Source organism: Corylus avellana, chromosome 5 (genome assembly GCF_965113065.1).
Source record: "Corylus avellana chromosome 5, dhCorAvel1.hap1.2, whole genome shotgun sequence".
Classification (NCBI taxonomy): Eukaryota; Viridiplantae; Streptophyta; class Magnoliopsida; order Fagales; family Betulaceae; genus Corylus; species Corylus avellana.
This window is the reverse complement of record NC_142494.1, coordinates 26,400,192-26,455,919: the sequence shown is the minus strand read 5'-3', so window position 1 is coordinate 26,455,919 and position 55,728 is coordinate 26,400,192. Positions and strand designations below refer to the sequence as shown.

Sequence of the window (55,728 nt, the reverse complement as noted above, 5' to 3'; positions counted from 1 at the left end):
TGTCATTGAGATGGTAGTTTGAGGGGATTAAGTAGACTTTACCCTTTTTTTTTTTTTTTTTTTTTTTTTTTCGTTTTTTTTGGATAAGTACTTGAAGACCCAATTTTGCTTCAAGAAATCAAGTCTAATCATTTAAATGTTTATGCCTTTGGTAATTATTGATATTTTAGTGGATTTTGTTTTTTTTTTTGGACATATCCACACAAGAGGATGGGAGATTCGAACTAATGACCTCCGCTTTATTAGGCGTGGTCCACAACTGATTGAGCTATCCCTTGTGAACATGAAAGTTTGTTTTAGAGATACTCTGATCACCTCGTTTTTGCCTAATTGGAAAAGACTTGCATTTATTTTTAACTAAATATTATTAAAATATTTATTTTTATATATCAACTTAAACTTTTAGAATAGATAGTAATTTTACATGCATGTGTTAAAAGCAAATTAAGTTAATTAAACTTTCAATTAAATCAAAATAAACCACCCCATTTTGTGGTTTTTATTATTGTTGTCATAATTAAGTGATCATCAACTGATCAAGCGGGTTACTTTAAGAAGAAAAAATGGTAAAAGGAATTGGAATTTATGATCAAACTTGATTGGACGTACATGATTCTTCTCCATCCAATTTATAATTGGTGTCTCCAAAGGGGGCAGGCAATTGGATTATTTGAGTTTATTTATTTTACATAACTAATAAGTTTTTAGGCTTCCAATTAAAATCACCAGCTCGTCGTAATTGATCAACATGTTATTATAATTTTCACGGCGCAGCCAATTAACATGGCGGCCATACCATGCCCTAGAGAGAGAGAGAGAGAGAGAGAGAGAGAGAGATGAACTTGGTTAACTTCTATCAACTTAATTTAACGTGAAATTCAACAAAAATGTGAACATACAAGTAAAGGACAATGGTGGAATTCATCATTTCGTCTCCCACTATAAGGAAGATGATGTGGAAATGCACTTCTTCTTTGACAATTTATACCTTGCCCATTAAGAAAATGAACCCTTCCTTTTACTTTCTCTAATGTCATTTTGTATTATCTGTTTATTGACTATTTACACATGTGGGCTTTTATGTGGACTTTCCTCTTCTTTTAAATAAAAATAAATAAATAAATAAATCGTTTAAAAAAATTCTTTTTTTTTTTAATTCGATTTTTTTTAAAAAAAAAAAAATCTTTTTTTTAAAAAAAAAAAATCTTTTTTTTTTAAAATTAAAATTTTCATTTATAAAAAAAAGATTTATTGTTTAATTCATTTTTTGAATTTATAGGGATATTTTTGTCTTATTGAGAAATACATATGGGCATTTTTATCTTTTTGCTAGCCTTAAGGGGGACATTGGCAATGTTTTGGTAGTTTTGTGGAATCATTGTCACAATTGAAAGTTTGAAAGGAACATTGTCAATTTAATGGTAGTTTGAGGGGGGTACATGGACTTTACCAAAAATTAAATTTTATGTTGGAAATGTGTTATAAATATGAGAGATTAATATAGTATAATTATAGACCTAAATTTCTGGGTTGAGTGCACTGTTTCTAGAGTTGGGGCAAATGTGCAAAATATGAACGAGTGTCAGTAAAGTAAGTGGCAAATTGGATCCAAACAAAAGTTGATCCATGAAATAGGAGAAAAGGTGCATGGTGCGGATAAATCCACTTAGCATGCACACAAGTGATCTTGGAGACGGCCCATAAAATTAATAAATCTTTCGTTTGAGGAATATTGTGGTGATAAATTCAAGAGGAGGAGATCGCTGAGTATACACACGTGTTTCCCATTCAAAATGTAGATGTTACAAGAATGAATGGTTAATATTGAGTATTTGAGTTGAGTGATATATATATATATATATCCTATAAGATTATATTATTCCCAAAGTCAAGCAATAACACTTAAATTTTCTTCGTCTCCCATTATCAACCCTATTATATTGAGACGTTTTCAAGACGCCACATGTAATGGAAGACTGATCGAATGTTAATTTCCTTACCAACTCTAAAAATCAGATGGTATTCCTTCTGTGAAACTGCGTTCGGCTAATGCCACCAATAGGAATACTGGAGAGTTGGAAATTAATAAGCTATTAGAAGCTAGAAAAGTTAATTAATTAAGCTAGCTTACTCTATGTTTAGGTGTTTCTCCATTATTCCAGGCGCCAAATTTTCCACATCTTCCATCCTTTTCCGGCTTATTCTGAAGGGCGATAATGGAGCTAGCACTTCTTTATTGACTTCACAGTATTTGAATATATTCCTCTGGATCCAACTTATTTCAACAGGTTAAGAAACAAATTTCTTGTAAGTCTGAGAAAGGTACGTTTCCATGTATTTCAACCTTCATTGACTGTCGGACATTTTGGAGAGTGCAAGCATGTTAGATAATTACGACCCTGCGCATCGATGTTCACATCTTCATGACTCAGGAGTCTGAAAAAAACAAAAAAAAACAAAAAAAAAAACTAGATAAGAAGAGACTAACACAAAGAATTATCCTTCCCACAAGAAAAGTCAAAAAAGTTATGAAGATAGCTCAAAAGAAATTTCATGACATTGAGGAAAGATGTGGGTTTAGGTCAACAATTAGTCATTACCAACCTAGAGAATGTAAGCAGGCATATATATAAAAAAAAAAAATTAGTAGATTAGGGTTATGGATCGAACTTGACTAATTTAATTAAATGGACCGAATTATAATTGATCTATATAATTTAAAACTTATATTTTGATATGACCCAAACCCAACACTCGAATACGAATTGTCACAACTAAATGTAAGGTTACAAATGGAATAGAAGACAAACAGCATATTCAAGATTTGCCTTACATCTTACAAGGATGTCATTATGTCATGCATAGCAGCATATGTTAGGGTAGCTCTTTGTTAGTCATGTTAAGGGGTGTTTCCGATATATGGTGAACTTGGTCTGCTCATCTGAGAATTCAAAGGTGTGTTTGCCTTTTATATTCTTGTATTACATAAACAGATAATTAAACTTAATTAGAAGGTTAATTAAGTTTAATAGCTTCATGATCGATCTTTACCCAAATTAATTATACGAAACACCGTCGAGTTGATATGACCCTAGGGTTGGCTTTGTGACGGTATTCAAAGTCCATTGACATGGAATATCCTGGGGAATATGTCCAAACCCATAGAGAATTATTTGTACAACGGCTGTAGAAAATCATCACCACAAATGTCCGCCATTACTCACAGTGCCATCGACCCCCCCTTTTCCCAGCCACTCAACAACACTATTATATACATACACAGAACATCTTTGCTTTCCTTTGCTTGCGTCTCCAAGCCGCCGCATTCACACAATTATAAAAAACACCGCCTTTTGTCAACAACAAATGCATATCTAAGGATGTTTTCTTTGCCACGTGGACGGACCTTATTGCCTGACGATTGAGGACCATATAATTTTACAGTGAAAATTTGACATTATTTTCTTCGCTTTTAAGAGAAAGCGAAGAAAACTGTTGATATTGATATATATATATATATCATAATTTTACACTTATCAATATATATATATTGATAAGTGTTAACGGATTTGTTTTGGGCAATCCATCGCTATTTGGCCTAAAATCGTATGTCGTGAATTTATATATATATGCTCAAATGAAAAAACAGACAAGAAAATTAATAAATGATACAAACTCCCCAGAAAAAAATAATAAGAAGAAGAAGAAGAAGAAGAAGAAGAAGTTAGGACAAAAGCCTAGGTAGGAACAAAATTGCCTATAGTTTTCTAGGTAGGAACAAAACTGTTCTTGTGAGTGAAGCTTGCGTAATCAAACTTGCTCACAAGAGCAAGTTGAAGGAATGGTGGTGGGGGTAGCCAAGAAGGAGGGCTTGTCGTCCCCGGCCATTACGACAACAATCTTTGGCTGGGTGTCGACCGCCGTGTTCATGATGATCATTGCCGGCTTCTCTTGATCATTTTGATCATCAGCTGATGAATTAGAAGCACGCTCCCTGTTGGAGCACACTAAGAGGATCAATGCTCCGGAGATGAGTAACAACACTAGAGCTAGGCTGCCGAAGAGATAGAGCATCGGAGACTTCCATATCGGGACTCCGGTGCCGGATGATGACATGCTTGTTGCCTTCATATCTCTCTCTCTCTCTCTCTCTCTCTGATCTTTCCTTCTTCTTCCTTTCGTTTGTTTTTTTTTTTTTTTTTTGGGTGGGTTCTAATTTTACTTGGTGAGGGTGTTGGTGCAAAATGATGTTAGGGGTTCATGAATTTATAGGGAAGAGTTTGGATTGCTTGGGATTTGAGTGGAAGATTCATTTTTGTGCTTTTCCTGTTGCCTAATACTCAATGATATCAAATTTGACTTGTTCATATATATAAGTTTATTTGGTAGTGATGATCACTGTACGTGTATATTGTTAGTTCATGAATCATGCCAAACAGATAGGAATGCTTTCTATCTCTTTTCTTTTGCATCCTCTTGCACGTATGCCAACCCTTCAAAATTAGGAAATCCATCTTAATCTCTCTCGATCTCTGATATGAACTTAAAATTGATCAATACGGATTTTTATATGTGCTTTTGAGTTATATTATAATTGAAATAGTACTGCATAAATCATGATTTTATAAATAAATTGTTCGAAAATAGATTATTAAAATTTTATTTTAAAATCATATATGACCCTCCTAAATAAACATTTTTTTTTAATCAAATGTGAAAAATTTTCCAACGGTTTCTCCCATTTTTTATCCAAATTAAATGAAAATGTTTCCTAACATTAAGCTGGAGACGACTGTTACGATCTTAGTGTCTCACATGCATGAGTACGGTAAGTCTAATATTGATCATGTGTATAAAAACTCTTAGACACTCTTTTTTTGTAAGCCAATTTTTAAAAATGAATTATACCCAAAATTTATATCAACGACCCATCTAACTAACAAATGTGAATATAAATTGGCTTTGAAAAATATATCATATTTGTGAAGCAATGGGTGCACACGTACAGGTCAGAATGTGAAGCTTCGAACAACAAATGTCATCCACTAATTAAAAAAAAAAAAAAGAAAAAAAAAAAGGGATATTGTGAGCACACCATCCTGTGAACTGTTTTCCATATGTATTTACTAAAACCGACCAAATCTTTTCACCCTCCCAACATTCCTAGGGCAAAAACCCTGTGCGCTGCGTCAGCAGCAAGTGCTTTCCAACAGAAGACAATAAAGGATTAAGGAAAAAGATCGAACATTTACAATTCATAGCTAGCTAAGTTCCATGTCCTTTCCAAGTCATTCAAAAAACACTTTTCTAAATCATTCCACCATATAATTATGATTATCCCCTTTATATTTCCGAGCCGTCACGTCCACCAACCCATTTCAACATGTTTGAACACAATTTCCATCCCTTTTGTATGTCGAATAGAGAGGACTAGCTAGAATGGTGTACATGTAACTAAAAGAGTTATAAGGTCAGGTTAGCTGCATTTCCTTTTAAGATTAAACTGAAAGCCGACACCGTATGCCTTATCCTCATGCCTCCTCTTCTTTTCAAGCAGGGGCAGAACTACATGATTTTTCTAATTTTTTATTTTTATTTTTAAAATACCCTTAAAATCTCTACAAAATTTAAATTTTACCACCTCAATTTTTTAATTTTACTCTCAAACTTCGAATGCTAGCATTTTAACACCATTATTAGTGTCGGTTATTGTTCAACCGACACCATTTTTAATTTGATATGTCGGTTGAACAGTGTCGGTTTCTTAAACCAACACTATAATCCAAACCGTCACTATATATATATATATTTTTTGTAGTGGCCAGTTCTACCCCTATTCTCTGGTTATTCTCAAACTTCATATGTGAATTTCTCACGTTTATCATGTAGTTTTTCTTGTTAGACTTGGATAAATTAACTTTAAGAACATGCATGACAGTTACAATTGAACTTCAATTATACACTCATGGCTCATGTGAAGGGCTAATTAAGCAAGAGGGATCTAAAATAAATTAATTGTATTAATCATAGTGATGGAGTGCTTTCATATGTGGGTCCATTGTCCAAGAATTAGAAGAAATTTTATTGTTTGTCATTTTATATATGTATATAACTACCACTTATCTTAAAAAATTAAATTTATAAAAATAAATAAATTTAATTATTTAATCAATATTTTAACAAATATCAACCTTGTTTGGCCCGTTGGATAGTTGTGTTTTTAGCTATTCCGACTTCAAAGGTGGGTGAAGCCCATGAAGGAAAGGATTTTTTTAAAAAAAAAGAAAAAAAAAAAAAAAAAAAAAAGAAAGAGAAAAAGTTAGCTAGGAATTGGACATAGGAATATCGTATCATATGGCATAGCTGGCATGTCACCCGGATGGCAAATACAATCACTTTCAGAGACAGCGATATGCCAAGAGAAAGGTATGAAAGTATGAAACCGTACACACCATAACCGGATGAGCCTTCGATTTACGGCCCCTTTGCAATTGCACTACTATTCCCTAGTCGATCCAATAGTGGTAGCTGTAAGATTATGATTGGATAAGATTCGATATATATACATATATCCAAATTAATTAGATATGATTTCCAATCTTACATCACATCACCACACACAATATATATATAAATAGATGCTCCCAAGGGGACATATTATGCTTGATTGATTTATTATCACCTTTTTGTTTCCATGCTTTTCCCCCATTGCATTTAAATTAATTAATTAACTTCTAACGGCGCGCCCAACATGGCTAATTAACATTAATTCTTGTCGCCACAAAAAATTAATTAATAATGTCAATTAGAAACTCAACAAAAATGAGGATATATATATAACCATAGTGGAAATTATCACGATTTCTCATGTCTCCCACTAGCTAGAGAGGATGATGTGGAAACACACTACGACCCTTTTAAGACTAATTTGTCATTTCAAAGAAAAAACAACCTCGTTTTCGCTCACACTTACGTGCATTCTACGCTAACCTTCCAAATTTTCTCATCCAAGTGATCCCACCCACATAATTCATTTTCGAGCCGCCACGTACGTCTATTAAACCTAATCAAGTGCCAAATCGTAAACGCAACTCTTAGCTTCTATCTCCCTCCTGTCAATTTTAGTTGGCTAATTAATAATGCTTCACTGGGAGACCCCCCCATTTAGTGGTTAATTAGGATAATGGGATGACGTGGCATGTGGGTTCTGATTAAGAGTGTTAACAAAAGCTGATTAATCAGTCAGCTTAGTTTATTTGTTTAGGTGTTTTTCCATTACCCACTTCTTTTTTTTCCTTGTTTTATATCTATCCCTTTAAATAATGGTGGTTGAGGATGGATGACGATGTGGCCAGGAGGTAAATCCACATCATCATTGACAAAACAAGTTGCTTTAGGCGGAAAACCTGCCATGAATCGACTAATTGAGCCTAAGATTAACTTATCTCTAACTTTCTATACAAGTAATGGCCAATATATATGTTCTTGTCGTAATCGTGAACAGCAAAGTTTTCATGATCATCTATATTTGCCGGGTCGTAGGAATATTTCTCAATAGTATTTGAGAATTTTCGAAAAACTTTGTCATGGTATCATATAGTTTTTGTTAATTTTGGAAAACATCCTCAAAATTTAGGGGAAATAAATTGATTTGAATTGAATTTATTTATTTATTGTTGTAAAAAAAAGACAGCCACTAGATAAATGATAGTAAAATAGTTAAAGATATCTGATACATGTGGCTGATTTTGATCCCAAAAGGTCCCATTGATGAGACCTAAAAGAATTATTCACTCAATATACTTTTCCCTTGCATACTGACCTAAAATGGTCCCCTATCATATATAATATGTGTTGTACAACGAATACAACATAAATCTATTACACGTCAAAAAGTAATTAATATGAAAGTGGCTTCAAACCGCAGATACTACAATGATTAATGCATTCGATTTGGGGTATATATAGCTGGAGAGATAATAATTAATATATATATATTGTTTGAAATTTTCCTCTTTCTAATTAATTTGCTGTTTTTCTAGCTAGATTAATTTCCTTTGGCTAATTAATTAACTAATCAAGAAATTAATTAATATTGCTTGTCCAGCGATGAAATGACGATCGAAATCATAACTCATTTCATTCGTGCAAAATCACTTTATTCCCTTTAATTATCTTTTCTTTGCTTCATTCTTCTCAACTTGCTTTGCTGATTGTTGGTAGCAATTTTTTTGTTGTTGAAGTCATTCTTTAAAGAAGCAAAGTATATATTTTGGAATCAATTAAGTAATGAAAGTAGAAATTCTTGTGGCTCCATCGAAGAAATTCCTCGAAGTTGCTTCCAAAGATGCACAAAGTTTCACTTTCCTTTTAAGCTACAACATCATCATCATCAAAATATATATATATAAATATATATATATAAACATATATTTCTTTTATCTTGGTCCGTGGAAATATATATATTATTTAATTTAATCTGAGCAACATGTTGAATCCATGCAGGAGATGAAAAACTAGGATTAATTATAACAGAAAATAATAAGAAGAAATATATAATTTAATGAAAATTAAGAAGCCCCAAATACTTAACATGATAAGAAATGGCAGCCAGCTTTATTTTTAATTACCTCATTTTTTTTTTTACATATTCTCTCGCAAGCCTAAATAAGAAAACTACAGAAAAATTATAATTCTAAGAAATAATAATAAAAAAAAATTAAAAAAAGGAAAAGGAAAACAAAATACAAGTATCTCAACTTAGACTTTTTCAGTATGGGCAGCGGCAGAGACGGGTTTGGCCAAGTAAGTAGGGTTTTCTTCTCCTGCCATGATGACAACAATCTTCGGCTCGGAATCCGCCTCGGTGACCGGCACCGGCTTTGCTGGTTTTCCTTCAGCATCTCTAGGCGAGTGGGAAGACGATTTACGATAAGAGCAAGCTAGAATTACTAATGCCACCGCAATGAGCCCCAACATGACGGCTAGGCCGGCAAAGAGGTAAGGAATGGGTGTTTTCCAGTTCCGGAAGCCGGCGTCAGCAGTAGCTGCGGTGGAGTTGGTTGCCGGCCTCATTTTCTCACTGCCTTCCTTTTTCAATCTCCAGCTAACTTTGGCAATGGAATGTTAATGATATGGCATGAGGTTGATAATGCTTGTATTTATAGCATGAAAGCTAAAGTTGTACAGTAATGGGATAGGGCAGGGGAAGTTTCTTTGTGATGTCCATAAATGCCCTTTGGTTTTGATACGGTGGTTTATTCTTTCTTGTGCTTTACTCATGCTTGGGCATCAAGGGTTTCTTTTTAATTTGTCGAAATTGTGTATCTCGTCGTAAATAGATCTAAATTGCAATTTGAACAGAAAATTGTGAGACGGTTCATATAAAGTCTATCTGTCTAAATCTCAATCCGTTTTAAACAGCGTTTTCACCGTCTATCATTCCACCAACCTACCTTCGCAAATACAGGTGAATGATGCATTCATGATGTATTTGACTGTTTGGTTATGAGTTGGGTTTTACTGTAAATTTACAATTTGCATATTCATGTTACATGAATGAAGCAACCAACAAGAAAAAAGAAGAATGAATGAATTTGTCCCACGGAGGCTTTTGCTTATCTAATAAGAGGACCCCACTAAACGTGTCCCGACAGCTCAAGTATTCCTTAAATTTCATGTTTACTGCGATGTCAGAAAAAAGGAAATTAGAAAGCAAACTATGTTGTTTTTTTTTCCTTTGTTAGAAAATTTTTGGGAGTGTTTGAATTTTTTTGTTTTTTTGATTTTGAGTTTTAAAAAGAGTTTTGAAAACAATTAAGAATTGATTCGGTTAGAATCACATTTGAGAAGAATTAAAAATTGGTTTGTTAATATTTAGGAAGTGTTTTGTAAAAATTAATAATATAATTAATTGATTTTTCAAAAATTATAGCACCCTAGTCAAACTCACAGATTTCACTTCTTTCCCCAAATAACATAACACTAATACCGAATAATACAACTCTAAAGGCCTGTTTGCGATTGCGTTTAAGAAACCTAAAAGTACTTTTAATCCTCAAAAAATTCGTTGAAAAAAAAAAAATTCATTTGATAAAAAAAATTAAAAGCGATTTTAAGGGTTCAAAAAGCCTAAAAATAGCAAAAAAAAAACACTTTTGCAAAAACTTGAAAGTGAAGCTTTTGCTCAAAAGCTTTTTGACTTAAAAACTCTATTTCTCAAAGGCAATCCCAAACAAGCTCTAAGAGCATGTTTGAGATTGCGTTTGAGAAGTAGAGCTTTTAAGTAAAAAATAACTTTTGAGCAAAAGCTTCATTTTTAAGCTTTTACCAAGTGTTTTTTTTTTAATTTTTTTTTTTGTTTTTTTTAGGATTGTTGGACCTTTAAAAGCACTTTTAATTTTTTTACCAAACGAGTATTTTTTTCTTCAAACGAATTTTTTGAGTGTTAAAAACACTTTTAACCTCCTCAAACACAATATCAAACGGGCGCCAAGGCTGGCTACAATTAGGGTTTCCATGCAACTCTGACAGATTGCAGCTGGGCCCCCTAAATCTCTAGTTTCCCCAATTTCAGCCAGCCTTTTGGGCCCAAAAATTGATTTTTAACCGTTTAAATAATTTAAAAAGAAGCTCTAACACAGGTGACAGGCCCATTCTATTCCCCTAGGCTCTAATTTTCAGCGCCATTTCCTCCAAATACGGGGCAAAACCGATAAAACCAATAATAAATTATGGAAAAACAAATGATAGAATATCAAATTTCCCACTCCACCTACCCATATAATATCCAGGATTAAATTCCAATTTAATCACATAATATTATCAAGAAAAGTTAAGATTTTGAGAAGCAAAGGCTCCAGGCTCCAGGCTCCAAGCTCCAGCACTATTATTGAACAACCAAGTCCACTAACAAAAATAACATAAAAAGGTGCATTGCATAAACCAGAAGAAGACTACACCGTTTATTGTTCTCTCGAAATACACATCAGAAGACACGTTAGCATACAACCATCTTTATTTTTGGTCATCAGGCAAGCCAACAGCATGGTAACAACCTGGACATGTACATATATACTTGGTTTATGTTGGAAAGTTTATGCACATAAGTAAGCCAGATAGCTTGGTAAACAACTAGAATGCTACTTGAACACCAAGCAAGACCATTAACTGGGAAATGAACTCGGGATGCCCCGGCCATGCTGCTCCGGTTACTAAATTTCCATCAGTGAAGCAGCGATCGATCGGATTAGGTTCCAACCATGAAGCGCCCGCTAAGACAACGTTAAGCTTCACTGCTGGGTATGCAGTACATTTTCTTCCCTATTGCAACACATGAACAAACAAACATCAAGATCCAATAATGAAATTCAAGAAATGGGCGCACGGCCGTGTTTGTGAAATTGCAATTTAAGAAAGACTAAAAGCACCAAGATAATGTCAATTCATGCAGCAGAGGGGCTCCATTAATATCTTTGATGCCTTATTTCTTTTCCCTCTTTTGATCAAGCACTAATTCAAGAAAAGAGATGGTCAGGCAAGAAGTCAACAGTACAAAGACTAAAACAAGATCTACTTCCTGATCATTGCATTCCGATAATCTTGCAATAATCTAGTATATAGAAACTAATCAGTCAAAGCATTCTGTGAAATTTTTAACAACAGAAAATATCAAGTTGAGCTAATCCACGCACTGATAGGTTTCAGAAGGAAAGATGCCTACATTATGTTTGCATCGTAATATGTGATTTTAATCTAGTTTAGCCGCCACAACTTTGTTCTTTATGCCTCAGTAAGTATGGTTCTCTACTTCAAAAGATTTAGGATTCCTTTTGTTTTCCAAGAAATGCAAGACTATAATTAAGAGTAATCTTAATATGATGTAAATAATTGCAAACAGAATGAGATACAACAATAGTATTTTAGAGGAATTTTTATCACAGTTTTAATGCATTGCAGTTTCATAGGGGAGGTGGTTGCTCTATATATGGAAAACCACATCAGTGGCATCCCTCAGGGTCGAAGTTATAATTTTTTGCCCACTACCAACAACGATTGGAGCATGTACCTTCACCCTCCTACACATTCACGGCCCCCCAACCACGAGACCAATAACTGACTGACAACCATCAGGGTCAGCGTGATTTAAGAGTCTTGATGAGGTTTGGTCAATTCGGGGGATCATTTCTAGTGGCTGATACCCATCGGTTCGACCATTGTAAACCACTGGCAACCAACCAAAGGGGTTAGTGCCCACCGGTACGCAGAAGAAAACTAGATTCCACAGCAAATTGTTTAGTTCGTAAGTTATGAAGTGTAGATTGTTTTCCATTTCAATTGATTATAAGAGAATGAATCGAACATTTCATATCTATTGCTGCCAATTTAGTTGAGACATAGAAAAGACCAAACCTTACGTTTCATAATCCAAAAGGCTTATGATCACTTGGATACCCTACATGAATAAATTGCCATTCCTAATAATGGGCTAGTTGAGATAAAATAAAACTATCATTATAGTGAGTTCCTTCTTAAAGGATAATGTCAAGTTGTCAAAAAGACTACCTTGAGAACGTCAGCAGCAGATAAAATCTGCTGACCGTGGCAGATGGATGCAACTGGCTTCTTGGTCTCCATAAATTCCTTCACTATGGCAATGACTGACTTATCCAATGCCAAATATTCCGGAGCTCGACCTCCAGGTATAACAAGAGCATCATAACTTGAGGTGTCTAAACCTTCAAAGTTAGCAGTTAGAGTGAAATCATGGCCTGGCTTCTCACTATAAGTCTGGTCACCTTCAAAATCATGGACAGCAGTTGGGCAGGTATCACCAGCCTTCTTCTTGGGGCAAACCGCATCCACATGACATCCTAAAGCTTGAAGGGACTGAAATGGAACAGTTACCTCGTAATCTTCCATGAAATCCTGGATAAGAGACAAAAGAACAACTTAACATAGTTTGTAGAGAAAAAATCCAATAGCCGTGAGAGACCAATTTGATTCATGAGTTTGACTTGAATCAAAGAAAAAAAAAAAGGCAATGATGCTCAGTAACTGCAAAAGACCAAGTTTTGACTTGTGTCAGGAACACACTATATATTAACTAAGTAATAGTTTACGACAGGAAATTCTTTAGAAGAGGAACCTCTTCCTTTTTATTTTAGAGGTACACAATGAAATGTTGGATCCCAAGCAGTCAATCTTGATCCATATGATTTATCAAAACAAGTAAGGAAACAAGCAATTGATTCCAGTACAAATCATTTAATTGTAGCCGTCATAAATCAGAAGCAGATTAACTTGCCTTCGCAATCCTTAATTGTTAGGCACCTACTAAGACGTAGAAGGACCAAGTGATCTTTGATCCTTACCCTAGTACTCTACATACTAATTACTCTAAGGCATAAGACTATTACATGCAAATGGCAACCTAACTGCCCCAGCCTTCAAAATATGTTTAGTATAAGAGGCTGCTTATGTAAGCTTTTCATTTAAAAACCAAAATCCATCACATATTTTAAGAATGTAACATTGACATACCACATATGTAAAGGCACATACAGTATAGGTGATCTTGGAAGTAAGACTTCTAAAAGGACTTCACCATAAACCATCAATTTCCAAGAAGACACCAAAATGCAACAACGTGGATGAAGTTATTAAGAAAACATTGTCATTTGCAAGGCCTATGAAAATCATTGCCTAATCTTGTACCCCTTTTTCCTTCTATGTAAAATTACAGATTAAGAGGTCAGTCTTCATAATTCCTTTGAGTTCCCAATACTTACGGATAAATACATCTGGATGTCATTACACATTACACACAAAAATATATGCTCATAATCATGGGTTCGGGTGCACAGTTGACCACTTTTGCCCATTATGTAATTTGCATGACATGTGTTTTACCTCTGCAATTTCAAACTATAGTCAATTAGCATGAGCTTCAAGGCAAAATGTAAGAAAGATGTCTAAAACCCGTGGATCAAGGCTAAATAATGAGTTTTCTAATCTGCTATTTCTAGCTTGAGCATATAAAAAACCTGGAACCTACCCCGCAAAGAAACAGGACCCTTTTGTCCGAGCCAGTTATGGTGCCTCCTAGTGCTTTCACAAAAAGCCGGATGAACTCGGGATGCCCTTCATATGTAGGAGCAGTAATGATATTACCATCAACAACACATGTTGACAAGGTTTCAGGTTCTACCCAATGAGCACCTGCAGCAATAAGTACAGGTCCCACAGGAGGGTATGCAGTGCACTTCCGACCTTTGACTGAGCCAGCAGCAGCCAAGATCAACTGTCCATGGCAGATAGAGGCAATTGGTTTTCCAGAGTTGGAAAATTTGCTGGCGAGGTCTAAAACAGCTTCATTCAAAGCAAGATATTCTGGAGCCCGTCCTCCCGGTAACATCAGGCCATCATATTTGGTAAATTCAATTTCATCAAATGTCGCATTGATTGCAAAGTTGTGACCGCGGGACTCGGAGTAAGTCTACAGCCATTATAAATGCAAAAGAAGAAACATTAGAAAGAAGGAAAATAGGAAAATAAAATTATATTATCAACTCCAAAAAGTTTAGAAGATCATATATAAATTATAAATTGCGACATACAAAAAGTAGCATACTCAATCATAAATAGCACTATTTATAGAAGAAGTAGATCATTTCATTTCTCCTTAACCTCTAACAACTCTTATACATCAAGTTAGTATTGTAATTATGCCACATAACTGCATGAAGACGAGACTTAAGATACCACATTAGTAACCGAACGCCATGTATTTTCTCACTTCCACCATAGCCTCATGTATGTTTAGTGTACATAGTTTTTGTTAGATGCATTCTCTTGCTAGCGTCAGCTGAAATTAGCTCAAAGTACAATTACCAACTGGGAATTTCAAGAAATGGGAAATGTGCTGAAAAGAAAGGAGCAGATTCTCAAAGGGACTGATTGGGAAATCAGGACTCGAGTAATGCGTGAAGAGAAATTTCAAGAAATCCGAAATAAATAGGGATCTGTGTTGCAGATGGGGGCTTCAAGATAGAATTATATGTGAATAAAGAAGTTAATCAGTTTGATTTGAAGGAGTCTCTAAAGTCTTTGTAGTTTGTTGTTTGTCTGTAGAAGGTGGTCTCAGTTTGTTGCAGTAGTAAATTTGTGCGCAGTAGCAGTAGGTAGTTGTGTCTCACAGGTGGTAAGTTTGTTTTAGTAAAATGATGCTCATTCATCCAAAAACAAATTTCTACAAATGGGGTTTATACAAGAACAAAGAGAACATGGCACAGGACAAGAAAAGGCAGAAATTTGAAGATGAAAAATCTCATAGAACAAGAACCCAAAAACTTAAATACAAAAACAGAGAAAAATAAAAATAACAGAGAGTGAGAGAGAGACCTGATGACCAGAAGACTGATGAACGGCAGTGCGGCAGATATCGCCGGCCTTCTTACCGGGGCACACGGCATCAACAGAGATTCCAAATGCCTGCAACGCTTGAAAAGGAACCATCGCCTGCAATCAAAAATCACACTGCAAGACATTAATCCCATACACCAATTCAAAGAACAGAGCTACTTAAAGAGAGCAGTTAAAGTAAAGGGTATCGCCGGGTTCGGAAGATGCCTCGTAGTCTTCCATGTAGTCACCGCACAGTAGCAGAACTCTTTTCTGGGCCATCGGATTCAGTCTTTCCACGGCGAGACAGAGAGATGGGGATGATTTGTGTGGCGGACTTGACGTCCGGATGAGTGAAGTTGACACTATATATAGAAAATGTCATTGGAAAATAATAAATAAAAAAGAGAAATTTTTGCATTTTCTTATGTTTATCTGGCCTATATTTTTGTTGGAGATACTGAGATAGCATATTTCATCTGTTTTCTGTAATTGTTTTTAGTTAAGAGTGAATATAACATGTCACCTCGACAAAAATGCACATTTCTCGGCTAGAGATAAAAAACTGTGGGGGCTCGCTCCTCGGCTCCCTCCTCCTTTTCTCCTCCCCATATTCCCATCTTCTTCCCTCTCCCTCCTCTTTTTGTTTTTTCCTTTCTTTTTTCAATTTATCTTTTTGATTTTTCCGATCAATCCAATTATTCCAGTTATTCATTTGCTTATGTTGCGCTGCCTCCATCCGCCCTCCACCGTGTTGTGCCGTTCTTCGTCTCCAAGAATCGGTTGGGCTTTAGATTTAGTATTTCTAAACTAAATTTAGTCTCCTCAACTGATTTCGTTGCTCATTAGTGCAAAACAGGTTCATATATTCTTGTCCACTACGCACTGGTCAGTGCGCTTCGCCTCGCTCGCCTCCGCTATTGTAGCTGTTTGCTGGTTTTTAATGTGTTTTTTTTAATAAGGATTTGATTTCTCCCTACATCTGCTTTCATGAGTAATCTTTGGATCTTTTGGGTTAAGTTTTTATCCTACCCTTTAGGTCAAGGAAGATTAGTTTTGTTGTGAGGGTTTTGCTCTTATGGCCAAAAAAATAAAAGTTGAGAATATAAATTACCTATGTATTAGATTGGGTCTGTCTAGAGCAGATCTATTTTATAACTGAAGTTTGGATATAAGTTAACAGATGTTGAAGTCATAAATATGACTTGATTGTAAGATTTTTATGTTTGTCTTTATGACGTTATAACCTCATAACCTTGACTATGATTTATTATAACTTTATGCTCTCTAATGTAAATATTTTATGTTCATGATTTTTTTCAATGAATTAATATGAAAGATTTCCATAAAAATAAAAATAAAAACACATTTGTCTTTAAAAAAAAAATGGTCAAAAGGTTTTCATTCATAAAATATGATCTTTAAAGTTTCTATAAAAAATAATACAATAATTTTTTTATTTTTGCTTTTATCTCTATCACATGAATACAGATTTGTATTACGCTATTATTTTTTATTTTTTTATGGGCTGACAGACTGGGCCGCCATTAAGTACTCACCGAAGAGTTTCGGAAACGTCTGGACTGAAGCCAACACGTTGCAGTTGTTCCTTCATTTTTTTTTAAGTATTTTCTGAGCACGTCGTAGTTGCTCTGTGAAGATGTGGTGGCAGATGCCGATCTCGCTTTGGTTTGATTTGATCCGATTTATTCATCCAAAAAATATCTGGCTTTGATTCTGTTTCTATTTTTTTTTTTATAGATTATTTATTTATTTTTAAGTAGATTTTTTCTTTTCCAGGCATTTATTTTATCTTATCTCTTTGGGCTTTTGCGTTTTGCGTGTTAGGCCCGTTTAAAATTGCGTTTGAATAGTTTAAAAGTGTTTTTAACATTCAAAAAGTTCGTTTAAATAAAATAATATTGGGTAAAGTCCACTTAACCCTCTCAAACTAGCACTTCAATAATAATTTATCCTCAAACTATCAATTACGACAATTTACCTCTCAAACTACTACAATAACAACAATGTACCTCAATGCTAGCAAAATGACGGTAAAAATTACCCCTATAGAATTTTTAATGACAACGTACACGCACTTCTCATAAAATTTTTGAAAGCATTTTCAATTGCTCATTAATGATGTATGCATTAAGCCATTAATGGTGAGAAAGACGACCAATATAATTTGCATGCTAATGAAAAATTATCTGTTGTCCTGCTCTCTAATTGTTGTTAAGAGTCCGTGATCTGTTGCTGCCATGAGGAACCTCTCAGTGGTCACCCCTATCTTCTTCTTATTCTGCCTTGTTTCTCATGATATCTCTTCAGTCTCGACTTCCACGTACACCTCGTTACACCGCTGCATGCTGATAATATTGCCATCAACTGTGGCACTCGTGGCAACACAACGGCTGTATATGGATAAGCGCGAGTGGATTGGAGACATACATTCCAAATTCACTTCCATAGAAGAAGCTGATCTCAAATCTGTTGCCTCTACAGCCCTACGCATAGACCACTCAGCAGACACGGTCCCTTAATTACTTGACTGCCCGTTTATCTTATTCCCAATTCATGTACCAGTTTCTTGTCACTCCTGGCCCCAAATTCGTTCGATCGGTTCTACTTTAACCCGGTTCCTTACTTGGGTTTTGTAGGGTCTCAATACTTTTTCACTGTCAGCCGGCTCGTTCACCTTACTTGGGAACTTCCGTGCTTCCATCCATGCTAATTCCTTGAGAGAAGATAAAACTCTTTATAAGGAGTTCTGCATTAACGTGAAAAAGGATCAAAATTTGAATTTAACATTCATCCCAATATCTCCAAGGAGTACTAGTTCTAGTAAGTCGTTGTATGCTTTTATTAATGGAATTGAGATTGTCTCCATGCCAACCAACTATCGGTTTTATTTTGAACTACCTGCACACAGGCCTGGAGCAACCAATTATCCACCGTGACGTGATCAAAGACCAACAATATTCTGTTGAACGACAAATGGGTGGCCAAGGTTTTAGATTTCGGGTTGTCCAAAATGGGTCAGGATAACACGGCGGTCACTACCTTGGTAGAAGGCACGTGGGGGTATTTGGATCCAGATTATGTACGCCGTCGGCAACTAACGGAAAAATCTGATGTGTACTCCTTTCGCGTTGTGTTATTTGAAGTATTATGTGCCCGAAAAGCACTGGATAAAAGAGTCGAGACCGAGCAATATATGGCACTTGGCCAACTGGGTCGAAAACACAGAGAGAGAGAGACCATAGGTGGAATTATTGATCCCAATTTAAAGGGAAAGATAGCTCCCCAGTGTTTCAAAGTATACGTGGAGGTTGCAGAGAGCTGTGTGCGTGATCAGGCGATCCAACGGCCCACAATGAATGATGTGATGGAAAAGCTCAGATTTGTGTTGGAGCTGCAGGAGAACGCAGACGCCATGAAGGAGAAAATCAACCGTGAGGACGCAGTGTGATTGAGGTCGTCTGCCATCACTTTTGCTTTTTTAGGCTACATTGTTGGAGATATATATCCAAGGAACTTTATTCTGTACACATGACTATGTATTTACATATATAGTCTGACATGTTAATATATATATATATATATATATATATATATATATATGGGTTAATAATTGCCCCTTTTTTGTGAATGAGATTAAAAAAAAAAATAGTCTTTAATTCCCACTGTCCAGCCAACGGTGAAGAAGAGGAAAAAGATCTATGGGAATATTGCTTCCTATAAGAAATCAACTAAATTTTGTTATAATATGAGCGCAAGTATTTGCTTCTGTAGGGACATATGACAGTAGTTGGAGAAAGTGAAGAATATTGCTCCTTGTGCTGGATGGCCGGCCAAAATTACAGTGAGAGAATCACCCCCACAAAATTATAAAGGCATTGCTTTTGGCAAATTCATTGCTGCTTAAAATATGTCTCCGGCCTCATACAGAAAGTTGATCAAATGATCGACTTTGCCAAAAGCAATGCCTTTTTCTAAAGCCTATATATGTTCATCAAATTAATTGTTTCTTTTAGTCTTGACGGTCCTATCTTCTGTATTATATATTATGGATATACTTTTTTTTGTTAGGAACTGTAGAAATACTTTTTTGACTATTATAATTGCTATAATTATTTTTATTATTATTATCTTTAGTAGATATCATATTCCACGTTAACCTTTTAATAACAAAAAGGCATTATATATGTTTGCAGTTTGGCACATGAATCCTTCTTGTCTACATTGTACGGATCCAAGTAAACTGAATTATTTGACAATAGCTTCAAGGTTTCTGCGTGCATACTCTTAATACCGTGCCTAACAACAATGAGCAATATAGAATTGAAAAGAGAGATTAAGAAATTGTCGAAATACATATTTATTATTTAACGTGGTTCGGCAATGTATCTAGCTATGTCCACAGAGAGTGCAGCTATATTTTGCTATTAATGATTCAGGATTACATTATAACATATATGTATATAGGAAAAACCTTAAACTCTAATTATATAGACGTATTTTGAAAATTCTTAAAATACCCCGTACCATAAGAGACGTTGCCCCTGCGCCCCACAACCTAATCATTCCCCTGCAAACTTAACTAAAAAAAAAACTCACTTCAACGACCACCTATGTTGTTGCTGATAGAAAAATATTAGCACAGCATATATGTTGTCGTTCATGTTCGACCCAAAATAAAATTAAAAAGAAAAAAAAGCGTGAAACTCACATCAACGACAACACGTATGTAAGTCATTGTTGATATTGAAGCTAAAAAAACATACTTTATATTTGAGACGAAATGACATTGTCACTTATACAAGTATACTAGCGACATGAAGTCGTCACTAATACACATTTGATTTACTATTTTATTTATTAAATCCAAAAATTCATTTTCTTTTAGCATTTATTTTTTTTCTGGGTGCTGCAAAGAGGACATTATAATAATTTAGGTATAAGTTTGAAGGAGGTAAATGAAGTTTCACTCCAAAAAATAATAAAATTCAACCCTTTTTTTCTCTCTAATTTTTTGCCAACTATCTATAGGACGGCCGGACCACTAAAAACAATTGATAGAGGTGGCTGGTCCACCATAAGCTGTTTTGGGGTGATTTGACTTATCCAAAAAGTTGCTTTACGGATAGTTGACCGCCCTCGAACAACCATATGCGGTAGTCTAGCTAGCCATCCCCAGACGTTGTTTAAAGGGTTGCTAACAACCCTTAAAACTATTTTAATATAGTCCGACTACTCGTATAAATATCCAGAATATCCAGAATCAAATTCAAATTTAATCACATAATATTACCAAGAAAAGTTAAGAACTTGATAAGCAAAGGCTCCAGCACTATTATTGAACAACCAAGTCCACTAAAAAAAAAAAAAAGTCCACTAACAAAAATAACATAAAAAGGTGCATTGCATAAACCAGAAGAAGACTACACCGTTTATTGTTCTCTCGAAATACACATCAGAAGACACGTTAGCATACAACCATCTTTATTTTTGGTCATCAAGCAAGCCAACAGCATGGTAACAACCAGGACATGTATATATATATTCTTGATTTATGTTGGAAAGTGTATGCACATAAGTAAGCCAGAGAGCTTGGTAAACAACTAGAATGCTACTTGAACACCAAGCAAGACCATCAACTGGGAAATGAACTCAGGATGCCCCGGCCATGCTGCTCCGGTTACTAAATTTCCATCAGTGAAGCAACGATCGATCGGATTAGGTTCCAACCATGTAGCACCTGCTAAGACAACGTTAAGCTTCACTGCTGGGTATGCAGTACATTTTCTTCCCTATTGCAACAAAATGAACAAACAAACATCAAGATCCAATAATGAAATTCAAGAAATGGGCGCACGGCCATGTTTGTGAAATTGCAATTGACAATAACAAAGACCAAAAGCACCAAGATAATGTCAATTCATGCAGCAGAGGGGCTCCATTAATATCTTTGATGCCTTACTTCATTTCCCTCTTTTGGTCAAGCACTAATTCAAGAAAAGAGATGGTCAGGCAAGAAGTCAACAGTACAAAGACTAAAACAAGATCTACTTCCTGATCATTGCATTCCGATAATCTTGCAATAATCTAGTCGAAACTAATCAGTCAAAGCATTCTGTGAAATTTTTAACAGAAAATATCAAGTTGAGCTAATCCATACACTGATAGGTTTCAGAAGGAAAGATGCCTGCATTGTGTTTGCATCGTAATATGTGATTTTAATCTAGTTTAGCCGCCACAACTTTGTTCTTTATGCCAAAGTAAGTATGGTTCTCTACATCAAAAGATTTAGGATTCCTTTTGTTTTCCAAGAAATGCAAGACTATAATTAAGAGTAATCTTAATATGATGTAAATAATTGCAAACAGAACGAGATACAACAATAGTATTTTAAAGGAATCTTTATCACAGTTTTAATGCATTGCAGTTTCATAGGGGAGGTCGTTGCTCTATATACGGAAAACCACATCGGTGGCATTCCTCAAGGTCAAAGTTGTAATTTTTTGCCCACTACCACCAACGATCGGAGCATGTACCTTCACCTTCCTACACATTCACGGCCCCCCAACCACGAGACCAATAACTGACTGACAACCATCAGGGTCTGTGTGATTCAAGAGTCTTGATGAGGTTTGGTCAATTTGGGGGATCATTTCTAGTGGCCGATACCCATCGGTTCGACCATTGTAAACCACTGGCAACCAACCAAAGGGGTTAGTGCCCACCCGTAAGCAGAAGAAAACTAGAATCCATAGCAAATTGTTTAGTTCATAAGTTATAGTGTCGATTGTTTTCCATTTCAATTGATAATAATAGCATGAATCGAACATTTCATATCTATTGCTACCAATTCAGTTGACATAGAAAAGACCAAACCTTACGTTTCATAATCCAAAAGGCTTATGATCACTTGCATACCTTATATGAATAACTTGCCATTCCTAATAATGGACTGGTTGAGATAAAATAAAACGAGACCATCATTATAGTGAGTTCCTTCTTAAAGGATAATGTCAAGTTGTCAAAAAGACTACCTTGAGAACGTCAGCAGCAGATAAAATCTGCTGACCGTGGCAGATGGATGCAACTGGCTTCTTGGTCTCCATAAATTCCTTCACTATGGCAATGACTGACTTATCCAATGCCAAATATTCCGGAGCTCGACCTCCAGGTATAACAAGAGCATCATAACTTGAGGTGTCTAAACCTTCAAAGTTAGCAGTTAGAGTGAAATCATGGCCTGGCTTCTCACTATAAGTCTGGTCACCTTCAAAATCATGGACAGCAGTTGGGCAGGTATCACCAGCCTTCTTCTTGGGGCAAACCGCATCCACATGACATCCTAAAGCTTGAAGGGACTGAAAAGGAACAGCTACCTCGTAATCTTCCATGAAATCCTGGATAAGAGACAAAAGAACAACTTAACATAGAGAAATAATCCAATAGCCGTGAGAGACCAATTTGATTCATGAGTTTGACTTTAATCAAAGAAAAAAAAAAGGCAATGATGCTCAGTAACTGCAAAAGACCAAGTTTTGACTTGTATCAGGAATACACTATATATTAACTAAGTAATAGTTTACGACAGGAAATTCTTTACAAGAGGAACCTCTTCCTTTTTATATTAGAGGTACAGATGAAATGTTGGATCCCAAAGAGTCAATCTTGATCCATATGATTTATCAAAACAACTAAGGAAACAAGCAATTGATTCCAGTAAAAATCATTTAATTGTAGCCGTCATAAATCCGAAGTAGATTAACTTGCCTTCGCAATCCTTAATTGTTAGGCAACTACTAAGACATAGAAGCACCAAGTGATCTTTGATCCTTACCCTCGTACTCTACATACTAATTACTCTAAGGCATTAGACTATTACATGCAACTGGCAACCTAGTTGCCCCAGCCTTCAAAATATGTTTAGAATAAGAGGCTGCTTATGTAAGCTTTTCATTTAAAAATCAAAATGCATCACGTATTTTAAGAATGTAACATCAACATATGGAAAGGCACATATAGTATAGGTGATTTTGGAAGACTTCTTAAAGGACTTCACCATAAACCATCAATTTCCAAGAAGACACCAAAATGCAACAATGTGTATGAAGATATTAAGAAAACATTTTCTTTTGCAAGGCCAACAAAAATCATTGCCTAATCTTGTACCCCTTTTTCCTTCTATGTAAAATTACAGATTAAGAGGTCAGTCTTCATAATTCCTTTGAATTCCCAATACTTATGGATAAATACATCTGGATGTCATTACACATTACACGCAAAAACATATGCTCATAATCATGGGTTCGGGCGCACAGTTGACCACTTCTGCCCATTATGTAATTTGCATGACATGAGTTTTACCTCTGCAATTTCAAACTATAGTCAATTAGCATGAACTTCAAGGCAAGATGTAAGAAAGATGTCTAAAACCCATGGATCAAGGCTAAATAATGAGTTTTCTAATCTGCTATTTCTAGCTTGAGCATATAAAAAACCTGGAACCTACCCCGCAAAGAAACAGGACCCTTTTGTCCGAGCCAGTTATGGTGCCTCCTAGTGCTTTCACAAAATGCCGGATGTACTCGGGATGCCCTTTATACATAGGAGCAGTAATGATATTACCATCAACAACACATGTTGACAAGGTTTCAGGTTCTACCCAATGAGCACCTGCAGCAATAAGTACAGGTCTCACAAAAGGGTATGCAGTGCACATCCGACCTTTGACCAAGCCAGCAGCTGCCAATATCAACTGTCCATGGCAGATAGAGGCAATTGGTTTTCCAGAGTTGGAAAATTTGCTGACGAGATCTAAAACAGCTTCATTCAAAGCAAGATATTCTGGAGCCCGTCCTCCTGGTAACATCAGGCCATCATATTTGGTAAATTCAATTTCATCAAATGTCGCATTGATTGCAAAGTTGTGACCGCGGGACTCAGAATTAGTCTACAGCCATTACAAATGCAAAAGAACAAACATTAGAAATAAGGAAAATGGGAAAATACAATTATATTATCAACTCCAAAACAATTTAGAAGATCATATATAAATTATAAATTGCCACATAAAAAAAGTAGCATATTTAATCATAAATAGTACTCTTTATAGAAGAAGTAGATCATTTCATTTCTCCTTAACATCTAACAACTCTTATACATCAAGTTAGTATTGTCATTATGCCACATAACTACATGAAAACGAAACTTAAGGTACCACATTAGTGACCAAACGCCATGTATTTTGTCACTTCCACCATAGCCGCATGTATGTTTAGAGTACATAGTTTTTATTAGATGCATTCTCTTGCTAGCGTCAGCTGAAATTAGCTCACAGTAGAATTACCAACTGGGAATTTCAAGAAATGGGCAATGTGCTAAAAACAGAGGAGCAGATTCTCAAAGGGACTGATTGGGAAATCAGGACTCGAGTAATGCGTGCAAGGAAATTCAATAAATCCGAAATAAATAGGGTTCTGTGTTGCAGATGGGGACTTCAAGATAGAATTATATGTAAATAAAGCTGTTAATCAGTTTGATTTGAAGGAGTCTCTAATGTCTTTGTAGTTTGTTGTTTGTCTGTAGGAGGTGGTTTCAGGCTGTGGCAGTAGTAAATTTGTGCACAGTAGCAGTAGGTAGTTGTGTGTCACAAGTGGTAAGGTTTGTTTTAGTAAAATGATGCTCATTCATCCAAAAACAAATTTCTACAAATGGGGTTTATACAAGAACAAAGAGAACATGGCAGAGGACAAGAAAATGCAGAAATTTGAAGATGCAAAATCTCATAGAACAAGAACCCAAAAACTTAAATACAAAAACAGAGAAAAATAAAAGCAACAGAGTGTGTGAGAGAGAGAGAGACCTGATGACCAGAAGACTGCTGAACGGCAGTGCGGCAGATATCGCCGGCCTTCTTACCGGGGCACACGGCGTCTACAGAGACTCCAAATGCCTGCAAGGCTTGAAAAGGAACCATCGCCTGCAATCAAAAATACACTGCAAGACATTAATCCCATACACCTATTCAAAGAACAGAGCTACTTAAAGAGAGCAGATAAAGTAAAGGGTATCGCCGGGTTCAGAAGATGCCTCGTAGTCTTCCATGTAGTCACCGCACAATAGCAGAACTCTTTTCTGGGCCATCGGATTCAGTCTTTCCACGGCGAGACAGAAAGATGGGGATGATTTGTGTAGCGGACTAGTCGTTCTGATGAGTGAAGTTGACCCGATATATAGAAAATGTCATTGGAAAATGAAAAAAAAAAAATGAAATGCTTCTTTGCTTTTTTCTTGTGTTTATAGCGCCTATATTTTTGTAGAGATAGCATATTTCATCTATTTTTAGTAATTTTCTAATTAGAGTGAATATAACATGTCATCCGGACAAAAATGCACATTTCTCTTTTTTTTTTAAAAAAAAATTAAGGTTTAACTTATTTATTTTTTGTTCTTTTAAGTTTTACTTTATGATATTTTTTATCATAGCCTAAGGCCGTAAACGAGTCGAGCTTGAATGAGCTAGGGCTATCAAAGCTCGGCTCATTTAAAAATTTCACGAACTCGAGCTCAAACTGAGCTCATGCCGAGCTCTAAAATTTAAGCTCGGCTCGTCTCACCAAGGAAAATTCCTTGTGTGAGCCGAGCTCGAGCTCACCTAGTAGTCCATTCGATCCGGGCGAGTCGAGTCGAGCCCACAAACGGCTCATTTAATAATCGAGTCGAGCACGAACCGAACTTTATCGAGTCGATCCCAAGCAAGTTCACAGGTAGTTTTGTTCGTTTACAACCCTAATTATAGGTACCTACGAAGATGGTAATTCCATCTAAATTTCGTCTAAAATTTAACTTGTAAGCACCAATAACAAATTGATACATATCTATATAATTAATTAAAAAATAATAATTTTTTAAATAATAATTTTCTATAAAATATGATCTTTAAAGTTTCTATAAAAAAAATAATACAATCATTTTTTTTTTTTTTTGCTTTTATCTCTTATCACAAGAATACAGATTTGTATTATGCTATTATTTTTTATTTTTTTATGGGCTGACAAACTAGGCTGCCATTCAGTACTCACCGAAGAGTTTGGAAAACGTCTGGACTGAAGCCAACACGTTGCATTGTTCCTTTTTTTTTTTTTTTGAGTTTTTTTTGAGCACAACGTCGTTTCTCGTGAAAATGTGGCGGCAGATGGCGATCTCGCTTTGATCCTATTAAAACGCTTTTATAAAGGGAAAAATATAAAAAAAAAAACCTCATAAACTACCAGGTGTTTTCGATTTAGCCTCCTAATATTTCAAAAGTGATAAAGTAGCTTCTCAAATTATCAAATTATTGCATTTTGGCAACTCTGTTAGTCAAAACTATCAGTTTGGATGAAAATTCAAAACGATGTCATTTTGTTGAGGGGTTACTTTATCACTTTATGAACATTAGGGGGCTAAAATAAAAACGACCGGTAGTTTGGATGGCTTTTTTATATTTTTTTCAATTTTTTTTTCATGAAAGGGCATTGTAGTAACCTATCCATAATAAAACGACGTCGTTTTGCAGTTTCCGTTCAAACTGACGGTTTTGACTAACGGAGTAGTCAAAATGCAATAATTTAATAGTTTACGGACTATTTTATTACTTTTGAAACATTAAGAGGCTAAATAAAAAATAACTGATAATTTAAGAGACTTTTTTATATTTTTCCCTTTTATAAATGAGCGTTTGTATTTTGTAATCTCCTTTGAGCAGGATAGCCTGCATATCCTCCCTTCTCTCCTTCCATATCTACCTGTTTTTCTAAAAACTGTCAGAATGCTTGTTACTTGTTGCTTGCTTTCAATTTCATTTTCATAAATTTTTATGCTTTTGTTGACAATTGATGATTTTTGACTCTTTAAATATTATAATTTCAAAGGGCGGTTGGCCACCCTAATAGCCTATTTGAGGGGGCTAAATCATTCCTTTTACCAATAAAAATTGGTTTCTATCAAGTCTTAATAGTCATTCAAGCCGCCTTCTTTTTTTTCTTTATTTACTATCGCGATTGGAATCATTCATTTGCCTTTGCCTATGGGTCTATGGGTGGCCTTGAGGTGGCCAGCAGCCACCCATGAGATGAGTTTTTCTTTAAGGATCAAGAAAAAATATATATACTTTTTTTTTAAAAAAAAAAAGGATTTTACAGGAAAATGTTGTTCCATTTATGGGGATATTGGAGTAGGTACGGACACATTGTAAATTATATATATATATATATATATATATATATAATAATTATATTAAAGTAGCATTAAAAGGGCTAAGGAGTTGGCATATTTGTCATACCAAGCGTGAGAACAATTATGTTTGCACATGGGTTAGCTAAGGCTGCAACCAAACAAGTCATAAATTAGAGTAGTGATTTAGTGAACACCGGCATGCATGAACAATGTGTAAGCCGATGTTCATATATTATAAAATATTATTAAAATAATATTTAAACAGTAAAAAAAATAATATATATATATATATATATATATATATATATGAACACCAGCGTGCACATTGTTCATGTACACCGGTGTTCACTAAATCACTACTCCATAAATTAATAGGGTATGGATGTAAGAAATTCTTAGTTATATCTATCAGGTTATATATTAGGAGCAATATGATCTGCTATATTAGAGCAATCTGCTCTAAAAAAGTCATATTGCTCATATTTTAGAAATTGACGGTTTGACACAATAACAAACCTTATTCATGTGTTGGACAAAGTTTTTTTTAATTGATTTGGTCCGAATAATTCAATATATAGTGCTTTTGTTTTACTTTATGGTCGAAACAAAAAGGAGCTTGATCCCTTTTCTGGTCTGCTGCTCTCAAATTGTTCGAGTGAGTGAGATCTCTTGCTCCCATGACTATGAGGAACCTCTTAGTGCTCACCCCTATCTTCTTCTTATTCTGCCTTCTTTCTCATCTCTCTTCCCTCTCTACTTCTACTACACCTCCTTACGTCGCTGTTGATAATATTGCCCTCAACTGCGGCACTTCTGGCAACTCTAAGGATAGGGATCACCGCGAGTGGACCGGAGACATTGACTCCAAATTCGCTCCCATAGAAGAACCCAATCACAAATCTACAATTTCTGAAGCGAAACGCCACGACTACTTGAACGCTGTCCCCTACAAGACTGCCCGTGTATCTTCTTCCCAATTCACGTACGTGTTTCCGGTCACCGGGCCTGGCCCCAAATTCGTTCGCTTGCACTTCTACCCGGATTCTTACTCGGGTTTTGATAACTCTACCGACTTTTTCACTGTCAAAGCCTGTTCGTTCACCTTACTTACAAACTTCAGTGCTTCACTTGCTAAGTCGTCCTCGGACGAAAGCACTCTTTCTAAAGAGTTCTGCATCAACGTGGAAGAGGATAGAAAGTTGGATGTAAAATTCATCCCATCTCCGAGTAATTCTGGTAAATTCTATGCTTTTATTAATGGAATTGAGATTGTCTCCATGCCAAACCACCTCTACTATGTGGCAGACGGTCCTGCCGTCCCTTATTACGTCGGCCAAGGTTCTCAATTCCCCATTGACTACAAGATGGCACTCGAGAAGGTTGTTCGATTAAACGTGGGCGGGGGCTACATTTCACCGGTGGGAGATACTGGCATGTTTAGAGAATGGTCCCAGGACGATAACTATTCATTGGTTGGACGTGTAATCCCTCATGAAACGTTTTTGAAACCCATATACTCGATCATACCAAGTTACACTGCACCAGATGATGTCTATAAGACCGCAGCGACAATGGGTCTAAACCAAACCCATAACTTGCTTTCTAATTTGACGTGGAGATTACCCGTTGATTCTGGATTCAATTATCTGGTGAGGCTCCATTTCTGCCAAATGTTCTGCGAAATTGTCTGCCAAACTAACATAACGAAAGTCGGCGAAAGGCCATTCATTATCTATATAGACAATAAGATAGCCGACGACAGGGCTGATGTACTTTTGTGGAGCAAAAGGAGCGAGACACCGGTGTACCGGGACTATGTGGTAAGGATTCAAAACAAGGCTCATCTCTTCGTTGATCTACACCCAAAACAAGATTCCTTTGCGATCAACGATGTCATTCTAAATGGTATGGAGATGTTCAAATTGAGCAACTCTGATGGAAACCTTGCCGTTGCCGGACCCTATCCTGAAAGTTTGCCCTCTCCACTGCCGGCTCAACAATTTGCTTCAACAGACAAAACAATAATCATTGCCATTGGGAGTGGTGCATGCTTAGTTGTGCTCACTCTAGTGAATTTCATGGTTCATTGGACAGACAAAGAAGAGTCAACAAGGACAAGAGCCTCGTCACTGCCGGAAGAGCTATGCCGCCGCTTCTCACTAGACGAAATCAAAACAGCAACCCACAACTTCCATGAAGAATTAATCATTGGCGTCGGTGGCTCTGGCAACGTATATAAGGGTCTCATTGACGACGGTACATTGACGGTGGCGATCAAGCGCTTGAACCCGGAGTCAAAACAAGGTCTCCGTGAGTTCTGGACAGAGATCGAGATGCTCTCTCTCCTTCGCCACATCCACCTCGTCTCTCTCATCGGATTCTGCAACGAGGAGAGCGAGATGATCCTCGTCTACGACTACATGACCAACGGGACTCTCCGCCACCACCTCTATGAAACCCCAAACCATCCCCTCTCGTGGAAACAAAGGCTCAAGATTTGCATCGGAGCGGCGTCTGGTTTAAACTACATGCACACAGGCCTGAAGCAACCAATTATCCACCGTGACGTGAAGACCAATAATATTCTGTTGAACGACAAATGGGTGGCGAAGGTTTCAGATTTCGGGTTGTCCAAAACGGGTCAGGATAACACAGCGGTTACTACCTTGGTAAAAGGCACGTGGGGGTATTTGGATCCAGATTATATGCGGCGTCGGCAACTAACGGAAAAATCTGATGTATACTCCTTTGGCGTTGTGTTATTTGAAGTATTATGTGCCCGAAAAGCACTAGATAAAAAAGTCGAGACCGAGCAGTGGCACTTGGCCAACTGGGCCCGAAAATGCATTGAGAAGGAGACCATCGGTGGAATTATTGATCCCAATCTAAAGGGCAAGATAGCTCCCCAGTGTTTCCAGGTATACGTGGAGGTTGCAGAGAGCTGTGTGCGTGATCAGGCGATCCAACGGCCCACAATGAATGATGTGATGGAAAAGCTCAGATTTGCGTTGGAGCTGCAGGAGAATGCGGACGCCGTGAATGAGAAAATCAACCCTGGTGGCGAGCATAGCTACTCGGAGATAGGATCATTCCGTCTTGTGGGTACCACTGGTGTTTCTCAAAACAATAATGTTTACGGTGAACACATGTTAGAAATGGATAGTGGGACCGAGCCAACCACGACTTGATTGACCTACCCAAGTCTTCATTTTGATACTATCACGACTCAAGATGCCTTGCAGGACACCAGAGACTCTAAAGTCTAAAGCTTGGTTACATGTTTTTCCAAGTGTGGGGTAGTTCTTCTATGAAGGTTTGATTGGCTTGGAAAAAGTACCCCCCCAAAAAAAAAAAAAAAAAAAAAGGTTGTATGATAGGATGAGCGTGATTGAGGTCGTTTGCCATCATCATGCACTTTTGCCTTTTTAGGCTATGTTGGAGAAATCCAAGGAACTTTATTCTGTACACATGACTATGTATTTTGCTTAAATATTTTTTTATCCTTCTTATGAACAATGTATGATTGGTTTACAGAATCACAGCTTAATTACTATGAAAAACTTTTATGTAGGATGATCACTATATAAGTCTAGCTAGTTATTAAGAATTACTAAGTATAGGGTTATATACAAGTTAATAATAGCCCCTTTTTTGGGGATGAGATAAAAATAAATAAATGAAAAAAAAAAAAATACAGTCTTTAATTCCCACTGTCCAGCCAACCGTGAAGAAGATCGAGGAAAAAGATCCATGGGAATATTGCTTCCTAATAAACCACATAGCTAGGCAACCAAATTTCGTTATAGTATTTGCTCCTGTAGGGACAAATTACAGTAGTTGGAGAATGTGAAGAATATTGCTCCTTGTGCTGGATGGCCAAAATTACAGTGAGAGAATCACCCCCACAAAATTATAAAGGCATTGCTTTCGTCAAAGTCATTGCTGCTTAAAATATTTCTCCGGCCCGGCAATTGGACGGGACATCGCATTAATCAACATCAACTCATAGAGAAAGTTGATCAAATGACTTTGCCTAAAGCAATGCCTTTTTCTAAAGCCTATATATGTTCATCAAATTAATTGTTTCTTTTAGTCTTGACGGTCCTATATATCTTCTGTCTTATTATGGATATACTTTTTTTTTAGGAACTGTAGAAATACTTTTTGACTATTATAATTGCTAAAATTATTTTTATTATTATTATCTTTAGTAGATATCATATTCCACATTAACCTTTTAATAACAAAAAGGCATTATATATGTTGGCAGTTTGGCACATGAATCCTTCTTGTCTACATTGTACGGATCCAAGTAAACTGAATTATTTAACAATGGCTTCAAGGTTTCTGCATGCATTCGGTTGATATTGTGCACAATAATGATGAACAATATAAAATTGAAAAGATAAATTAAGAAATAGTCAAAATATAGATTTAACATGGTTCGACAATGTGTCTACGTCTATAAAGAGTGCGGCTATATTTTGCTATTAATGATTTAGGGTTACATCATAACATATATATAAAAAAAACTATAAACCCTAATTGTATGGACCTATTTTAAAAATTTTCAAAATATCTCTCACCGTATTGTGGGGGCACCCCACAACCTATTCATTCCCATGCAAACTTAATTAAAAAAAAAAAAAAAAAAAAAAAAAAAAAAAAACCTCACTTCAACGACCACCTATGTTGTTGCTGGTAGAAAAATATTAGCACAACATACATGTTGTCGTTCATGTACGACCCAAAATAAAATTAAAAGGAAAAAAGAAAAAAAAAAGCATGAAACGCACATCAACGACGAAACGCATGCAAGTCAGTGTTGATGTTGAAGCTAAAAAAAACATACTTTATATTGGAGACGAAATGACATTGTCACTTATATAAGTATACTAGCGACATGTCGTCGTCACTAATATACATTTGATTTACTATTTTATTTATTAAATCCAAAATTTCATTTTCTTTTAGCATTTTTTTTCCTGGGTGTTGCAAAGAGGACATTACATAATTTGAGTGTTTGAAGGAGGTAAGTGCAGTTTCACTCCAAAAAATAATAAAATTCAACCCTTTTTTTCTCTCTAATTTTTTGCCAACTATTTATGAGGTGGCCGGACCACCAAAAACAATTGATGAAGGTGGCTGGTCCACCATAAGCTATTTTGGAGTGATTTGACTTATTTAAAAAGTTGCTTTAAGGATAGTTGACCATCCTCAAACTACCATATGCGGTAGTCTAGCTAGCCATCCCCATACGTTGTTTAAGGGGTTGCCGACAACCCTTAAAACTGTTTTAATATAGTCCGACTACTCATAGCCAATTATGGAATTAGCTAACCACTTCAAAACAATTTTAGGAGTGATTCAATCGGATTAAAATCCATTACAATTAACTGTCTAAATTGCTTGTGAGAAAACCTACATGAGATTCACCTACTCAAGTAGGTGGCCAAATAACCTAAAATTTATTTGAACAATAAAATTTCATACTTACACTAAATAAATAATTGTGGTGAATCTTTATCTAATTTCCCACTCCCTTTTGCCTTAGATTTTATTTTTCATTCTATACCGACCGTATTTAGACACGTGGCCCATTCTCCCGGAGCTTTTCGTTAGGAATTGCACCACTTGGCCCTTGGACTTGCATTTGGATCCCCTTCGGTCCATTTGGATTAGAAGGGAGTCAGTTTTCGTTAAAGAAGGAAGGGGACGGTTTTATTATCTAGTTGGGAATGCGTGGGGTGTCAGGATGATATTGAATGCTCAACAACCCACCTAATCGAGATGTCACTAAATTAATGAGCAGTTATAGTCGTCCAGTGGATGAAGTCTGGGCCTCCGGCTTAGCAGAGTCCTCCAAATTACCCAAAGAGAAGGAGAAGAAAAGCATGTTGGGGGAGAAGAGATCGGCTACCTCTACCATGGACATCATGGGGCAAAGAGCTCCCGTGGAGGACGGGAGCGCCAGCGGCATGCGCACTGCAGAGACAATGCTGCGTCTGGTCCCCATGGCTCTCTCCGTCGCGGCACTTGTTGTCATGCTCAAGAACTCTCAGACCAACGACTTCGGTTCCCTTTCCTACTCCGACCTTGGAGCCTTCAGGTACGATCCTATATATGCCCTATTTATTATTATTATTAAACTTTTATTTTTTTGATATTCAAATGTCTGTCTTTTAATTGGGAACATTATTAAAAATCAGAATTCATTAATTTGTAGCGTTTGTTAGATTACCAAAAAGAACAGTAGCTAACAAATGAAACAAAAATAAAAAAGGTAAAAATGAAACTGATTTATATATGAAACAGTAGTATATGCAGGTGTTTGATGATGATCTTATTATATATCATCGTATTTGAGCAGCCGCTATATATCTGCATGTCCTAAAAATATACAGCCGCGTTCTTTTTTCTATTTTGGTCTATGTTAAATACATGAAACTACCAAGTAAAGAAACTAGTCGCTCGATCTCTTGTGAACTTTTTCTTCCCTCTAGTGATCGTCTTCACTCCCCTAGCTAGTGCGTGTGCCCTGAAACCTCCTCCAATATTCTCCGGCTCCCCTCCTAGCCCGCCTCCCCTTCTGCCTCTCTCTCTCTCTCTCTCTCTTTCTCTCTCTCTGTGTGTCCTAGCTCTTCAATATCTCTCTAGACAGTCCACGAAGACTGTTGGATCTAGATATGACGTTTTCCTGAGTCAATTGCAGGGCACATAATGTGTAGTACTCTTCTTTAATGGATTTGGTCTAATCGTTTTCAGTATTCTCTTCCTTGCTATAATTACGGTCTAATCGTTTTCAGTGGCTTCGGTCTAATCATTTTCAGTATTATCTTCCTTGCTATAATTAAATCTCAAGTTAATTTCCTTGACCCTGCTGTAAAAATTAATTTTTTTCGAACAACCCATTCTCTTGACTGCCTAAAAACTGCTCGTTTTAATTTGCTACCCTTCTTAGTTTATTTGTCGATAAGACAATGAACCGACCATTTATTTAATTAGCCCATTATCATGTTTTTTTAATGGCTTTGGTCTAGTTGTCTCAGTATTATCTTCCTAATTCCGAAAATATGGTTTAATAAGTAATTAATGAGGAGAAAAACTATTCATTTCTCTTTTCCCTGCTCCCTCGGTACGGAACAAGATTTTTTTTATGTAGAGGTTCATAAATAAATAAATAAATACAAAGAATAATAAAAAGCTAATTAATCATTTAGCTATTTAGGGAGTGAAAAGCCATGACATAGGAAATCATTTTTTTTTTTAAATTTGGAATTTCCAAAAACTCCAACCTTAAGAGGTAGGTCCGCCCCTGCTTGCTCCATTAAATTATTTTGAAATTAGCTTAGTACTGTTATTAAGAGAAATGGAAAATACTGGACCATCAAATACGAGGATATATAATAGAGATGATTTTCATATTGATTATGCAGGTACTTGGTGAACGCCAATGGAATTTGTGCTGGCTATTCCCTTCTTTCAGCCATCGTTGTAGCCATGCCTCGCCCCTCCACCATGCCCCGTGCATGGACCTTCTTCTTCCTTGACCAGGTTGGTTGATTTCCATTTTCCAATACCTCATACTTAAAATTCACAACAAAGCTGCAATAACCCATTAATTAATTATTGCTGTCTATATGTTAATTAATGCTCCTAGATGCTCACCTACATAATTCTGGCTGCCGGAGCTGTGTCGTCGGAGATGTTGTACCTGGCATACAAGGGAGACACAGCCATTACCTGGAGTGCAGCTTGTGGCTCTTTCGACGGATTCTGCCGCAAGGCCACCGCATCCGTAGCCATCACATTCGTTGCAGTGGTTTGCTATACACTGCTTTCACTCATTTCATCCTATAAACTTTTCAGCAAATATGATGCGCCGGCGGCCAACCCCGTTGCTCCCTTTCGAGGCTGACCACAATTATATTGCATGCTTTCTCTTTGTAATTAATCCTACTGTTTCTGTGCATGCATGCATATTATGTTGCTTAATTTTGGAGCTTTAACATATGGGACTGACCTGAAAATCTCAGGCCTATTTGCAATAAGAGTACTTAATCTTTTCATTTCAGAAATAAGAGTTTTAGTCAAATTGGATTTGTTAAATGGTATGTATACATGTGAGCGGAAAAGATTAAATAAATGTTAGAAGTATGAGCTATTAATATAATATAGTTAATGGATCTAAACTCATAATTAAGCTTTAAACTTTTTAGTTAAGTGGCAACTCATAATTAAGCTTTAAACTTTTTAGTTAAGTGGCATTCAATATGTTATATTATAGTCTAATTAAAAAGTAGCGTTAGAACTTACTATATGTTTGATTCGCTGAATCAATATTATATTAGTGAAAAAGAATAACTTTTATTAAAAATTATATTTTGACATGGACGCCGTGACAGTATCAATCCAAAAGTTGATGATTACTAGCTCAATTAGGGGTGGGCATGGGTGGTGCGAATGTTGAAAATATGACTCGAGACCCGGATATAGGTTTCAGGTTTTGCGGGTTTGGGTAGTGCCAAGTTCCAAAAAACAATATACAAACTTAACTCACAAGAGAAATTTACACAAACACTAAAACACTCAGACAAATAAAGGCACTGATCTCTTTCTTGAATCTTCTTTGTCTTCGTAAAAAAGGGCAGTGTAATACTAATACTCGAAATGGCGCAACAATCGTGGAGGTGGAGCAGCGCAGTGGAGAGAGAGGGAGAAGAGGTGCAAACAAGAGAGGGGGGAGATGCAAATGATCGAGAGAGAGAGAGAGCAAGGCGTAGAATCACAAATGAGAGAGAGAGGGGTGCGAGATAGAGTTAGGAATTATGGTTATGTTTTATTTTTATGTTCATGTGGAGGCAGGTTGGAGCAGTTCGGAATGGATATCCGCATAAACAAAAATTTCATAACCACACTTGCCCGCATAAGGTGGCAAAAACTCAACCCCTTTTTACAATTTTAACCCTAAAATCCGGTCTATGTGGGTCAGGTAGTGCGGGTTTTGCTCACCTCTAATTACTATTATAGTTATCTAGAATATAATATTACGACACTTAAAACTTTTTAAATTACCAATGGTGAAAAAAATAAAAAAAGATCCATAGCAAGTCTCCTTCGATGGCTCCGAGAAGTTTCTTTACTAGTGTCGTCATCCGTTGAACAAAGTCGTACAATGGCAAGTTGGACCACACTCTTAGTATTTGATCTGACCGGAGACGTTGAATTGTAAGCCGATAATGATCGGCTTCATTACATGATTAAGAGCGAGAGAGACTTGGGCAATGGACATGACATTCTTCAATGCTCGACGGCCCACTTAACAACGTGTTGAACTAGGTTTGGGCGGGGTGTGCCAGGCCCGTGCAATAGTGCAAAGCATGGGCGACGCTCGAAGGCCCCAATAGCAAGCTATTGTGGTGGGCCTTCCCCCAAAAAAATTAATTTAATATCATGTGACCCAATGGGCCACGTATCAGATATTAAACTGATAAGAACAGATACTACACTTGATCTTAGCCAAAAGGCCGAGAAAGGTATGCTTTGCTCAGCATCTCCGTCTTTCTTTTATAGCCGGTGTTCACTTGCCGCTGCCCTTAATTCTTTCGGTGTGGGACTACATAAACTTCTGAGCACCCATTTCAAAGACCAACATGTGCGAAGTTGCACATCTTGGGCATCAAACCCATTTGTTTCGTTGGTCCCGTGCACCACCAAATTAAATTCCCCTTCCCTGTTGAGCATTTATAAGAATCCAAATGGCAATCAAGGCTTTTGGCCACTGAAAAAAGAACAAGAAAGTTGCATCTATAGAAAGTTTTCCTTGGAAGTCTCAAAATTACTCAACAATCAACTGAAAGGTAAAAACCTATTAGCCATTATAGAAAGATGATTCAAAGTCACCAACTACATGAAGAAAATGACACCATCACCATCAGATCCCAACTTGTGGTACAAAGGTACCAAAATTTTACAAAAGAAAACTATTAAGAAGTCTAAAACCCATCAAATCCAAACATTCCTTTTACTTATTCAAAATCCCAACTAACAGAGGCAAGAACAGGCACATTGATCAACACCATTGATCAATTAAAGAAGCAGTCTGACCCCGAATGAAAGAGTGGAGACCATGAGCCCCATCAAAGCCAAGAAGCCATATTTCCCTAAAGTGAGACGCTTCTGGGGATCGCCTGTGGCGTAGCCTTTGAAGTAGAAATATCGGCTCACTGTGTAAACCAAACCAAGCGCAGCGCACGTGCAAGGATGTCTCATCCCTCCTAGTATCATCAGCATGAAAAACATGGGCATCATCTCCAGCGAGTTCTGATGCCCTCTCTGCACGCGGACATGAATTTATTCAATTAATCCATCAAATTAATCACAACCCAGAAAAGAATTACTCCTAATAAACATCAAATGGGGGTTCTCAATTCTCAAATCAAACCTGAACACAGTTGAAGAGCTTTGCATCTTTGTTTTCAGATTCTGAAGCGTAGAGCGTTGGATATGGCACCTTGAACCTGTAGACATTTACAACAAAAACAAAATTTTCTCCCTAAGAAAACGAAAGGAATTGCTTTGACGAGGAACAACATGGGTTAATCAAACAAAAAACAACAACAAAAGATTTGAGGGGGCATAGTAGAATTACTGTTTGCGGGCTTTGCCAACTTGGGCACCCATCCACAAGTTGAGAAAGCAGTAGAAAACGAGAACAATGGCCACATAGCCGTATTCCTTAGGCAGCACCAATTCCACTCCGCCCATTTTTCTCTGTTCCGATCTGAGATGAAGATATGCTAGCTATTGACTTTTGTGGCGTTTGAGAATATGGAGATAGATAATCCAGAGGTGGGGTGTGGTTATAAATGGGCTTCTTTGCTTCTGTGTGGGCTTTCACACTACGGGTCGTGGAGTTTCTTGTAGGTTCGGCTACTTTTTCTCCAAGCAATTTTTTTTCTTTTGTTTTGTTTTCTGAGCCTCCAAGGCAGAATCCAAACGCAAGTGCTTACGACCTGAGAATATAACAAATATATATATATATATATATATATATATATATATATATGTCTATGTTTATTTATCTTTCACCACCACAATTGACTTCAATTGTTTTCATGTTTTGGGAACACCAATAAAACCCTTAACATTTTCCCAAAAAAAAAAAATATATATATATATATATATATTTTTGATAAAAAAAAATAAAATATATTAATTAAACATAGGTGACGAATGACATCTAATTAAAGTAATTTAGTGGCTTAGCTAACCATGTGTATATAAGATTAGTAATTCTATGGGAATAGACTATTCTCAAGAATAGAGTGTTACCAAACAAAGGACTAGCTATACCTAGTGTTAGCTAGTTCAATCCAAGGGTCTAATACGCGAATCAAACAGGGCCTTAGAGGTTCATCAAGGGATTGGTATGGATCCGGTCAAAAACAAATTAGACAATATATATATATATATATATATATATATATATATATGGGCCTTAACTTGGCACCCGCTGCTTTGGAGGAGCTTCTTCATCAAGGCTGTGATTTGGGTTTCAACGCCTATATTTGTTTCGGGTTTACCCGGAGAGACAAAAAAACAATTCCGTTGACTCTCTCCCCCGGTTTTTGCGGGATAATCTGGATTAGTAAAACTGCATATTAAATTAATTAATACATATGTCACAAATCTTTTTTTTTTTTTTTTTTTAGAATGGGTGAGATCACTTTATTGAACAAATCAAATAGGGATTACAGCCTTCTCAGAAGCAATGAGCTTCTGAATACAGTTAGGTGGATTAGAAATCCACAACTCATCTTTGTTATGTGTTATTGCTAAACGGGCTAGCTCGTGAGCTACCCGGTTTGCCTCCCTCGGAACATGAGAGAAACTCCAGTGAGAGAAGCTCTGGACATTTGAGCGTATACCAGCAATAATGTGTCCCTTCGTACTCCAATCCGGTTCACCAGACGTCACCGCCTCCACTATCACTTTCGCATCTCCCACAAAGTTGATCCAGTCATACCCAAGGTCAGAACACATTTGAGTCGCTTCCAGAGCAGCTATAGCTTCAGCATCCGTGGGTTCCAAACATCCCTTTCTGAAACAACATTTCGCAGCAACTGGATCCCCTGCATGGTTCCGGATTATCACGCCTAGGCCCCAACACCCACGTGAACGATCCACTGAAGCATCCCAATTGGCCATAAGCCAACCTATTGGGGGAGCAAGCCACTGGACCTGGTGAATTATGTCTCGTGTGGGAAGGACCGATGCATGCACAGCCTTGTAATCTAACCGGGCTGAATTCATATGGCGAATAATCTCTCTCGGATGCCAGAGACTACCCCCATGCACCAGGTCGTTCCTGCGTAGCCAGAGTCTCCGTGCAATACCCACAAACTGCAGAAATTCCTCCGCATCACAGCGCGTCTGCATCTTCTCAACTAGCTGGAGGAAAGACGTTTCCCTGTATGAACATTTCTGGAAAATTCTTGCGCCCTCACTCCATACGTCCATAGCTGAGGGACAGAGCCACAAAATATGCATAGTCGTCTCCTCTTCTTGTTCACGTATTGTGTCACAAATCAAACCTAAAGAGTACGCAGCGCCGCAGCGGTACTTGTAAAGGGAGTAATTATTAATTAATCAATGGGATCGTGGTTTCTGGAAGGTTCAAGAATTGGGTAGTTGGGTTGATGACTTTTATTGAGTCTGGACATTTGGGGTGGCAAACGGGTGGATTTGGGCGGATGATCAAATTACCAAGAGCTCCAAGAATTTGCCCCATCCAATAGTTTTTTAGGCCCACGCGCCAAGAAGAGGTCCTTCGGAAATGCCAGTGTTTAAATGGTACAAAAGTGGGGCTATTGTTATTTGGAGGGATATCTGCTGTGAAGCAAGATCAAACTACTGAAATCAATTGGACTAAAGCCGTCTCCAAGAGGTAGTTTAATCGGTTGGGGACCACGCTTCATGAAGTGGAAATCACTAGTTCAAATCTTCACTTCCCCTTGTGTGGACATGTCAAAAAAAAAAAAAAAAATGAAACCATTTAAGAAGAACTTCACTCTAATTTTCAACAAGAGGTGTCTCGCGTTTAGTGCTAATGGGAGCATCAATTGTTGCAATTACCACTTAAAAGAAAATTAAAGTATAAATCACTAAAAATACGTTACGTTAGTTGGTATGACATAAGTGTGAAGTGTAGCATTGCTCGTTAAAAAATCAATAAATATCTAATTTTCTTTTCTTTTTGTGGTAAAGGAAAAGAAATTTCATGAATAAATGTTCTCTATTGATAAAAGTGCTAATAGGAGGTGCACATGGAGAGCCCTCTTGATTGGGCGAGGCTCCCTTTTTCAAATAGATAAGCCCTTGTTATTACCCTACCCCTTCATTTTGGGCAAAACATTACAAGAACTTGGATCCAATTTTAAGGTTGTCATGGTTTAAAGCAACGAGGTTTGTCCCTAACAAGAACATATATCAATATATTATGTATATGTGAATGTTAGTAATGATACATAGAGTACATAAACATTTAAACATTTAAATTCTTTATAGGTTAATTACATTTATTCCATTAACTACCATTTATTTACACTTTGCCTTCTTGAATTACTACTTGTCATGTTCAACCCCCATAAATTATTCATTATTAGGCTAGATCATCAAATGAGACCAAAAAAAAAAAAAAAAAAAAAAAAAGAACAAAGAGGAGTGGTCATCAAACCACCCTCAAGCCAATCGGATGGAGAATGTATCACCCAAAGACAAATTTATGGGGGGACTGGGAGTGGCCCTAGTCCCCCCCAAATTATAAGAAAAAAAAAATTTAAGGTATTTTTTGCCAATTATCCCTCCCCAAATTGAAAGTTGGATCCATCCTGGTATCATCAAGGGTGGCTAATTACCTTCATATGTGATTTGAGCGTTCGAGGTGGTTCAGAACCATCCATTATTTTTAACAAAGATTTCTTGTGGTTTCGAGTCACTCTCCACTTTGTGGTTTCTTGGATTCGGCTTACATGCTGTTATTAAAATAACAGCATATATGCTGTAGTGTAAATAACGGTCAAGATGGAAACAGATCATCTCTATTTCAAAATCCTTCAATTTTCTCTATTTAATGCATTTTGAAAGATAGTATTGCCCAAAAGTTTTAATAATGGTAGTGTATTAAATGCAATACCCTTTAAAATACACTAAGTGGAGGAAATTGAGGAATTTTAAAATGGAGATGATTATTTTTCGGTCAAGATTTAATCTCTCAAAATCTTTCTTCATTTTCTCTCTCTTATTAAAAGCTTTTCAAAGTAAATCAACTTTGAGATTCAATTTTGATCGTTGCTTACACTACAGCATACATGTTGTTATTATGTAAGCGAGATACATGGTTTCTTATGAGTGGCTAACCATTTTTTATTTTTTATTTAGTTTTTATTTTTAATAAAAGTATTTAAGTAATTTTAATTTCTAAACTAAAGATATTTTCTTCGTTTGAGGTTAAAAACGAGCATGTGCGTTTTTCGTGTGTGTTTTAGGTCTGAATTAACGCGCTCAATTAACTCAAGAACTTTTTTGACACAGGGATTCGAGTGTGATACGTGATCATTTGCGAGAGCAACATATAAAAAGAGGAGCAATTCAGGGTTTCATTAACCCTTCTTTTTCCCTTCTACTTCTCTTGTGGGGGAAAAGAAAATTGTACGTCGTTTGGTTGTATACCACTTGGCTTCGTGTGAAGGGTTCCTTTTCATTCGGGCATCCATGCAGTCTTCAGCCTTGTTGAAAGGGTGCGATTTCTTTTGTTGCATTGTTACTGCTATTGTGGCGAGAGTGACATTTGATTATTTGGGTTGTGGTTTCAGGGAAGAAGAGCAAGTGATGCAAAGTAGTTCTCAAGGTGAAAGCTTGATACGAGTGGTGTTTTCTTGGTCCATTCAGGATGTACTCAACAGAGACCTGTGCAAAGACAAGGTTTGATTGCCTAATTTTTTCCAAGTTGCCCATTTTCTCTTTTTCGTTCCTCTCATCAATGATATGTGGTTCCTTCGATTTTTCTTCTTTCTGTGGTAGGCTTATAAGATAAAATGGTGAAACATTCCACTTATTAACTGCTTGTCATGCATGGTACAGCCACCATTGTGGGTTTCTTATTTAAGGGAGGGCAATGCTCGGAGTTTCCATATTGGTAGTTGGGAAATGGGGGGGGCAATACGACATTTGAGGACAAGGATGTCTAAGGGCCACAATGAGAATGATTTGATAAAATTTCAGGATATATATGGTTCACATCATCTTTCAGAAGGAAGGGTGTGCAGATAACTGCAGCATATTCTGTACAAAATTAAGGCGTATGTTGTTGGTTTGAGGTAAAGTTGAGTTACTTAAAAAAAGGGTTGGGTTAAGTTGAATTCTTCATGACCATGTGATTCTTAGTCACTTATGCTGGTCTGATGATTATGTAACCAATGCAAATCTCAAATGGTTCTAGAATAATGTAAATATTGGTTAGTTTTTGATTTTGCAAATTAGAATGATATATGATTTATATGGGATAAAAGTGAGTGTAATTGAGATGGACGAGTGGCGACAGATGAAAAATAAAATGAAAAATGAAGATATCCCTTCAAAGGTGGATGTGGTATCTTTTGATAGCAAGAAGGGTGAAAGTTGCTGAAGAAAGTTTGACTATGTGTAACAAAGAAACTGGTTCAAAAGAGATATGTTATTCAATTTAAATGAGCAAAAGGGGCTAGATTATCCAAGGGAGGAAGGGTCACTTTGATCAAGAGCACGCTTTCTAATCTTCCTACTTATTTATTGTTCCTTTTCCCTTTACTTGCTTCTGTGGCCAAGCGAATAGAGAAGCTCCAACGTGATTTTCTTTGGGGTGGTTTAAACGAAGAATTCAAGTATTACTTGGTTAGTTGGGACAAGGTATGTTCTCCTATCTCTAAAGGTGGCTTAGGGATCAGGGAGTTGAGAGTTTTCAATCAAGCCTTACTAGGAAAGTGGCTATGGCGTTACGCGCACGAGAGAGAGGCTTGGTGGAGAATTGTGGTGGATGCCAAGTTTGGTTCTGAATGGGGTCGATGGCATTCTGTTGACACTCCCGGGCCTCATGGGGTGGGTCTTTGGAGGCATATTAGTAGAGGGTGGCGAGTGTTTTCTAAATATATTAAATTCGACCCAGGATACGGATCTCAAATCAGATTTTGGGATGATGTTTGGTGCGGGGAAACGATTCTTAAGGAAGCTTATCTAGGCCTATACAACATAGCTAATGCAAAAGATGCATCCATTGCCGATAATTTGGAGCTTAGGGTGGAACTCGTCAATGGAATGTTAGCTTTTTTCGATCGTTCCATGATTGGGAATTGGAAGTGCTAGCCTCGTTCTATACTACGTTATATTCTCACAAATGGAGTAGGGGAGGGGTGGATAAAATTTGGTGGATCCTGTCGAGAAAAGGGAAGTTCGATGTTAGATCATTCTACAATACCCTGGTGAGCAAAGAAGCGAGTCCTTTTCCTTGGAAGAGCATATGGAGCTCTAAGGCACCTTCGAGAGTGGCTTTCTTTACTTGGATGGTGGTGTTAGGGAAGGTTCTCACAATTGATAATCTCAGAAGAAGGAATATTATCGTGATCAATAGATGTTGCTTGTGCAAAATTGATGGGGAGACTATTGATCATCTTTTCATTTACTGTGAGATTGCTTGTTCTTTATGGTATGCCATCTTCAGTCATTTTGAGTTGTCTTGGGTCATGCCTAGCAAGGTGACGGGCTTGTTTGCTTGTTGGTGGTCTGGAGGCCGCTCTAGTAGTGCTGTTGTTTGGAAAATGGCTCCTCTATGCATTATGTGGTGCCTTTGGTTAGAAAGGAACGAAAGATGCTTTGAGGATTCTGAGAGATCATTGGAAGAACTCATAGCCTTCTTTTTCCATACGCTTTACACTTGGACAACTGCTTGGCTTGCTCCTTTAGTTATAAGCTATCTTGATTTTCTTGTTCTTTTCTCTTCTTCTAGCTAGTCGTTTCCCTTGTATACCCCTGTGTACTAGGGTTGCGCTCCTCTGCACTTTTGATATATAAACATTACTTATAAAAAAAAAAGGGGGCTAGATGGAGGCGGACTAATATGGGTAGATGTAGTGTGGCAGGATATGATATCAAATACGAAACAGAAAACATGACATTTTTTTTTTGATTTGGCACTGGGTATCCGGAGCTTCGCTCCGACTAATCCCGGGGGTGCACAGGCCCTCGGCAAGGAGTTTCCCACAAGTGTACCTTGGTTAATTCAAGGGGCAAACTCCCAGTCCGATGGCCCCAAGAAGTAATTTGCACTCAGTAGGTTTCGAACCTAAGACCTTGAGGAGCATACTCAAAGTCCCAGGCTGTCCAACCACTGAGCCAACCCCTTGGGGTTAGAAAACATGACATTAGATGGGGTTAAATGGTGAAAAAGGATTAATGTAACTGATTGAAATTAGTTGGGATTAAAGCTTAACTGAGTTACATTGTACTGTATATGCTTTTTGTCTGAAATCATAATTAGATGTTCATTTCATCATTACTGATCAGCAATGTAATAAGGCATAGTGTGCTCTTGTCTTAGTCTCTGACTCGACTGTCGTAATTTGAACAAGGCATACTGAATTAGTTAAAAAGGTCTGCCACGATCTTTTAGCACTCCTAATGTGATTTGTGTGAAAATTACTTTCTTTTCACGTTAATTACAAACCTAAATCTTTTGTGCATGATGAATAAAATTTAAATTTGGGATCTCAAATACAGGGTCACTAGTATTTCTGATCTTCTGACTGTGTGGCTCATAGTCAAAGTCTAACCTGGTCTGTTGTAAAGGGCTTTGCCTGTAAACTAACACACTTGAAGTGAAGGGTTTTGATGTTCCCCAAACAAGCATGTTGATATGATTATTGCGGTGTCTTGGGAAAAATTAATTAAATTATGCATTTTGCCTTGGCTTTTCTGTTTATTAGGATGTCATCTCCAATTGTTTAGGTTAGATGACATTCTTTTATTGCACTTAGCATTTAAGCAGCTATTGATTTTTTTGGCCATATATATTTTAAATATTGTTTTCATTTGATTGCTTGGCCATCTTAATTGTTTTTTTGTATACCCTGGCTGTTTAGTTTGGTCGATTACTTCCATTCTGTTTGTTACAGATTGTCCTATTTAGTTATCAATGTGGGTATGTTTGGTGCTTGTTTGCCATTTTTCCGGCATTTGTTTTTCCAATTACATACAAGCAGAGAGTTCTTGATTGTTTAAAATTGAGTAGGAATGTGAGAGTTTCTGGAGCTTTGGGGAAGGTTAGAGGAATGACATAAGGCTGTGACTTTGTAGTCACATATAGAGGCTCCCCATTGATGAGAAGGGGCTGTTGCATAGGCACGATTAATGGGGTAGCAGGAAAGTAAATTTTTAATTAATCACTTTGTATGCAAGTTCATCTCTTCCTGTATTTGTTTTATGTCTTTATTTACTTCACATGATATTGATGGGAACTCCGATTGTAGTTTTTATAGGAACTCTACAAGGTTTCCCTATTAGGAAAATTTTAGCAGTGGATAATATGATTAAGTGGAAAGCGTGTGTGGTTAGTTGGTGTTATATTTGCAGGTCAGATGGGAATCAGTAGATCACTTTCTTTGTCACTGTTCAGTGACCTGGCTGCTTCGGCTTTGGTGTTTGCCTTAGTAAACTCCTCTTGGGTAGAAACTTAGTAGTGGAGCTTTTGGAGTGTTGGTTGGTGAAGGGAGTTTTAGTGTTGCTTGAAGGCAGTTCTATCATGTGTGCTGTGATGCATTTGGAATCACTGTAACAAGTAAGCTGTCAAGGGGATTGAGCTTTCATTAACCAAGATTATGATGGGTTTCCTTATATCCTTGTACTTTCAACTCTCGGTTCAACTGAGTTTTATTCTTCTGTCTTTCTGAGATTTCCTTGATGCCTTTTCTTAAAAAGATATATTAACTTCTATGATAGGGGCTTTTGTACCCCCCCTAAAAATTTAAAAATTAAAAAGACCAAGAAAAAGGAATTTAATTGGAATCTACATATGTCACATTAGAGATATTTCTTTATAGTTTGTAACGTATGCCACTCTTATAGAGGAAAGCTTGTACTTGGTGTGTATTCAACCCCTAACACAAAACATACTTTCCTCCAGGTGAAGAAAATCCCAAAGGAGTTCTTGTCAACATCTCATTATGTGAACTCATTTGTTTTCCCTCTAATCGAGGAAACACATGCTGACTTGTATTCAAGCTTGACAATGGTGTCAAAGGCATCAACAGTTGAAATACTAGCGATTAGTATCACTGAAGGCTACAATCCTCCCTATGACTTGCTCTATAATATCGAAATGCAAAAACTCGGAGTTTCTGGGAATGATAGGGAAATGTATGAACCAGAGACCGGGGATCTCATAGCTTTGACAGATATAAGGCCGACATGCATTGATGATTTGAACAGGCACAACGGATCCTATCTTATTGCTTTAGTTCAAAAGGCGAGAAAGAATATTAGAGATGAAAGTTTTGATGAGATTCAAATATTATCATCAAAGCCCATTGAATTTGAACAAAACATCCAAAAGAATAAGAAAAGAACAATTCGTTTTGCTGTTTTTCTTATAAACATGACAACAAATCTTCGTATATGGAAAGCACTGAAATCAGGGCTAGGTGACAAAGACATGAACATTATCAAGAAAGTGCTGCAAGCTGATTCCACTGTAAGAACACGAGTCATTTTCTCTTTGACTAACAAATATGTATCCGTTATGATGTTTTAACAGTTCAATTTCCTTTCTTGTGGTTGTCCATTTAATATTAAAAAAAATGAGGTGGGTTATTTCTGACCTCAGTACCATAGTTATTTGAAGTTATGTAGTCTGGGATAACTCTATTTGTGTCCATAGAAAATTTATTTACTTGCATCAGTTGTCTTTGTGATATCCTCTGTACAGGTGGGGGAAAATTGTACTGTTTGTTTCCCAAGAGAAAAATACAGCATTGATGTGTCCTCTCTAGGTGCTGTTATTCGCTCATTTAGTTTAAACAATTCCCAAGAAGAGGCAGTTCTAAACTGTATAGCTGCACGGGAATGCTATCACAAGAATATAGTGAAACTAATATGGGGCCCTCCTGGGACTGGGAAAACAAAGACTGTAGGTTCATTATTATATGCCCTTCTAAAGAGGAACTGCAGAACGCTTACTTGTGCTCCTACTAATGTGGCTGTATTGGAAGTGACAACACGGTTTTTGAGGTTAGTAATGGATTCCTTTGAATATAACACTTATGGTCTTGGAGATATAGTTTTGTTTGGGAATGGAGAGCGGATGAAGATTGATGATCGGGATGACCTTCTTGATGTATTCCTTGATTACCGTGCACATATTCTTTCTGAATGTTTTGCACCACTTTCTGGGTGGAGACATTGCTTACAGTCTATGATATGCTTGCTTGAAGACCCTGAACAGCTATACCATGATTACTTGAAAATCCAAGAAAAGGATGATGAGATAGACGATCATGATTACATTGAGGTGCAGGGGGAAGGATTACTTGGAGATGGAAACCTGCAGAGTAATAAAAGAAAAGAGGACATAAATGCTCAAGATCTGAAAAACCCGAACCAGAGTATTTGGAGGAGAATTATTACTCAAACCTTAAAAGAAAATAAGAGCAAGAAGAAATGGAAGGATAAGGTGCAATGTCATATGGATAACCAATCGAAATATGTAAAAACAGAGAAGGGTTTTCCTTCTGAAGATGGTGAAATTAAAAAACTGACTTTTTTAGACTTCATCAAGCAGAAATACAATTTCCTCAGAAAGAAGATGGTGACATTTATTGTTAATATGTATACCCATTTGCCAACTTGTTTCATTTCATTACAAGTAGTGAGAAAAATGATCAAATTGCTTGGTTGGCTTGAATGCCTTGCAACTATGTTAAGAAGTGTTTCTGTTACTGATTTAAAAGAAGCCCTTTCTGCATCTGGTGATAAAGGAAACACAGTTAGTGGCTATACTGGGAACTTTAAGCTTTGTATGACCATAAGGGAGTGCCTTCAAATACTTTTGTCACTTCGTGATACATTTTCTCTTCCGGATTTCTTCCATGAGTATGCAATTAAACGTTTTTGTCTGAGAAATGCCCGCATGCTTTTTTGCACAGCTTCAAGCTCAGCTAAATTGCACGAGGAAGCTATTGATAGACTGGAAATGTTAGTTATTGATGAAGCTGCCCAGCTCAAGGAATGTGAATCAATTATCCCTTTACAACTCCCTGGTCTCCACCATATCGTATTAATAGGGGATGAGTGCCAGTTGCCTGCAATGGTCAGAAGCAAGGTTTTAATCCAATATTGTTTCATTGCTTTCTCTCTCTGAATCCTGCCCCCCTTCCTTATTTTTTTTATTTTTATTTTTTTAATTTGTGTTTTCCAGAACTTTTATTTAACTAATGTAATTGGTTATCATGCTTAGATTTCTGAGAAGGCGGGATTTGGAAGAAGTTTGTTTGAGAGGCTGGTTTTATTGGGCCACCAAAAGTGCCTTCTGAATGTTCAATATAGGATGCATCCATCGATAAGCTTGTTTCCAAATAAGGAGTTTTATAACAACCAGATTTTGGATTCTCCAATTGTCAAAGAAAGAAGCTACGAGAAGTGTTTCCTTCCAGGAAATATGTATGGTGCTTACTCTTTTATGAACGTTGCTTATGGACAAGATGAATTTGATGATGGGCACAGTAGAAAAAATATGGTGGAGGTAGCTGTGATTGCTAAGATGGTTGCAAACCTTTTCAAAGGTGCTTATGTAGTTATTTAACTGTAGTCTTAAAAAAATCATTACCATAGCAAACTACAAAGGTTTTGCTAAAACACACACACACAAACACACAGATACATACATGCATATGTATATATATTCAAATGTTTGATCACTGAAGTCTCTGAAACGCTGCCATTTCTCTTTACAGAATCTATTGCCAAAAAACAGAGAGTTAGTGTTGGTGTTATATCACCATACAAGGCTCAAGTTTTTGCCATTCAAGAGAAGCTTGAAAAGACATACAGTATGGCAGCCGAAAATGATTTTTCTGTGAGCATTCGCTCCGTTGATGGTTTTCAAGGGGGTGAGGAAGATGTGATAATAATCTCCACTGTCAGAAGCAATGAGATTGGGTCTGTGGGATTTCTTTCCAATCCTCAGAGAACTAATGTGGCCCTGACTCGAGCAAGGTATTACTTGTACCATGAAATAATGTAGTTCAGATGCTTTTGTTCTATAGTTGGTGTTCCTGATTTTAGGTGCAGTTGTTTCCTTCATTTAGGTATTGCCTTTGGATAGTGGGGAATGAAGTCACATTAGTCAACAGTGACTCTGTTTGGGAAAGATTAGTTATTGATGCCAAGGCTAGGGGATGTTTCCATAATGCTGATGAGGATGAGAGCTTGGCTGAGGCTATTACAGCTTCCTTGGTTGAGCTCGATCAAGTTGGCAATTTATTGAATATGGATTCTCTACTATTCAGAAAAGCGAAGTGGAAGGTATGCTGCTTTTCTTTGTTATGTTCGGAATATGCACTTGATAGTACTCTCTCTCTCTGATAAATAATAATAAACTTTATTGTAAAGAGGATAAACCTAAGGAACACAGAGTATAGACAGGTGAAAGCTTCTTTGGAAGATCACAATCTAAAATTTGAGAGATTAAGTAAGAAACAGAAATACTGCCAAAAGCAGTTATTTAAAATTTTCGAAGGTAGAAATTTTGAAAAGCATGATTAACTTGATTTTTACCTCAAATAATGTAACTAGATATTGAATGCTGGATTTCATTAATTCACGTGAATGGTAAAAGACGGAATCTTGAGTCTTCAAAGACAAATATATTAGCTTTCACTTGGTATAGAATCTGAGGTGCAACCGCTTCAGGTTAGGTTTGAGCTAGAACAGAACTAACTACGAGTTTATTTTTTTGAAAATCTTTAGCTAATAGAGCCAAATCGGCCTAGCTCATTTGAACTTCACATTGTATCATTCTTGGGTTGGTTTCTTTTCACGAATCTTTTCAATTCCTTATTGGAGGATTGGCATGTTGGGAACGGATGCAGGTTAAACCACTGGTACGTTGGTCAATGAAGATTAAAAAAGGGGCAATCAGCTGTATTAAAATGATGAATGAATCAATTCAATGCCCAACAAAATAAAATGAAAAAACGATGTTTATAAAATGCTATATTCACTAAAACAAAATTATTTTTTTCGTTGGTAAGTAGCGCAGGCATCAAAAGCAAAATCACTATGAAAAAGTAATTTTCAACTTAATCAATTGAAGCTTCTGTCTGACCAAACAAGTTGTATTGTGTTCTCTCTCTCTTTTGGTGCACACTTGCACTAAGGCTTGTATCAAGACACAATAATATATATACACATCTATTAGATGATTGAACTATACCAAAGTGGCCAAGCACCAAATTAGTGGGCTGTATGCACACCAGAATCCCCCCCTTTTTTATGCAACTCAACTTTGTGCTGTTGGAAACTTGGAAACACACTTGATGATATTGTTATGGATATGAAACAAGGAGCTTAGATATGTTACTTGGATCGATATGGAACTGTGCAGTGTGCTGTATATTACAAAATACTAGATCAAGATTGTCTTACTTGTATTTTGAGCAATAATTACACATCTTGACACAGACCTTAAGTTCTTTTTGTTCAATGGAAAATCAAGTTAAATAAATTCTGGGAATCTCTATTTTCTAAAAGTCCTATGTAATGGGACAATTTAGGAACATGGCATCCTGGATTTTATTTTGGAGCATTTTCTTATAAACACAAATGGAAACTTTTACAAATTGAAACTACCAATGGCTTGATTGTCATAGGCGATTTTCCTTTTTTTAAAAAACTTTTATTCCTTCATAATATGAAAAACCAAGTTCATCCAAACAAATTGAATTGAGAGTATTGGCTATTATTCTGACAAATTGTCACTCGAAAAGAATTTGGGACCATGAAAAGTTTCTTTTGTCAAACAAAAATAACACGAGAATAAAAAATGATTACTAAAAGACGAATATACCCTAAAAAGTATCCTGTACTTGGTTGCTGACTTTGGGTGGAAACATGCTCAAAAACTTGTCATTGAAATGAAATTATGAGGGTTACAAAAGACTGTGCACATGGATGAGGCTGGATTGCTTTACTTGAAACCAAGCAAACACGGCTTATTAGAGCAGGTTTTGAACTCAGCTATATGAGAACCACAATGAACTCAGCAGGAAAGAATCAGACTGATTCAAGGGAGGTTGGATTGGTTCAGTGCATGAGTTGCACTGGCCAAGTTTCACCTTTAAAAGAGATGCTGGCTTGGGTTGGATGTATATAGAAGTTTCAGAGTGAAATTGCCTTGGACTCTTTTAAAATAGTTTTATCAACATTGTTTTCCCTTTTACTTTTACTCATCCTTTTGAAAGAATTAGCTAAGTTATCTTACTATCATCTTGGTCAGTTCTTAGGTAGGGTTGTATGGTGAGAAAGGATTCATGAGCTGAATCCCGTTAGTTGAATTTAAGCTTTAGTCAAGTTAAGCATGCTTACAGTTATCTTTTTGCTATAGGTTTTCTTTGACGATGCCTTTTTGAAATCCTTGGCAAGGATTAAGAGCACTGAAGTTCGTAAGGAAGTACTTTCTCTGCTGATGCAGCTGTCAAGTGGTTGGCGGCAGCCTTGCAGGGAGATAAACCTCAATGTCAGAAATGACACTTGTCAACTATTGGAGCTGTATAAGGTCAATGTGCTGCTCTATCTTGTGTGGACTGTGGACATTGTTGAGGAAAATTTGAAGTACATCCAGGCTTTGAAGATTTGGGATGTTGTGCCATTCTCAGAGATACCAAAGTTAGAAAAGAATATTGACACCTTCTACGGGGAATATTCAATGGACGTCATGAATTGCTGCAAATTCAGACATTTTGATGGGTATGCTAATATCAAATGTTCTTTCTTTTGATATTTTTCTTCATCATCACCATCTCTGCTTCTTGTTCTTCTGTTCCTCCTCCTCCTAAATTTTATTCAACTTTTAGGTGTTTATAGTAAAAATAGAGACCGGATTGTTGTATCTAATGGTGTTGATTTAGTCCATTGTTCATCAGGATTGGTCTTGTGAATGTTAGTGTTTCAATTACAAATGGCATAATCTGGAGAATATATATGCTCACTATCTATAGTGGGTAGTTCTTTGTTACTAGATTTATTTGCAATATTAATATAATGCCAAAATTTATATTTTTGTCCTGACAATTTATTAACAGGTTTTTCTGTATACTAGGGTTGGAATTTCTTCCTTTTTAATGAAATCTATTACTTATTGAAATAGAAAAGTAGAAATAATGCATTATATGAAAACTAATACCACATGGTTGATTGTAATTAAGACAATTATACTACTGCTACCAGCACAATAGCTTTTTCTGCAAAATTAATGAATATAAGGTCCACCCACTGCCTCTAGTTTCAACACCTAAAGTGCCGCTGGAACTCCACCTAGACTGCCATGACCACACAAATTACTACCACTTCCACCAGTAGCATTGTTGCCAGTACTCACTGTTACAGACGTTATGTAACCATCATCATGACCACAGCTACCTCCACTGCTCCGTTGGTCCTTTCCCAATCTAGAACCCTACCACCACATTCTTTATCTCCAAGGATGCTTCCATCACCATAATGCTGCTCATGTGAGTACTCTTTTCTGCAACTCTTGTCATGTAAAAAATAGTTTATCCTTTAATCATCCTGGAATGACTTGAAAACTAACAAATGAAAGAACATCTTAATAGGTGACAAGTTTAAGTTGAAAGATAGTAAACAGTGAGTGTTGCCCAAAAAAATTGTTGAAGGAAAAGACTACTCATCATTTTCAATTGCTGCAGGAATTTTCAAGTTCCGGTTTCATGGTCAGTTTATCGAAATGTTCCAAGGAAGAGTAATCCACTCAAAGCTGATCCTATGCAGTTATTAGTTGACCAATTGGCTTTACTAACCTTGAAGGATGAATGAATCAGAAGCATCAGCCACATGTTACAGGTTCCTATACCAGATTTTAATTTTGAGGTGTTGGTTGGCATCACAATGAGTATCCATGCTTTTGGGAAAAAATTTATGGAAGTGTGATCCATGTTTTGGTAATTTCAATGTGCATCTTGGATGGTTTCACCAAATTAAAAGAAGCAACTACTACTTTGCCTTTACATGTGGCGAAGAAAAATCGAAGCATGCATAATACAGATATACAACTACATTGTAGGCTGTGTTTGGTCCATGTTTATATATGAGTGAAAAGATACTTCTGTATAGAGCCTCTTGATGTTATCAAGTATTCAGGCACACTGATTGGAAGACAAGTTGATTCTTTTTTGTCACATTATTTTATATAAGAAGAGGTTGATTACTGGACAATTTGTTCTAAAGAGAAAATTAGTCATGGGAATTCTCAAGTTACAATTTATTGCTGATATATTTTTAACGATAATGATTGAGATGTTAGAAATAATTTTGAAAAATCTAGAATTTGTGTCTCTATCCAAATTTTTTACTATGGAATCTTGAAGATGATTGCATTAGATGGAACTCAGTTGTATGAGGTCTATAATTTCATGTGCGACTAAAAAGTAGCAATCCTCGAGTCCTAGGTTTAAAATGAGAATCCTCTTCTCTGTTGTATGGCTATTACGGCCTGTCAGCCTTATAGAGAAAGTTCATATAAGTTTTAATCACCAAAAAGTTCTCTTTCATTTGACACCATGTTTCTCAGACCCCAACATCAGAAGCGTCAACTATGGACTAGCCTGTTTATAGCAAAAGGTGCCTAAAAATTGGGCTTAGATCGAACAAAAGGATGACACTATCCCTATTTGTAAGTTCTGCTCCTGGATTTTGGATGTAACCATTTCTCTTGTCTGGTTTACATTACCAGATGACTGGAATCTGTGCATGCATGTCTGTGAGATAGATTAAGATGGCAGAAACCTCTGCTAGAATTCATTGCCAGAAAAATTCGTTCTCTTGCCTCTCTCAAGGATATTCAGATTTCACAGGATTACTAGGTAAACAATTAGATATAGCGATTAAAATGCATGTGCAAATGACTGGTCATATAGTAAGAGGTAGTGGTATATGATGTATATTTAAGATCACAGCTAAGGCTCTCTTAATGGGGACAAAGTTAGCAATTTAAGTTGCTGGTGGAGATAACCTCTATTCCTTCTTCCCACTGAGAATGAAAGGCACAGTCTCCAGAGAAGTTGTTTTGGCTGTAAAACAATAGCTATTGAATTAATTATTCTTTCTGGTTAAATGATGACTGAGGTAATTTGGAAAAGTAGCTGGAATAGATTCATTAATCCTATCATTGAAGTGATGCTTGAAATGATTGTAATAGTTCATAATTTTCTTTTTACCTAAATTAGAGGTAATTGTGGTCTTGCTTATTTTGTTTGGATGATGGTGTTTTGTTTCTACTATGGTATGATATGTTGTATAATGTGTAAAATACCTCCGGAATGCTTCATGATGGCTTTGGGACCTTCCCAGGTAGCCACTTAGACAAACCTCTTTTAGTTTCTCTTGATCATTGATTAAACGTGTAAATTTGGTTGACATTTGTTTTTTTTTGTTTTTTTTTTTCTTTCCTTTTTTTAGCTTGGTTCTATAGAACTAGGCAATGAGGCAGAAAATGACTAGACGAATGAAAGGTGATCAACTGTCATCTGTTCGGCTTGATTGGTTACTTAAGTTAGTCGGGTTAGGGTTGATGGGCAGATTGCATTTATGGGTACAAAATATTTTACTAAAAGATGGATATTGGATACCAAAATGATGCAGAGTTTATTCATTAGTAGTTGGAGCATTTTTTTTATTAATTATTTTGATTATTTTCAATGAATAAGCTCCACATCATCTTAGTACCCATTTATTGAAAAATAAAAAAAAAAATAAAAAAAAAGTTAGTATTCC

General features: G+C 36.6%; 6 protein-coding genes, 1 non-coding gene and 2 pseudogenes across 10 annotated transcripts; 3 read left to right on the top strand and 6 right to left on the bottom strand.

Annotated features, from left to right (window-relative positions):
* Positions 1-8,594: 8,594 nt before the first annotated feature.
* LOC132180383 (protein GLUTAMINE DUMPER 5 pseudogene) lies at positions 8,595-9,112 on the bottom strand (annotated as a pseudogene).
* A 1,806-nt stretch (positions 9,113-10,918) lies between these two features.
* Positions 10,919-15,943, bottom strand: LOC132180382 (protein DJ-1 homolog D-like). 2 transcript variants are annotated; one of them, XM_059593183.2, is made up of 6 exons: positions 15,929-15,943; positions 15,631-15,767; positions 15,403-15,519; positions 14,057-14,497; positions 12,565-12,927; positions 10,919-11,322 (listed from the first exon to the last, which is right to left on the bottom strand). In XM_059593183.2, exons 2-6 carry the CDS (start codon positions 15,682-15,684, stop codon positions 11,134-11,136), a joined length of 1,164 nt encoding a protein of 387 aa, XP_059449166.1. In that variant the 5' UTR covers positions 15,685-15,767; positions 15,929-15,943; the 3' UTR covers positions 10,919-11,133. The 2 variants fall into 2 exon arrangements, with proteins under 2 accessions (XP_059449166.1, XP_059449165.1); XM_059593182.2 differs by lacking the exon at positions 15,929-15,943 and having other exon boundaries at positions 15,631-15,800.
* Positions 15,944-20,800: 4,857 nt separating this feature from the next.
* LOC132183198 (protein DJ-1 homolog D-like) lies at positions 20,801-25,674 on the bottom strand. 2 transcript variants are annotated; one of them, XM_059596601.2, is made up of 5 exons: positions 25,510-25,673; positions 25,283-25,399; positions 23,930-24,370; positions 22,458-22,820; positions 20,801-21,215 (listed from the first exon to the last, which is right to left on the bottom strand). In XM_059596601.2, exons 1-5 carry the CDS (start codon positions 25,561-25,563, stop codon positions 21,027-21,029), a joined length of 1,164 nt encoding a protein of 387 aa, XP_059452584.1. In that variant the 5' UTR covers positions 25,564-25,673; the 3' UTR covers positions 20,801-21,026. The 2 variants fall into 2 exon arrangements, with proteins under 2 accessions (XP_059452584.1, XP_059452586.1); XM_059596603.2 differs by lacking the exon at positions 20,801-21,215 and adding an exon at positions 21,226-21,410 and having other exon boundaries at positions 25,510-25,674.
* Positions 25,675-28,307: 2,633 nt separating this feature from the next.
* LOC132182127 (receptor-like protein kinase FERONIA pseudogene) lies at positions 28,308-30,902 on the top strand (annotated as a pseudogene).
* A 2,523-nt stretch (positions 30,903-33,425) lies between these two features.
* LOC132182311 (CASP-like protein 2A1) lies at positions 33,426-35,745 on the top strand. The gene is made up of 3 exons (XM_059595516.2): positions 33,426-33,745; positions 35,073-35,190; positions 35,297-35,745. Exons 1-3 carry the CDS (start codon positions 33,441-33,443, stop codon positions 35,552-35,554), a joined length of 681 nt encoding a protein of 226 aa, XP_059451499.2. The 5' UTR covers positions 33,426-33,440; the 3' UTR covers positions 35,555-35,745.
* Positions 35,746-36,981: 1,236 nt separating this feature from the next.
* Positions 36,982-37,176, bottom strand: LOC132183451 (U2 spliceosomal RNA). The gene has a single exon (XR_009440424.2). It is a non-coding gene; the product is annotated as a U2 spliceosomal RNA (small nuclear RNA).
* A 311-nt stretch (positions 37,177-37,487) lies between these two features.
* On the bottom strand, positions 37,488-38,538 carry LOC132182389 (microsomal glutathione s-transferase). Its single transcript, XM_059595624.2, has 3 exons — positions 38,288-38,538; positions 38,081-38,156; positions 37,488-37,971 (listed from the first exon to the last, which is right to left on the bottom strand). The coding sequence occupies exons 1-3, from the start codon at positions 38,401-38,403 to the stop codon at positions 37,726-37,728; spliced, it is 438 nt and encodes a 145-aa protein (XP_059451607.1). The 5' UTR covers positions 38,404-38,538; the 3' UTR covers positions 37,488-37,725.
* Positions 38,539-39,378: 840 nt separating this feature from the next.
* LOC148585988 (uncharacterized) lies at positions 39,379-40,158 on the bottom strand. Its single transcript, XM_088516851.1, has one exon. It carries the CDS (start codon positions 40,156-40,158, stop codon positions 39,379-39,381), a length of 780 nt encoding a protein of 259 aa, XP_088372977.1.
* A 2,089-nt stretch (positions 40,159-42,247) lies between these two features.
* Positions 42,248-54,099, top strand: LOC132183277 (uncharacterized). 2 transcript variants are annotated; one of them, XM_059596678.2, is made up of 9 exons: positions 42,248-42,437; positions 42,513-42,621; positions 46,850-47,416; positions 47,651-49,042; positions 49,178-49,502; positions 49,674-49,935; positions 50,028-50,244; positions 52,325-52,686; positions 53,646-54,099. In XM_059596678.2, exons 1-9 carry the CDS (start codon positions 42,412-42,414, stop codon positions 53,770-53,772), a joined length of 3,387 nt encoding a protein of 1,128 aa, XP_059452661.2. In that variant the 5' UTR covers positions 42,248-42,411; the 3' UTR covers positions 53,773-54,099. The 2 variants fall into 2 exon arrangements, with proteins under 2 accessions (XP_059452661.2, XP_059452662.2); XM_059596679.2 differs by lacking the exons at positions 52,325-52,686; positions 53,646-54,099 and having other exon boundaries at positions 50,011-50,141.
* The last annotated feature ends 1,629 nt before the right edge of the window (positions 54,100-55,728 follow it).

Bases quoted from the DNA above. Each gene is read 5' to 3' on its own strand.
- LOC132183277 (XM_059596678.2), top strand. From the start codon at position 42,412: ATGCAGTCTTCAGCCTTGTTGAAAGG. The intron at 47,417-47,650 runs GTAAGAACACGA...TCCTCTGTACAG, and splicing joins TGCTGCAAGCTGATTCCACT to GTGGGGGAAAATTGTACTGT. The intron at 49,936-50,027 runs GTATTACTTGTA...TCCTTCATTTAG, and splicing joins GTGGCCCTGACTCGAGCAAG to GTATTGCCTTTGGATAGTGG.
- LOC148585988 (XM_088516851.1), bottom strand. From the start codon at position 40,158: ATGGACGTATGGAGTGAGGGCGCAAGAATTTTCCAGAAATGTTCATAC.
- LOC132180382 (XM_059593183.2), bottom strand. From the start codon at position 15,684: ATGGCCCAGAAAAGAGTTCTGCTACTGTGCGGTGACTACATGGAAGAC. The intron at 14,498-15,402 runs GTCTCTCTCTCA...TAATGGCTGTAG, and splicing joins ATCAGTCTTCTGGTCATCAG to ACTTACTCCGAGTCCCGCGG. The intron at 11,323-12,564 runs GTAGTCTTTTTG...GTGTTGCAATAG, and splicing joins CTGCTGCTGACGTTCTCAAG to GGAAGAAAATGTACTGCATA.
- LOC132182389 (XM_059595624.2), bottom strand. From the start codon at position 38,403: ATGGGCGGAGTGGAATTGGTGCTGCCTAAGGAATACGGCTATGTGGCC. The intron at 38,157-38,287 runs GTAATTCTACTA...AAATGTCTACAG, and splicing joins GTTGGCAAAGCCCGCAAACA to GTTCAAGGTGCCATATCCAA. The intron at 37,972-38,080 runs GTTTGATTTGAG...GTCCGCGTGCAG, and splicing joins AGCTCTTCAACTGTGTTCAG to AGAGGGCATCAGAACTCGCT.
- LOC132182311 (XM_059595516.2), top strand. From the start codon at position 33,441: ATGAGCAGTTATAGTCGTCCAGTGGATGAAGTCTGGGCCTCCGGCTTA. The intron at 33,746-35,072 runs GTACGATCCTAT...TTGATTATGCAG, and splicing joins TCCGACCTTGGAGCCTTCAG to GTACTTGGTGAACGCCAATG. The intron at 35,191-35,296 runs GTTGGTTGATTT...TAATGCTCCTAG, and splicing joins CCTTCTTCTTCCTTGACCAG to ATGCTCACCTACATAATTCT.
- LOC132183198 (XM_059596601.2), bottom strand. From the start codon at position 25,563: ATGGCCCAGAAAAGAGTTCTGCTATTGTGCGGTGACTACATGGAAGAC. The intron at 22,821-23,929 runs GTAGGTTCCAGG...TCTCTTATCCAG, and splicing joins GGGTCCTGTTTCTTTGCGGG to GATTTCATGGAAGATTACGA. The intron at 21,216-22,457 runs GTAGTCTTTTTG...TTGTTGCAATAG, and splicing joins CTGCTGCTGACGTTCTCAAG to GGAAGAAAATGTACTGCATA.